The sequence below is a fragment of the Aquarana catesbeiana genome, linkage group LG09 (genome assembly GCF_042186555.1).
Source record: "Aquarana catesbeiana isolate 2022-GZ linkage group LG09, ASM4218655v1, whole genome shotgun sequence".
Lineage (NCBI taxonomy): Eukaryota > Metazoa > Chordata > Amphibia > Anura > Ranidae > Aquarana > Aquarana catesbeiana.
The window spans coordinates 187705721-187777809 of record NC_133332.1 but is presented as its reverse complement, the minus strand read 5'-3'; positions in this window follow the sequence as shown (position 1 = coordinate 187777809).

Here is a 72089-nt window from a genome sequence, read left to right as displayed (position 1 = left end):
CCTTGTCCACCTGTTGGAGCACACGCTGCGTGCAATAATGGACAGGGCACTTGAGGCAGAACAGAGGCAGGAAGAGGAGGACTTCCTCTCAAGGCCCCCTTTATCCAGACAGTCTTCCTGCGTGCCCACCGATCACACAGGAAGAGGAGGAGGATTGTGTCAGTATGGAGGTGGAGCCTGGCACTCAGCATCAGCAGCAGTCTTTAAGGGATCATTTACAGTCCCAAGAAACACATGGACTTGTACGTGGCTGGGAGGAGATGGCTGCGGATCATGTCTTCCTTAGTGATCCAGAGAACTCTGGACCGAATGCCTCAGCAAACCTACGCTGCATGGCCTCCCTGATCCTGCAAAGCCTGCGGAAGGATCCTCGTATTTGTGGTATCAAGGAGAAGTAACAATACTGACTAACAACTCTCCTTGATCCACGTTACAAGGGTAAGGTTGCGGACCTTATCTTGCCATCGCAGAGGGAGCAGAGGATGAAACATCTTCGGGAGGCCTTGCAGAAAGGTCTGTGCAACGCATTCCCAGAGACTGGGAGGTTACAAACTCCTGTTTCTGAACAACGTGTTGCTGAGGCTTCGGTCAGTCAAAGAAGGAGCGGTGGAGAAGGTGGCTGTATGACCGATGCGTTCAGACAATTTTTTAGTCCGCAGCCCCAAGGTATGATCGGTTCCAGCAACCATCGCCAGCGTCTGTTTTACATGAGGGAATACCTAGGGGGAAGATCTGACTTGGACACCTTTCCCACCGAAAATCCGCTGGGTTACTGGGTCTTGAGGATGGATCACTGGCCAGAGCTTGCACAGTATGCAATTGAGCTACTGGCCTGTCCTGCATCCAGCGTTCTTTCGGCACGCACATTCAGTGCTGCTGGAGGCTTTATATCTGATCACAGGGTGCGTCTGTCCACCGACTCAGTCGATCGACTGACCTTCATAAAAATGAATCAGTCTTGGATAACCACCAGCTACCAAGCACCTAAAGCTGATGTAACCGGATACATTTTTTTGAAATGTCAGATCCCTTCAAAGACTGCCTATGCTGATGCTGAGTGACCATCCTGTTATGCTGAGTAATTATCCTCTTCCTCCTCAATGATCATGCCGATAGCTTGTAAGAACATTTTTGGTTCTGAGTGCGGCCAGTCCCGCCACCAGTGCCTAAGGCCCAATTTTTCGGGCCCTGTTTAACAGGGGCGTGTAATTACAATTTTTGATGCAATTCTTTGCAGCAGGGCTAGTTCCTGCGCTCCAAGTAGAGTATCTGTGAGGGGTTGCAGTGTTGTGGCACCATCACCAGTGCCTAAGGCCCAATTTTTCAGCCCCTATTTAACAGGTGCATGTGATTACAATTTTTGATGCAATTCTTTGCAGCAGTTCTAGTTCCTGCGCTCCAACTAGAGTATCTGTGAGGGGTTCCAGTGTTGTGGCACCAGCACCAGTGTCTAAGGCCCAATTTTTCAGCCCCTGTTCAACAGGGACATGTAATTTGAATTCTTAATCTAATATTTCACAGCAGGGCCCATTTCTGCATCCACCAAAAGTATCTGTGAGGACTTAGTGTTGTGGCACCAGCACCACCACCACCAAAGGCCCAATTTTTCTGACCCTGTTCAACAGGGGCATGTAATTACAATTCTTGATCTAATATTTCACAGCAGAGCCCGTTCTTGCACCCACCAAGAGTAACTGTGAGGGCTTACAGTGTTGTGGCACCAGCACCACCACCACCACCACCACCAAAGGCCCAATTTTTCTGACCCTGTTCAACAGGTGCATGTAATTACAATTCTTGATCTAATATTTCACAGCAGAGCCCGTTCCTGCGCCCACCAAGAGTAACTGTGAGGGCTTACAGTGTTGTGGCCACAACAACACCTAAGGCCCAAATTTCTGCTGAGTATATAGGGCAGGCCCCTACTTTCAAACATCCAACGTACAAACGACTCCTACTTGCAAACGGAAGGAGACAACAGGAAGTGAGATGAAATCTACCCCTAGGAAGGGAAATTCTCTCCTGTAAGAGTTAATATGGGAAAAACTTTTCTCCTTTCCACTGATGCTTTATCATCAATCCTTGTTTCACTAAAAACCCCAAATTTTCAAAAAAACATTTGTCATTGGGACAAAAAGTGAGGCGAAATCTTCTGAAAAGGAGCACAGACAGCAAAACAAATGTCACAGGGGTGATAACCATTCCCTAGGTTTTCCAAAAAGCTTAAAATAGCTTTTTTGGCTGGAGCTAAACACGTTAAAAATGTACCAGTTCAAAATTACAAACAGATTCTACTTAACAACAAACCTACAGTCCCTGTCTTGTTTGCACTGCCTGTATACTGCTGTACAAAGTATATAGGGCCTGGGGGCCCCACACCTTTCCTTTTTTAATTTGGGTGCGGGGTTCCCCTTAATATCCATGCAAGACTCAAAGGGCCTGGTAATGGACTTGGGGGTACCCATGCCATTTGTCTCACTGATTATCATCCATATTGCCAGGACCCAACATTACATTAAAGCCACAAGCAGTTTTAAATGACTTTTTTTCCTTTAAAAATGTCATTTTGTGCAGGGTCTGTTCTAAACACGGAAAACATGCGCCACTTACAGGCATACTATAGACACCCCCAGGTACGATATTTAAAGGAATATTTCACTTTTTTTTTTTTACTTTAACCACTTCAGCCCCGGAAGAATTTACCCCCTTAATAACCAGAGCACTTTTTACAATTTGGCACTGCTTCACTTTAACTGCTAATTGCGCAGTTATGCAATGCTGTACCCAAACAAAATTTGCGTCCTTTTCTTCCCACAAATAGAGCTTTCTTTTGATGGTATTTGATCACCTCTGCCATTTTTATTTTTTGTGCTATAAACGGAAAAAGACCGAAAATTTTGAAAAAAAATGATATTTTCTACTTTTTGTTATAAAAAAAATCAAATAAACTCAATTTTAGTCATACATTTAGGCCAAAATGTATTCGGCCACATGTCTTTGGTAAAAAAATGTCAATAAGTGTATATTTATTGGTTTGGTTATAGCGCCTACAAACTAGGGTACATTTTCTGGAATTTACACAGCCTTTAATTTATGACTGCCTATGTCATTTCTTGAGGTGCTAAAATGGCAGAGCAGTACAAAACCCCCACAAATGACCCCATTTTGGAAAGTAGACACCCCAAGGAAATTGCTGAGAGGCAGGTTGAGCCCATTGAATATTATTTTTTTTTGTCCCAAGTGATTGAATAATGACAAACAAAAAAAAATACAAAAAGTTGTCACTAAATGATATATTGCTCACACAGGCCATGGGCATATGTGGAATTGCACCCCAAAATATATTCAGCTGCTTCTCCTGAGTACGGGGATACTCCTGATTTGATTTTACTCCTCACTACCTATCACAGTTTTGAAGGCCATAAAATGCCAAGATGGCATAACCCCCCCCCCCCATTGTGGAAAGTAGACACCCCAAGCTATTTGCTTTGAGGCATGTTGAGTCCATGGAATATTTTATATTTTGACACAAAATGCGGGAAAGTGACAATTTTTATTTTTTTGCACAAAGTTGTCACTAAATGATATATTGCTCACACAGGCCATGGGCATATGTGAAATTGCACCCCAAAATACATTTAGCTGCTTCTCCTGATTATGGGGATACCACATGTGTGGGAGTTTTTAGGAGCCTAGCCGCATACGGGGCCCCGAAAACCAATCACCGCCTTCAGGATTTCTAAGGGTGTAAATTTTTGATTTTTGATAGCTTGGGGTGTCTACTTTCCAAAATGGGGTCATTTGGGGGGGTTTTGAACTGTCTTGGCATTTTATGCACAACATTTAGAAGCGTATGTCACACATCACCCACTCTTCTAACCACTTGAAGACTAAGCCCTTTCTGACACTTTTTGTTTACATGAAAAAATATTTTTTTTGCAAGAAAATTACTTTGAACCCCCAAACATTATATATTTTTTTAAAGCAAATGCCCTACAGATTAAAATGGTGGGTGTTTCATTTTTTTTTTCACACAGTATTTGCGCAGTGATTTTTCAAACGCATTTTTTGGGGAAAAAACACACTTTTTTAAATTTTAATGCACTAAAACACACTATATTGCCCAAATGTTTGATGAAATAAAAAGATGATCTTAGGCCGAGTACATGGATACCAAACATGACATGCTTTAAAATTGCGCACAAACGTGCAGTGGCAATAAAATAAATACATTTTTAAAAGCCTTTACAGGTTAGCACTTTAGATTTACAGAGGAGGTCTACTGCTAAAATTACTGCCCTCGATCTGACCTTCATGGTGATACATCACATGCATGGTGCAATTGCTGTTTACATTTGACGCCAGACCGACGCTTCCGTTCGCCTTAGCGCACGAGCAGGAGGGGACAGGGGTGCTTTTTTTTTTTTTTCTTTCTTTTTTTTGCTTTTTTATCTTTTTTTTAAACTGTTCCTTTCATTTTTTTTTATCATTTTTATTGTTATCTCAGGGAATGTAAATATCCCCTATGATAGCAATAGGTAGTGACAGGTACTCTTTTTTGAAAAAATTGGGGTCTATTAGACCCTAGATTTCTCCTCTGCTCGCAAAGCATCTGACCACACCACCAAGATCGGTGTGATAAAATGCTTCCCCAATTTCCCAATGGCGCTGTTTACATCCGGCGAAATCTAAGTCATAAAATGCTCGTAGCTTCTGGTTTCTTAGGCCATAGAGATGTTTGGAGCCACTCTGGTCTCTGATCAGCTCTATGGTCAGCTGGCTGAATCACCGGCTGTATTCTCAGGTTCCCTGTTGAGACAGGAGAGCCAGAGAAAAACACAGAAGACGGTGGGGGAGGGGGGCATTCCCTCCCACTGCTTGTAAAAGCAGTCTAGAGGCTAATTAGCCACTAGGATTGCTTTTACATGAAAGCCGACCACTGGCTGAAAAGAATGATACCAAGATGATACCTAAACCTGCAGGCATCATTCTGGTATAACCACTCAAAGTCATGAATGGCGTACCTGAAGACAAAAAAATGGCTAACAATAAAGCACAGTAAACGGTAAAGTATAAAAAATTGCATACCTGAAAAGCAAACATGATAAAACATAATAACAATAAAACATTGCAGAATAGAATACAGTAAAAAAGAGCAGAACAATAGAGAGAGAATAGAGAGAGAGAGAACAATAAAACGACAACTATTTTTTTTTTATTTTATATTTTTGTTTGTGTGTTTTTTTTTTTTACACTTTTTTGTAACTGTAACTTTTATAACTGTAACCGGTTCCAGGTTCGGGTCTCTCAAAATGCGATGGGATCTTGGGAGACCCTGTGTAAGTGTGCCTACTCTGTGCAATGCTGTATCCTACGCTAATACTCAACTAGTGCATGATAGCATTCAAAACATTCACCAATGCAAAGACCAAGATTGTCAGGACAGGAGGGACAATAATAGCGGGTGTCACGCCTATATCCGCTCTTGCTGCAGACACGACATCTTTTTGGGGGGTTCGTTGGGTAGGGGTTCTCAGGAGTACATAAAAATGCCTCTCATGCAGCCGACTGCATTTGGTTGGGGATGTGAATGGGGGAAGTATGGGCGCTGCAGAAGTGGTGGGTTCCCAATTAGGATTGGCGAATGCAGCAGGAAGGGCATTATGGGCACGACGGGCCTGTGTTTGTCTTCTTCTTGGTGGCAGCGGGACACTACTTGTGTTTGCCACCTCACCAGCTTGAACTGCACTTATGGGACTCGCCACGTCACCAAGTGTTACTGCAGTGCTGGTTTGACTATGACCGGGGTGTACTAGGCCGCTGGTGCTTGCCAGTTCACCAAAACGCTACCAAAAAAACTGTTAGCGATCGCAGGGATCAGGCCTGACTCTGCAAACGCTGCAGTTATGTGTTTAATGTTTTGTAAGTGACAGTGATCGATCGATACTGCACTTGGGTGGGCTGGGCTGGGCCGGACGGAGGGGCAAAACGCAGGTGCTAGCAGGTATCTGGGCTGATCCCGCAAACACTGCGTTTTTGGGAACCCTAAACTGCTGGGGACGCTAGTATAAATCTGATCGGATCAGATATTGATCCGTTCAGATACTATACCACTAAGGGAGGTGTACGGTGCGTGCATGGGTGTTAGCGGTACTGGCGCTAACCTGACGCTGCTTGGGTCTAGTGTTTGCCAGTTCACCAAAATGCTACCAAAAAAACTGTTAGCGATCGCAGGGATCAGGTCTGACTCTGCGAATGCTGCAGTTATGCGTTTAGTGTTTTGTAAGTGACAGTGATCGATCGATACTGCACTTGGGTGGGCTGGGCCGGGCGGAGGGGTAAAACGCAGGTGCTAGCAGGTATCTGGGCTGATCCCACTAACACTGCTTTTTGGGAACCCTAAACTGCTGGGGACGCTAGTATAGATCTGATTGGATCAGATATCGATCCGTTCAGATACTATACCACTAAGGGAGGCGTATGCTGCGTGCGTGGGTGTTAGCGGTACTGGCGCTAATCTGACGCTGCCTGGGGCGACGCATATCACCGCCGGGCGATCGGGGGCTAAACCTTTATTAGGTAATAAACGGCGGGTGCCCTGACACTATAAAAAATAAACGAACTAACCAGCGTCACCCGTAACGGTTATACGGTGATCAGTGGTGAAAGGGTTAACTAGGGGGCAATCAAGGGGTTAAAACATTTATTAGATAGCATATGGGGGTCCCTGTCGCTATAAAACGCTGACGGCGAACCTAAATATTTACCTCCCTAACTAGCGTCACCAGCGACACTAATACAGCGATCAGAAAAATGATCGCTTAGTGACACTGGTGATAGGGGGTGATCAAGGGGTTAAAACGTTAATTGGGGGGTTTAGGGGGGTATCCCAGACCTAAAGGGGGCTAACCCTAACTGCCCTACCACACTAACTGTCACAAACTGACACCATGCAGTAATAAAAAAAAAAACTGCTTGGTGTCAGTGTGACGGGGGGAGGGGTGATTGGGGGGTGATCGGGGGGCGATCGAGGGGGGATCGGGGGTGTAATGTGTGCCTGGCATGTTCTACTGAGTGTGTGTGTGTTTGTTCACTCACATTGATGTCTTCTCTCCTCGGCGCCGGAACAGAAAATACAGAGGAGAGATGACATCATTTCCTTTGCTGCTGTTTAGCATACAGCAGCAAAGGAAGATTCTCATTGGCTGGGAGCGATCGCGAGGGGGGGCCACGAATGGATGGTCTCCCCCTCACCTCTCATCGCTCCCAGTCACAAGCCGACCACCTCGGGCACCGGGAGGCAGATCAAGTATATGTATGTGATTCTGCCTGCCCGTGCCATTCTGCCGACATATATCGTCGTTAGGCGGTCGGCAAGTGGTTAAGCATCATTAAAATCACTGCTCCCGAAAAAACTGCCATTTTTAAAAGTTTTTTTTTGCATTGATACATGTCCCCTGGGGCAGGACCTGGGTCCCCAAACCCTTTTAGGGCAATACCATGCAAATTAGCCTTTAAAATGAGCACTTGATTTTGAACGTTCAAGTCCCATAGACATCAATGGGGTTCTAACGTTCGCGCAAATTTTTGGTCCGTTTGCAGGTTCTAGTGAGAACCAAACCGGGGGGAGTTCGGCTCATCCCTAGTGGGGATAGAGAGTTCTCCACGAGTCGTGTAGAATAAGGGACGCTAGTAGCAGTTTGACTTGGCGTAAAGCAGAGAAGGGGAGAGAGGAAGTTCTTGTGGATGTGTCTAGGAGCGGGTCCAGAGGGAGGTTGAAGTCCCCTCCCAAAATTAAGTCCTGACTAGAACAGGTAAGTTTGGTTACCACCTCACGTATGAAGGGGACTTGTTCGGTATTGGGGCAATACACATTTGCTAGAGTGAACGGCTTATCATTCCACTTGCCCTTTAAGAACAAAAACCTCCCAGCTGGATCCAGCATCTATCTGATCAGTGATTTTGAGGCGGAAGGTTTTAGTGAGCAGGATTGAAACCCCTTTAGATTTGGAGTCGGGACATGTAGCGTGATATGCTACGGGGTAGCGGCCATTCTCGAAACGTGGAATTGACCCGGGTTTAAAATGCGTTTCTTAAAGAAAAGAACCTGCGCTTTTAGTCTATGAGCTTCTGCGAGGACGCTACTGCGCTTTTCTGGGACATTTAGTCCTCTTGCGTTTAGCGAGTATACTTTGAGAGATAAAGGAGCTGGGCGGGACGTAGTATATGCCATTATTGGGTCTTTGTATGCAAGAACCTAGGGCGTATTATACTTGCTGCCAACGTACTCTAAGCCAGGAGAGGGCAGTTGGGGAAGTATAGGTAAGGGGTAAGGAAAAAAAAAGGGGGAGGGGGGAAGGGGGGGTGGGAGGAAAGGGGCAGAGAGGGCCAGAACAGTAGAGGGAGAGAGGATCGCAGGCCCAAACCCAAGGGCTTAACAGGTGACCCTATCTCCACCACAGGGAGAGAGGAAAGATATTTATAAGGGATTTATCTGAGATAATTTCCAGTGGTGTGCACAGACCTGCTGGCCCACCTAATCTTAAGTCTAAGGAGAGGAGGGTTGGGAGAACCAGAACTGTTCAAAGGGGACCTGACACTCTGATGTGAGAGAGAGATCTAACAATTGGACTCCTACCAACATAGACCAACCAAGGCTGCAAGCAAAGAAGGTAAGCCTACGTTGGAAAGGCTTCCGCAGTTCTGAAGGAGGGAGGAACCGCAGGGAACCGCCCCTCGGAAGAGAGGGCTCCATCTCCGGCTCCCCCCTCACTATGATATCACAGAGGGGGGTTTAGTTGGAAACCATCCGAAGGGCACAGGTTGCTTAGAAACTAGTAATGCTTAGTATAACAAGATTCTAGGGACTTAAGGCCCCTGACCCCAGGTTATCATAAGGGTAAGTTCCCCCCATCCTACAGCGTTACCCTGAGATATGAAAACCAGCAGAGCAGGCTGCAGTTCAATGAGAGCAAAACTTATACATTAACCAAATTACAAACATAGTCCTATTACAAACAAGGAAAAGTGCATTACAAAGTTCGCCCCCGTGAGTCAGTGTCCAAGTCATACAACCGAGCCTCGCAGTAGCACTCCTTACTGTCCTGCCAGCATCGTAAGAGTCCGAGGTCAGGAAAGTTGAGACTTCAACCAGTCCAACGAATGTGATGAGTTGGCTTCCGGCCACAAGCATGGCTCAGGTGTCTGACTCAGGATACCATGCGCTTAACAGGACTAACCATCATATCTACAAGGATTCTAATAGACGTAGAAATGAATTAGCAAGTGTTCCAGCTAAGTGCCTGATACTAAACAATACCTTCCCTGTAAGAGCTTGACATAAAGACAATACTTATCAAGTTGACTTCCTGGTGGCAGCACATGAGAAAGGCAAGTATCTATCGTTGACCTCAAATGTTCACACTTCACTATAAGAAGATTCATCAGTAGTGTCGAAACCACCAGTAGGGTCCTGCTGAGCTAAAAGAGAGAACCAAGAGACACAAAGCACATAGCGAAAAAGAAAAGGATAAAATTAAACAAAGAAGGCACCCGGGATTGACATTCATAAATGGCCCCAGTAGCTTTAGGGAGCCTCCAGGAATCCACCGGAGACAGTGCGCTGTGGCATTCTGTTCATCTGTAGAAAAGTCCATATGAAGGCTTGTCTTGCACTGAAACCTGAGGGTGTGGAGCCCCTGTAGGAAGTCAGCGTCTATAGAGGGTGCACCGAACTTATGCACTAAATCGCAAGAGAAGCGGTTATGTCACTGGGTGTTTAGGGGGTAAATTTTCAAAGGCCACACACCCTCAGCCTCAAAAGACAACATCAAGGGGGATGTAAGGAGCCTCAGAGCTCAACAGAAACTACACCTCTAACTGAGGAACCATCCAGGGGCCAATGGAAGTGGAAAGATTATGATCCAGCGTGTAATAGACTACTCAAGCGGGAACTGAATTCTGGACTAGCCTTCGGTTTTTCGACGGGAAGCAGTTGGCGATGCTCTCGGGCCTCATTCAGTGATCATGGCATCAGGTCCTCTCTGGGACGAGTCCGAAGAAGACCTGTGGCGTCTCTGTCTGTTTCGCCTTGAACGTGGGCTCATTTCCTGATGGACAGGGATCCAGGGCTCTGGTTGCATGAAAGAGCTAAACCACTCTGGAACAGGTACCAAAGGGATGCCTAAAATATCAAAGAACTTTTGGAGCTCAGATGGTATGCGCAGGGAGGCTGTACGATTACCCACTGTGGCTGTCAGGCAAAAGGTGAAGTTCCAGCGGTATATGATGTGCCTGTCTCTTAGCGCATCAAGCAGAGGGTGCAATGCTCTCCTATGTTGCAGTGTGATGGCCAAAAGTTCTTGGAAATTCTGAATGGGGTGGCCATCATGTTGCAGCTGCCCATGATTGTGTGCCTGGCACAAAATTTCCTCCTTTTGGGCAAAACTGACAAGGCAGCATACAATATCCCTAGGTGGGTCAGTGTCCCGGCGTCTAGGTCTCAGAGCCCTATGGCAGCGCTCCATGTCTATGGGGGCATCTGGAGGCCTGCCCAGCAGAGTGTTGCAAAGTTCCCATATTACCTGCTGCAGCTGTGGTCCTTCTACCGACTCTGGAACTCCCCTGAACCGCAAATTTCACCTCCAACCCCTGTTATCTAAGTCCTCGATGTGGCGGTGCATATTGATCAGGTGTTGGGCATGGACGCTAGTGACCTGTTGTACTTGCTCTATAGCCGCGCCATGTCTCATGGCTGCTGCTTCCACGTGGTCCATATGAGAGGCCACAGCTCTGAGATCAGTTTTGAGATCAGCGATCGCCGCTGACAAAGTACTTTCAATGTCCATAGCTACTAGTTGTAGATCCGCTAGGTTGAGGAATGGAGGAGACTGAGATCCAAGTGTCGCTGCATTCGGCTGTCCCGCTCAGCCTGGCTCCCTGTAGCTCCGCCGGTAGACTGCCTGGAGGCCTGTGTGTCAACTTGCTTGGTCCTGAATAACCCCGGGATGGTGCGGCTGAGCTGCGTAGTCGGATCTGACTGTGATCGGGTGAGTGAGGAGCTTCTGCCCGCCATCTCACTTCTGTTAGGGAAGCCGAATGCTGATTATAGCTTAGTTTACAGTCTTAGTCGTCCGAGCGCTCTGATTAAGCTGCCATGACAGTCCACTGCTAGGCCACTCCCCCGTGTGAATTCTTTATGCATGTGGAAGAAAGGTGTTGCACTTTCTGAAGATTGTTGTCACATGAAGCCTGGATGGTGTATGGAACTGTTATTAAGTAAATTTTTTTAGTTTTTTTTTTAAATTGTTTATTTTTCAAAAGATTTAACAATTATGAAACATCGTATCATAAGGTACAGAGATCAAGCCAAGTTAGCATCAAAGAAGAAGTTATAAATATCAAAACAATAGACAAAATAAAATAATATAATACATCGTGGTGGGGATACCAGTATAGTCAAGTGTCAGCGGCTTCCATCAATGAATCATCTCAACAAAAAGTGTCCATACCGTATCTAGATTTAGGTCAAGAATAAAATAAAATAAAATGTGTCAACTGCACAATCGGGTGTAATGGATGGTCAAAGGGTACTTCTAGCAGACTTTAAAAAGGTGTGACAACTACAGGTTCAGAAGAGAATATTGAAATATCCCAAGTCTTCCATATTCTGTCGAATAGGAGGGAGTTACCTTCAATCTTAGCAGTCATTTGCTCCATCCTGCGTATATCTGCTACTATGGAGAGGGTATGATGCAAAGTGGGGGTGGAGGTAGAGAGCCAGAGCCTAGGAATGGCTCTTTTTGCTGCTAATAATATGAATGATGCAAGTTTCTGTGATGATTTGGGGATATCCGGGAAAGGAAGACCCAGAAGAAAGTGTATGGGATTTAATGGAATGGTTGCAGAAAGGAGCGTTTGTAATAATCTTTGGACCTCACTCCAATATGGGCCTAGGATGTGGCATTCCCAAAAGATGTGGAGGAGGGTTCCAACAGACTGACCGCATCTCCAGCACAGATTAGAAAGGGTAGAATTCTGGGCATGTAGCAAATCAGGAGTTCTGTACCAAAAGAATATTATCTTCATAGCGGTTTCCTTATTTGCTACACATCGTGAAACTTTTGAAGATGATTCCCAAATTTTCCCCCAGTCTAACAGTGAGATTGGATGATTTAACATCTTAGACCATTTTACCATGTAGTTATGTGAGGTGTCAGTTAGAGGAGGTACTGCGTGGAGCATTTTATATATAGCTGAAATTAGTTTAGTTTCATATGGGCCATTTGCACATAGTATTTCGAAGTCTGTAGGTTTTTCTAAGGACAATGAAGGTGAAATGGTATGGAAAAAATGTTTAATTTGTATATAAAAGTATTCCATAGAGGCGGGGAGATTGTTTTTTTTTTTTGGAGGTCTTGGAATGATAGTAGTATGCATGTAACCGGATGTACTAAATGTCGCAGCTGAAATATACCCGCTTGAGTCCATGGGGTTGTTCGTACAAAAGACAGTCCATCTGGGATGTCTGGATTAAAAAGTACGTTCTGGAGCGGGGAACACGGTGAGGAAAGAGAGAACTTATCTGCACATCTCTTCCAGATATATAAAGTAAAAAGCATCGGGGATAAACAAAGAGATCTCAATTGGGTCATAAATTTATTTTAGAAAGGCCATAACAGGTAACAGGAATGTACTGGAGCCGTGATCCCCATTTCAATTTCAGCCCACCTACTTGGAGCTTTCCTTGAGGTCCAGGCAGTCAATACCCTGAGGTGGGAAGCGTAGTAGTACTTGATGAGGTCAGGGGCGGCCAACCCCCCTTTAGTTTTGGGGGAAAAAACTACTGATTGGGCAATTCTGTGGGAGGCATTATTCCAAATAAAATTAAGGCACTTTCTCTGGAGATTTTTCAGCTGCGAGATTGGGACTGGGATTGGTAATGTTTCAAATAAGTACAGCAGTTTGGGCAGTATCCACATTTTGAGGATGTTGATTCTGCCCAGGAGAGAGAGTGGGATGGGGGTCCAGAGGTTTAGAAGTCTTGAGATTTCTGCAAACATAGGAGGGAAGTTGGCCTGATAGAGTGAATTGTATGAGGGGGTAAGGTGAATTCCTAAGTATTTCAATGAGGTCTGACACCACCTGTATTTAAATCTGTGTTGCAGAGAGCTAAGCATGTCTGGGGGTATATTGATGGGAAGGGCTTCTGTTTTAGTCTGGTTAATCTTAAAACCGGACAAGGCCCCAAAGGTGGATAATATATCATGTAAAAAGGGTAGGGAGGTGTCGGGACGGGTGATGGTCAGTAAGATGTCGTCTGCAAAAAGGGATAATTTGTAGTCTTGTTGGCGTAAAGAAACTCCCCGGACTTTAGGGTGGGATCTGATGGCTGCTGCTAATGGTTCGAGACTTAATATAAACAGCAAGGGTGATAAAGGGCACCCTTGTCTAGTGCCATTGCTAAGGGCAAATCTCTGTCATGTGTGGGAAGACAATTGAACTTGAGATGTGGGGTGAGAATAAAGGGTTCGTAAGGCTTGTATAAAGGGGCCTGAAACTCCAAATTTGGTCAGGACTGCAAACATAAATGCCCAACTCAAACGATCAAATGCCTTTTGTGCATCTAAGCTTAGTACTATAGTAGGACGTTTAGTTTTAGTTATTAAATCAATCAAATCTGTGGTTCTTCTCGTATTATCTCCAGCATGTCTTGTGGGTACGAATCCCACCTGGTCTCTATGAATCAGGGCTGGTAATAGAGGGGATAGTCTGTTAGCTAATATTTTAGTAAAAATTTTATAGTCCGAATTTAATAAAGCAATGGGGCGATAGTTATCTGGTAATGCGAGATCTTTACCCGGTTTAGGAATAACCGTTATGTTAGCATGTAGGAACTGTGAATGTGGGATGGTACCTTTAAGCAGGGAGGAGTATAGAGATTGGAGATAAGGTGTTAAGATCTGTGAGAATGTTTTAAAGGGGATTTGTGTGCTGGAAAATTTTTAATCACTTCTCCTATCTCTTCTACAGTGATCGGGGAGTTGAGAGAAGTGATATGTTCAGCGGAGAGTTTGGGTAATTTTAGAGAAGACATGAAATCGTCAAAATGAGATTGTGAGAATTGAGGATGTGAGTCAGGGCCTAAGCAGTTATACAATCTAGTATAAAAATTCCCAAAGACTTTTGACATAGTTTGGGGACAATATACGGGAGTACCATCAGTCTGCGTCAAATGATCGGGGATTGCTAGAAAGGGCTGTGGCTTCAATTTGTTAACTAGCATTTTATGTGGCTTGTTTGCAAAATCATAGAATTTCTGTTTGGCCCATAGCATAGATTTAGAGATTTTGTGCAAGTCAAACGACTTGATTCGGTCTCGGATAGCAGTAACAATCCTTAATTTTTCCACCGTGGGGGATGCCAACAGGCGCCTTTCCACATTCCGCAATTGAGTAAGTAAGTCGATTTTAAGTTTTGCAGAGTCTCTCGCAGATATACATTCACCTCTAAAGAAAGCCTTGTGAGCCTCCCACAAGGTGGAAATCTCCGAGACCGATCCATCGTTAATTGGAAAGAATTCAGTTAGTTTCTGTTGTTGGTTTTGGGATATTGGGTCTTTGAGCAGTAATTCATTAAGACGCCAGTGGCATGTTGCTTAGAAACTAGTAATGCTTAGTATAACAAGATTCTAGGGACTTAAGGCCCCTGACCCCAGGTTATCATAAGGGTAAGTTCCCCCCATCCTACAGCGTTACCCTGAGATATGAAAACCAGCAGAGCAGGCTGCAGTTCAATGAGAGCAAAACTTATACATTAACCAAATTACAAACATAGTCCTATTACAAACAAGGAAAAGTGCATTACAAAGTTCGCACCCGTGAGTCAGTGTCCAAGTCATACAACCGAGCCTCGCAGTAGCACTCCTTACTGTCCTGCCAGCATCGTAAGAGTCCGAGGTCAGGAAAGTTGAGACTTCAACCAGTCCAACGAATGTGATGAGTTGGCTTCCGGCCACAAGCATGGCTCAGGTGTCTGACTCAGGATACCATGCGCTTAACGGGACTAACCATCATATCTACAGGGATTCTAATAGACGTAGAAATGAATTAGCAAGTGTTCCAGCTAAGTGCCTGATACTAAACAATACCTTCCCTGTAAGAGCTTGACATAAAGACAATACTTATCAAGTTGACTTCCTGGTGGCAGCACATGAGAAAGGCAAGTATCTATCGTTGACCTCAAATGTTCACACTTCACTATAAGAAGATTCATCAGTAGTGTCGAAACCACCAGTAGGGTCCTGCTGAGCTAAAAGAGAGAACCAAGAGACACAAAGCACATAGCGAAAAAGAAAAGGATAAAATTAAACAAAGAAGGCACCCGGGATTGACATTCGTAAATGGCCCCAGTAGCTTTAGGGAGCCTCCAGGAATCCATCGGAGACAGTGCGCTGTGGCATTCTGTTCATCTGTAGAAAAGTCCGTATGAAGGCTTGTCTTGCACTGAAACCTGGGGGTGTGGAGCCCCTGTAGGAAGTCAGCGTCTATAGAGGGTGCACCGAATTTATGCACTAAATCGCAAGAGAAGCGGTTATGTCACTGGGTGTTTAGGGGGTAAATTTTCAAAGGCCACACACCCTCAGCCTCAAAAGACAACATCAAGGGGGATGTAAGGAGCCTCAGAGCTCAACAGAAACTACACCTCTAACTGAGGAACCATCCAGGGGCCAATGGAAGTGGAAAGATTATGATCCAGCGTGTAATAGACTACTCAAGCGGGAACTGAATTCTGGACTAGCCTTCGGTTTTTCGATGGGAAGCAGTTGGCAATGCTCTCGGGCCTCATTCAGTGATCATGGCATCAGGTCCTCTCTGGGACGAGTCCGAAGAAGACCTGTGGCGTCTCTGTCTGTGTCGCCTTCAACGTGGGCTCATTTCCTGATGGACAGGGATCCAGGGCTCTGGTTGCATGAAAGAGCTAAACCACTCTGGAACAGGTACCAAAGGGATGCCTAAAATATCAAAGAACTTTTGGAGCTCAGATGGTATGCGCAGGGAGGCTGTACGATTACTCACTGTGGCTGTCAGGCAAAAGGTGAAGTTCCAGCGGTATATGATGTGCCTGTCTCTTAGCGCATCAAGCAGAGGGTGCAATGCTCTCCTATGTTGCAGTGTGATGGCCAAAAGTTCTTGGAAATTCTGAATGGGGTGGCCATCATGTTGCAGCTGCCCATGATTGTGTGCCTGGCACAAAATTTCCTCCTTTTGGGCAAAACTGACAAGGCAGCATACAATATCCCTAGGTGGGTCAGTGTCCCGGCGTCTAGGTCTCAGAGCCCTATGGCAGCGCTCCATGTCTATGGGGGCATCTGGAGGCCTGCCCAGCAGAGTGTTGCAAAGTTCCCATATTACCTGCTGCAGCTGTGGTCCTTCTACCGACTCTGGAACTCCCCTGAACCGCAAATTTCACCTCCGACCCCTGTTATCTAAGTCCTCGATGTGGCGGTGCATATTGATCAGGTGTTGGGCATGGACGCTAGTGACCTGTTGTACTTGCTCTATAGCCGCGCCATGTCTCATGGCTGCTGCTTCCACGTGGTCCATATGAGAGGCCACAGCTCTGAGATCAGTTTTGAGATCAGCGATCGCCGCTGACAAAGTACTTTCAATGTCCATAGCTACTAGTTGTAGATCCGCTAGGTTGAGGAATGGAGGAGACTGAGATCCAAGTGTCGCTGCATTCGGCTGTCCCGCTCAGCCTGGCTCCCTGTAGCTCCGCCGGTAGACTGCCTGGAGGCCTGTGTGTCAGCTTGCTTGGTCCTGAATAACCCCGGGATGGTGCGGCTGAGCTGCGTAGTCGGATCTGACTGTGATCGGGTGAGTGAGGAGCTTCTGCCCGCCATCTCACTTCTGTTAGGGAAGCCGAACGCTGATTATAGCTTAGTTTACAGTCTTAGTCGTCCGAGCGCTCTGATTAAGATGCCATTACAGTCCACTGCTAGGCCACTCCCCCGTGTGAATTCTTTATGCATGTGGAAGAAAGGTGTTGCACTTTCTGAAGACTGTTGTCACATGAAGCCTGGATGGTGTATGGAACTGTTATTAAGTAAATTTTTTTATTTTTTTTTTAAATTGTTTATTTTTCAAAAGATTTAACAATTATGAAACATCGTATCATAAGGTACAGAGATCAAGCCAAGTTAGCATCAAAGAAGAAGTTATAAATATCAAAACAATAGACAAAATAAAATAATATAATACATCGTGGTGGGGATACCAGTATAGTCAAGTGTCAGCGGCTTCCATCAATGGATCATCTCAACAAAAAGTGTCCATACCGTATCTAGATTTAGGTCAAGAATAAAATAAAATAAAATGTGTCAACTGCACAATCGGGTGTAATGGATGGTCAAAGGGTACTTCTAGCAGACTTTAAAAAGGTGTGACAACTACAGGTTCAGAAGAGAATATTGAAATATCCCAAGTCTTCCATATTCTGTCGAATAGGAGGGAGTTACCTTCAATCTTAGCAGTCATTTGCTCCATCCTGCGTATATCTGCTACTATGGAGAGGGTATGATGCAAAGTGGGGGTGGAGGTAGAGAGCCAGAGCCTAGGAATGGCTCTTTTTGCTGCTAATAATATGAATGATGCAAGTTTCTGTGATGATTTGGGGATATCCGGGAAAGGAAGACCCAGAAGAAAGTGTATGGGATTTAATGGAATGGTTGCAGAAAGGAGCGTTTGTAATAATCTTTGGACCTCGCTCCAATATGGGCCTAGGATGTGGCATTCCCAAAAGATGTGGAGGAGGGTTCCAACAGACTGACCGCATCTCCAGCACAGATTAGAAAGGGTAGAATTCTGGGCATGTAGCAAATCAGGAGTTCTGTACCAAAAGAATATTATCTTGATAGCGGTTTCCTTATTTGCTACACATCGTGAAACTTTTGAAGATGATTCCCAAATTTTCCCCCAGTCTAACAGTGAGATTGGATGATTTAACATCATAGAATTTCTGTTTGGCCCATAGCATAGATTTAGAGATTTTGTGCAAGTCAAACGACTTGATTCGGTCTTGGATAGCAGTAACAATCCTTAATTTTTCCACCGTGGGGGATGCCAACAGGCGCCTATCCACATTCCGCAATTGAGTAAGTAAGTCGCTTTTAAGTTTTGCAGAGTCTCTCGCAGATATACATTCACCTCTAAAGAAAGCCTTGTGGGCCTCCCACAAGGTGGAAATCTCCGAGACCGATCCATCGTTAATTGGAAAGAATTCAGTTAGTTTCTGTTGTTGGTTTTGGGATATTGGGTCTTTGAGCAGTAATTCACGACAGTGGCATGTTTTAGTATATGTTGACGTCAGCAGGATATCGAGTTCAATGGGTGCATGATCCGACCAGGTAATAGGATTGATCTCAGAAGAGACTACATAGGGAAGTAGAGGGCCTGTAACCAGAAAATGATCTGGAGTACGACTTGTGAGAGTGGGAATAGAATGTGTAACTCTTTTGGGTAGGATGTTTTACTCTCCAAGTATCGAATAGATTGTGAGATCTGGTCAGTTTACGAAAAGAGGCAGATAATTTCTTGGAAGCTGGTTGTGGGGCAGTTTGGAATAGGGATCTCCTATCCCTGGTCGGGTACATGCACACATTGAAGTCGCCTCCTAGTATCATAAAAGGCTGAGAGAAAGATTGTAACTTTTCAAAAATGGTTGTGAGAAAACCTATTTGTCCCACATTTGGTGCATAGATGTTAGCTAAAGAAAATTGAGTGTTGAGGTGACTACAATTCAGGAGTATAAACCTGCCATGAGGGTCTAGGTAGGAGGAGAGTATCCGAACCGGGCAAGATCGTCCAATAAGAATAGCTACCCCTGCTTTTCCGGAAGGATCGGATGCCATATAGGCTCTAGGGAAGTATCTGGAGGTGAATTTAAAGGAGCCTCCAGCTTTAAAATGAGCCTCCTGAATCATAATCACCTCCGCTCCAGAGGACCTAAATTCCTTTAATGCTTGCCATCGTTTCCCGATGGAGTTTAGACGTTTAACATTGCATGAGTAGATCTTAAGAGCCATGCCTAATCAGAAGACGTAGTGCCAACGTTATATAAAATGCAGACAGGTAAATGAACATCTTTAGGTTATAACATACAAAGTTGTACATAAATCGGGGTTGACACATAATTGTGAATATATCATTGAGTACCATAAAAAGGTCATACTACAGGAAAAGCAGCCTAGGTTAACAAAGGTTATTTCAAAGGGTATAGGTACCATCATCCCAAAATGTCAAGATCAAGAAGAGGAGGGGGAAGGGTGACGGCCGCAGTTGCTGCTCCTGTCAGCCAATGTCTCCACCCCCCAACAGGGAAAAGAGGGGGACTATTACGGTACTCAGTGTAGGTATACAGTGGAGGTAAGGAGTAAAAAGGGAAATGGCAGGTTTTTAAAAAAGTTCACTTTTAATAGAAACAGTATTTATAAAATTACAGTACCGCATACAATTGCGATTGAAAACAACAACAACATTACATATAACCATACAAAGGGGGGGAGGGGGAATACCACAAAGTTGGGGCCAGTGGATTCCACACAATTTTGATGGCAGATATGTATACAGGTTAATTTCTCGACCTGTTTCACGGTTATCACCGCTTCTTCAGGAGAGCTATATCTACAATATGACATAAAGTAGTTGTAACATATACAGACATATCAGCAAGTACACATAAAAGATTATTATTGCAGCAGAGTTATTGGTGATACATCAAACCATTCCATACAAAACATAGACATTAAGGACAAGCTCACCCATTCAGGGATTCTCTGTGGGTATGCAAGAACCCATGTGATTCCCCCTGCGGTGGACACAGGGGATGACAAACAGCCTTTGATGAATAAATATTGAATTAATAGATTGTACAAGTCGCCATACTATGATATCCAGAAGAAAGGGGGGTGTAGGTGCCAGTAACATGTCTTTCAGAAAATCCGAAAATAGTAGTGCAGTGGAGGGAATTTGTGTGGTGTTACGTATAGACGTAAAGTACTGGGGAGACAGGAGGCAAGAAAGGGAAGAGGAAGGAAAAGAGGAAGGGGGGGAAGGGAAAGAGAGGGGAAGGGGGGGGGGAGGTGACCAGGAGTAGGGAAAGAAGGATAAGGGAAGAGAGGGAGCAAAGGAGGGGGGGAAGAGAGGGGGAGGGGGAAGGGGGGAAAGAAGGGGGGGGAAGAAGGGGGAGGGAGGGGGAAGAAGGGTGGGAAGGAAGAGGGGAAGGGGAGGAAGGAGGGGGGGGAGGGGGGGGAAGGGGAGGGAAGGGCAAGGGGGAGACGAAGGGGGGGAAAGGGGGGGAAGAGGGAGGGAGAAGGGGGAGACAGGGAGAAAAGGGGGGGAAGGGGGGGGAAGAATGGAAAGGGGGAGGGGGGGAAGGGGAAGAGGGACAGGGAGGGGGGAGGAGGGGGGGGAAGGGGGAAAGGGGGAAAGGAAGAGGGGAGGGGGAGAGGGGGAGAGGGGAGAGGGAGGAAAGAAAAAGGACCCAGTAGTCCCATCCATGCAAGAGAAAAATAAAAATAAAAAGGATGAAAAAGCTGCACACTGACAGTAATAAGACTGGCACTCACCACCTACAGATTAAAAGACTATATGACGCATGAGCTGGGATGGATGAAGGCTTCCCATTAGAATGACCGTAGGTCAGAAAGGTCAAAAAGGGCCATGAAAAACGTTAACGTTACGAGCCCCTAGGGCTGAGGCTGTCAGTGCGTAGCAAGAGAGCACAACAGCTGAAAACAAAATTGATGTGTAAAGGTTACCATACACATTGATATAAGAGGGGTTATTCCACAGATGACATGAATAATACAGGTACAGACTATGAAGATCAGTTACATATAAAGAAAAGGTACTTGATTGCATGGTGTAGAAGAAATAGTAAAAACCATAGCAATTAGTATAAGGCAGCCCTCTCAAGGCTGAAAGGCGCTTGTATCAGAGGTAAGGATACACAATAGGGATATGGCAGTGGATAGAGTGTCTAACAACTCTGCATACAGGGCTGTGCAGAGGGTGCCGAGCAAGGTTACGATCATGCAGGACCTAGGGTAAAGAGTGAAAGGGAACAAGCTGACAGACAGCGGGGGAGAGAGGAAACTCACCTGTGAGGGGCGATCTTCGGCCAGCGCAGTGTCAGGAGGCTATGAGGCTCACATAGCAGCCATTGCTGGCCGCTATAAGAGCTCCCCAACCCAGAAGTCAGGGACGGCAAGAAAGGCGGTCCCTGACGTGACCGGGTCTGTTCGCCCGCACTGCGCTGGTGCACAGCCATGTGCTACTGCGCAAGCGCGCGCTCCTGTCAAAGGGAAACAAGTTCCCAGACACGGAGACACAAGCAGCCGAGAGGCTGCCAGGGCAAACATGCGTCCGCCACACAGGAGAAGTGGGCCCAACAGTAACCAACAGAACCTGATGATCAAGGGAGAGGTTGTCCTTTTACAGCAAGATACGTAAATGTCTTGATAACATCTGATAGTACATGAAGGAAAAACAATATGTTATTAAAGTGCATAAACATTGCAAGTGTCATTCAGTAACAGCATCAGGGGTGGGCATTAGCAGAAAAGGCATCATACATGTTGATATACCCTAACAGCAAAAGGAACGGGGGGGCAGTAGCAACCTATAGGGGAGGGGGGGGAAACGGACAAGAGGGGGGGAAAGCAAAGAAGCATGGGGGGGAAACAGGAATAGAAAGGGGGGAAGTAAAGGGGAGGGAGGAGAAAGGGGAAAGGAAGGGAAGGTGATGGGGGAAGGGGGGGAAGAAAAAAGAAAGGGGGGGAGGGGAGGGGGAAAAAGGGAGGGGAAGGGGACAGGGGAGAAAGAAAGCACAGAGCCTCACAGAAAAGCCTTGTACGACACTGACTCATTGAGGCCTTTCTCCCTGTCTCCCCCTTCTCCCTCCCTCTCCCCCCCTTCCCCCCCCCTTCGTCTCCCCCTTGCCCTTCCCTCCCCTTTCCCCCCCTCCTTCCTCCCCTTCCCTCTTCCTTCCCACCCTTCTTCCCCCTCCCTCCCCCTCCCCCCCCTTCCCCCCTCCCCCTCTCTTCCCCCCTCCTTTGCTCCCTCTCTTCCCTTATCCTTCTTTCCCTACTCCTGGTCACCTCCCCCCCCTTCCCCTCTCTTTCCCTTCCCCTCCCCCCCCTTCCTCTTTTCCTTCCTCTTCCCTTTCTTGCCTCCTGTCTCCCCAGTACTTTACGTCTATACGTAACACCACACAAATTCCCTCCACTGCACTACTATTTTCGGATTTTCTGAAAGACATGTTACTGGCACCTACACCCCCCCTTTCTTCTGGATATCATAGTATGGCGACTTGTACAATCTATTAATTCAATATTTATTAATCAAAGGCTGTTTGTCATCCCCTGTGTCCGCCGCAGGGGGAATCACATGGGTTCTTGCATACCCACAGAGAATCCCTGAATGGGTGAGCTTGTCCTTAATGTCTATGTTTTGTATGGAATGGTTTGATGTATCACCAATAACTCTGCTGCAATAATAATCTTTTATGTGTACTTGCTGATATGTCTGTATATGTTACAACTACTTTATGTCATATTGTAGATATGGCTCTCCTGAAGAAGCGGTGATAACCACGAAACCGGTCGAGAAATTAAGCTGTATACATATCTGCCATCAAAATTGTGTGGAATCCACTGGCCCCAACTGTGTGGTATTCCCCCTCCCCCCCTTTGTATGGTTATATGTAATGTTGTTTCTCAATCGCAATTGTATGCGGTACTGTAATTTTATGAATACTGTTTCTATTAAAAGTAAACTTTTTTAAAAACCTGCCATTTCCCTTTTTACTCCTTACCTCCACTGTATACCTACACTGAGTACCGTAATAGTCCCCCTCTTTTCCCTGTTGGGGGGTGGAGACATTGGCTGACAGGAGCAGCAACTGCAGCCGTCACCCTTCCCCCTCCTCTTCTTGATCTTGACATTTTGGGATGATGGTACCTATACCCTTTGAAATAACCTTGTTAACCTAGGCTGCTTTTCCTGTAGTATACACAGGGTGGATAATACACCCATTTTTTGTTGTGTATCCCTAGGTGAACAGCAACACCTATCGATACGCCCCCTTTGTCAGCGCCTTTATACGTTTTTTGATTTCTCTTTATGGTGTTTACTTGTCTTTGTTATCTCCTTATCATTTATCATCGCAACATAATCTAGGGGTTGCCGGTTGCAGTTAGTCATAACATGGATGTTTTAGGCACGGATTGGATGGGCTTTATGTCCAATCTTAAAACCGCATGCTTGAATGAACATAAAACTGAAGATGACATTCAAACGTTTTTTACCCGAATGTCGAAACTTCTTAAACGTAAGTCACATTTGCATTGGCATATCGAATACTTCAAACTATATGTCAGTGAGAAAATCTGCCCACTTGGTTTAAGGGGCCAGATATTTCCCACTTTAAAAGACCCTTCAGTGGACTTCAAGAAAGCATGGGAAGACATATTGAGTAAAAACAGCCTTGAATTAATTGGACTTCTTATTACTCAATATACTCACGATATGACACTCCTTGACAGCGACATTGAGCGACTCAATATCGAATACTCTCACTTGACGGACAATACGTCCTTTAAAAATAAGTGGAAAGAGCTCAGAGAACGCTTGGAAAGTATGAATAAGGACATTATTGTTAAGAAACAAATTAAATTGGGGAAGGACAAATCAGCCTTCACTGAGGGCCTGGCCTACCACTGGCCCGGAAGGAGCCGGGTTAGACGAGGCCCCCCTCGTACCAATAATAATAGAAATTTCACTACGGACATTGAATCAGATTCCTCGATCTCTTCTACTATATCTTCTCTAAGTACCACTTAACCCAACACCTCATCTGCACTTAATTCTTCATGCAAGAGACTTCGTTTTGGAGGTAATACTCCACCAACAAACTCTAAAAAAGATAAGAAAGGCCCGAAAGGCCCTAGATCCACTCAGGCACCCCAACACAAACCTCACATGATACCAATGCCGCTCTAGATGGGGCAACCGGTCACTCCACGTTGCATGGCACGATTCCCAAAATCTTAAACTCGGCTTTAATGACAAATAAATATACTAAAATTAATGAGGATGCCATTTTTTTAGACCTGAAAAAACAACAGAGCAACCTAGACGCTTACGTCCTGAAACCCTCACTACCCCAACAGAACCCTCCTCCTCACGCCACACCAACCTCAATGTCATAAACCTCACCCCTTATACACTCAACAGCGAGGAAACATCGTTACTGCAGCTAGGATTGGGCTTCTGTCCTCTTGATGCACTAAGGGTCACTGAGACAATGAAGGATTTGTACCTATTTGCACGTAACCTAACTTTCAGATATATCTACGATAAGGATCGTGTTAACCTCGGACTGGAGCGTGAGCTCGCGGAGCGTACCAAGGGCTTCTCTATGAAGGAGTTCAAGGCGCTCCGCGACCTGATGCTCTTGTTCGATGAGGGTGATACCGGGGACTCCACATCTTCACAAGATCATGGAGTCTCTGATGACATCTCTTCATTTGAGCCCGCAACAGGGATGCTCCCGACTGCTTCTCCTTTACCCAATACGTCTGGCCCTGTGGCTGTTCTCAAACAAACACCTTTGCCCAAGTCATTTCGCCTACGTTCACTTAGGTTTCCCGACCTTAATACTTGCTCGGAGATCTGGGCCTTTCTCCGAGCAACAATCAGTGACCTTAAGAAACAGAAATGGCCTGATTTCCCTTCGAACCTTGATCCTAGTCAAACCCGAGCCCTTCAATCCTTGCAGCAACGCTCAGATGTCGTTATAAAACAATCGGACAAGGGCGGGAACATTGTCCTTATGACCAACCACCAATACCAACTAATGTGCCTTGCCATCCTTAACAACAAAAATTGGTATAGACCCATTACTTCTACCCATGTCTCCTCCTTTGCACAGGAACTCCGGGCTCTTTGCACTGAGGCCTATTTCACAGGCCTCATTGACAAAGACACCTTGGAGTTCCTGGTTCCCAAATTTCCCCACATCCCCACCTTCTATTCCTTACCCAAGACCCGCAAGAATGTGCAGACCCCTCAGGGATAGGCTCATTAACAGACAACGCAAGTAAATTTGTTGATGCATTTTTAATGCCTCATGTCCGTAGCCTCCCGTCCTACATTAGAGACACTACGGACCTATTGCAACGCCTTGAGGGAATCCAGATCACTCAGGACGCCCTGCTCGTGGCTGTCGATATTGAGGCCCTGTACTCTAGTATCCCCCACGAGCAGGGCATACGGACGGCTGGTTCCTTTTTATTTGAACAAGACACAACTACATGGCCCCTAAATCAGTTTGTACTTGCACTACTGTATTTCATATTAACGAAAAATTATTTTACCTTTAATAACCAGTTGTTTTTGCAAATACGGGGAGTTGCAATGGGGACGTCGTGTGCCCCAGCCTACGCAAACTTATATTTAGGCAGCTGGGAGAGGCACATCCATGCTCATGACCAATATGTGGAATTCCCAAACGATATCCTTTTATGGTATTGTTATATTGACGACCTATTCCTGTATGGACGGGTCCCAGAGACAAATTATTACAATTCCTACGTGAACTAGATACCAACGATCTAAATCTCAAATTTACTTTTAAGATCGAGACAGAGCAGATTCCTTTTCTAGACCTGATGATTATTAAGCAACCGGATGGAACACTGGGTACTGACCTTTATAGAAAACCAACTGCTGGCAATACTCTTTTGTTTGCCACTAGCGCACACCCGAGCCCCCTGGTGCGGAGCATACCGTATGCTCAGAACCTACGTTTACGCAGAAACTGTACACGCGACAGTGACTTTAAACTCCAGGCCAGGGCATTACATGAATGTCTATTACTATGTGGTTACTCCTCTACAAATTTACGCAAAGCATACAACAAGGCCATGTAATGCTCCCGGACCTCCCTACTTTTTAAAGGTAGGGAACCCTCTCCCCCAACAGAAACCGTAAGATTCATCACGACCTACTCCGCACACCACAACTTACTCCGTAATATTCTAACCAAAAATTGGCACCTCCTGGCTGAGCACCACACATTGACCAAATACATCCGACCCACTCCGGAAGTTGTCTTCCGTAGAGCTCGGTCGCTACGTGATCAACTGACCGCTAGTCATTATACTCCTACTAGACCCTTGAGGAGTGGACCCAACAGCACATTTAAATGCGGGGACTGTCCCCGGTGCCCTTGGGTCCACAAAGGTAGACACGTTGTTTTACCCAATGGGGAGACCTTGGCCCCATGAACCTTCACCAATTGCGGCACAAAAGGGGTGATCTATCTTATGAATTGTGTGTGTAAAGCCTTTTATGTGGGTAAAACGATCCGGGAATTCAGACAGAGAATCAGCGACCATTTGTACGATTCGGAAAATGGAAGATTGACCACCATTGGCCGACATATTGGCCTGCACCACAGATTTGACAACTCTGTCGTCAAGTTTCTGGTGCTGGAGGTAGTCAAACCCAATCCCAGGGGTGGAGATTGGGATCGCTCGATACTCCAAAGGGAATCCCTTTGGATCGAGCGACTCAACGCTACTATCCCCCCTGGCCTCAACGAGTCAGTGTCGTACAAGGCTTTTCTGTGAGGCTCTGTGCTTTCTTTCTCCCCTGTCCCCTTCCCCTCCCTTTTTCCCCCCTCCCCTTCCTCCCCCCTTCTTCCCCCCTTCTTCCCCCCCTCCCCATCTCCTTCCCTTCCTTTCCCCTTTTTCCTCCCTCCCCTTTCCTTCCCCCCTTTCTATTCCTGTTTCCCCCCCATCCTTCTTTGCTTTTCCCCCCCTCTTGTCTGTTTCCCCCCCCTCCCCTATAGGTTGCTACTGCCCCCCCTTTCCTTTGGCTGTTAGGGTATATCAACATGTATGATGCCTTTTCTGCTAACGCCCACCCCTGATGCTGTTACTGAATGACACTTGCAATGTTTATGCACTTTAATAACATATTGTTTTTCCTTCATGTACTATCAGATGTTATCATGACGTTTACATATCTTGCTGTAAAAGGACAACCTCTCCCTTGATCATCAGGTTCTGTTGGTTACTGTTGGGCCCCGGCACTTCTCCTGTGCGGCGGACGCATGTTTGCCCTGGCAGCCTCTCGGCTGCTTGTGTCTCCGTGTCTGGGAACTTGTTTCCCTTTGACAGGAGCGCGCGCTTGCGCAGCAGCACATGGCTGTGCACCTGCGTAGTGCGGGCGAACAGACCCGGTCACGTCAGGGACCGCCCTTCTTGCCCTGTCTTCCGGGTTGGGGAGCTCTTATAGCGGCCAGCAATGGCTGCTATGTGAGCCTCATAGCCTCCTGACACTGCGCTGGCCGAGGATCGCCCCTCACAGGTGAGTTTCCTCTCTCCCCCGCTGTCTGTCAGCTTGTTCCCTTTCACTCTTTACCCTAGGTCCTGCATGATCGTAACCTTGCTCGGCGCCCTCTGCACAGCCCTGTATGCAGTGTTGTTAGACACTCTATCCACTGCCATATCCCTATTGTGTATGCTTACCTCTGATACAAGCGCTTTTCAGCCTTGAGAGGGCTGCCTTATACTAATTACTATGGTTTTCACTACTCCTTCCTCCATGCAATCAAGTACCTTTTCTTTATATGTAACTGATCTTCATAGTCTGTACCTGTATTATTCATGTTATCTGTGGAATAACCCCTCTTATATCAATGTGTATGGTAACCTTTACACATCAATTTTGTTTTCAGCTGTTGTGACTCTCTTGTTATGCACTGACGGCCCCAGCCCTAGGGGGCTCGTAACGTTAACGTTTTTCATGGCCCTTTTTGACCTTTCTGACCTACAGTCCTTCTAATGGGAAGCCTTCATCCATCCCAGCTCATGCGTCATATAGTCTTTTAATCTGTAGGTGGTGAGTGCCAGTCTTATTACTGTCAGTGTGCAGCTTTTTCATCCTTTTTATTTTTATTTTTCTCTTGCATGGATGGGACTACTGGGTCCTTTTTCTTTCCTGCCCCTCCCCCTCTCCCCCTCCCCCTTCCTTTCCCCCTTTCCCCCCCTCCTTTTTCCCCCCTCCCTGTCCCTCTTCCCCTTCCCCCTCCACCTTTCCATTCTTCCCCCCCTTCCCCCCCTTTCTCCTTGTCTCCCCCTTCTCCCTCCCTCTCCCCCCCCTTTCCCCCCCTTCGTCTCCCCCTTGCCCTTCCCTCCCCTTTCCCCCCCTTCCTCCCCTTCCCTCTTCCTTCCCACCCTTCTTCCCCCTCCCTCCCCCTTCTTTTGCCATCAAAATTGTGTGAAATCCACTGGCCCCAACTTTGTGGTATTCCCCCTCCCCCCCTTTGTATGGTTATATGTAATGTTGTTGTTGTTTTCAATCGCAATTGTATGCGGTACTGTAATTTTATGAATACTGTTTCTATTAAAAGTGAGTTTTTTTAAAAACCTGCCATTTCCCTTTTTACTCCTTACCTCCACTGTATACCTACACTGAGTACCGTAATAGTCCCCCTTTTCCCTGTTGGGGGGTGGAGACATTGGCTGACAGGAGCAGCAACTGCGTCCGTCACCCTTCCCCCTCCTCTTCTTGATCATAAAAAGGTCATACACGGAAAGAAAAGAAGACCTGTAAATTGAAAAGTCAAGAAAAAACATAAAAAAAGAAAAAGAAAAAAAATGAATAGAAAAAAAATATAACAGATCAAAAAAAGAAATTTTTTTTTTTGAAAAGCCTGAAAATAAAAAACATTCAGGCTACCTAGGCAGAAGCCATGGGTTATGGTTGGGGGCATGATAGCCTACAGGTGTTTACAAGGGGGGGGTTCCCCGTCTCTGCTCAAAAAACAAAACAGAAATTGGCTCACGAAAAGCTGAAGATAAAATATAGGAACGTAGGAACGTAATAAAAACAAGGGGGGAAGAAATGTCTTCCAAGAGGTTAACCAGAAAAAACCTGCAATGAGGGGCAAATCTCTCTAAATCCTGAGAGTAAGTGACCTATCTTCAGGGAGATCACCGGAGTGGCCATGACACAAGTCATCTAGTCATGGAGTAACAACCAAGAAGAATAGTGATGAGAAGGGACCTTCAGGTCGGAACTCTGTTGGAGTTGGATCTTTGCGGTGTGGAAAAGGCCTTCTGGGATTTTCATCGGACTGGGGTCCAGATCTGGGCTGGGGCGGTGAGTGGCTTGGGATTCGGAGCTTGAGGTGGAAGATCTTCTTCAGGTAATGGTGGAAGGCCCAGGTTGCGGATGAAAGCTTCACTTTCAAAAAGATCTCTCAATGAATATTGGACGCCATCTTTAGAGGCGGATAAGCGAAAGGGGAACCCCCAGTGGTAAGGGACCTGATAATTCTGTAGGTGTGTAGTGACAGGTCGAAAGCTGCGCCTTTTGGCCAGAGTTATCAGGGATAGGTCGTTGAATATCTGGATCTTATTTTGCTTAAAGTCAATACGTGACTTGTTGCGTGTTGCAGCTGTGAGAGCTTCTTTACTTTCGTAATAGTGGAAACGAACGATAATGTCTCTGGGGTTAGCGTTAGGAGGAGGTTTTGGGGCAAGGGATCTATGTGCCCTGTCCAGGCGCCAATCTATGTCCGGTATATGGGGCGCTAGAGTAAAAAACAGGCCCAAAAGATAGGGACGTAGCTCCTTGTCATTTACCGCCTCAGGGATTCCTCTAATTCTCAGATTCTGGCGTCTTTCATGATTCTCCAAATCTTCCTGTTGTAACTGGAGTTGGGAGACTGTATGTTTCATGGAGGCATTATCCTCCTCGAGAACATGTACATATTGGGTCAGTTCATCAAACTTATTCTCCAAAGTATTGGTACGTTCTCCTAACTGGTCAATTTCCCCTCGTAACTCATGTGCTATTTTACCAACCTCTTTGGCAATGCTGTGAGTCAGGTCATGTAGTAAAGAATTCAGTTTCACATCGAGGACGGCCACCGTCACAACATCTGTGGGGTATTCGGGTGGATGGAGGTGCTGGGTTTGCTGGGATCTGTTGTCCTCCATGGATGTGTTTCCCAATGTGGTGCGGGGGACAGCTGTATCCAGCTGGCCGGGCTGTTCACTCGAGGCCGGGGATTGCGGCTTGTATAGGAAACAATCCATACTGTGAGAGGGCCGCGACGGTGGCGGTGGGATAAAGCCACTATAGATCGTATTCTGGAAGCCAATCTTACCCATGCAATGCCATTGAGTATCTGGTAGGTTATCGTGTCGTTCCTGGAGTTAAACAAGGTCTATTAGCTTTTGTAGGAGCTGCTAATAAAGAGTCGGGGACCGGAGCTATCCTTTTATGCGTTCACCATCTTGCTCACTGCGCCCCCTCGAGATTTTGGGTTTATTTAGACAGTATTCATCTTATAGGCAAGGTTGTGTCTTATTTGAATTGACAGAAAAAACAGTTTGCAGCTCAACCTTCCCTCACCATCAGCAGGGCAGGAGGGAGACAGTCTCTGCAAGTCCAGATGCCTTATGGGGGATCGTGTAGCTGAAGGAGAAGAGGGGATAACTGTAGGGTGTATTATGGAGTGCCAAGATGGCCGCCGGCTTCCAGGAGTAGGCCGAAGCCGCGGTGTATCCTAGTGGAAGGCCGCCGGGCAAAGGGATTCAGCCGCCTTTGATCCCTAGAATTTCTCTAGGACAAGCTGTGGTGGGGAACCGGGTAGTCTAATGTCCTCCAGGGACTTGACTATAGGCGGATGGGTAATATAGACTACTCACTGTGTCCCCGGGGATCGTCCGTAATCAAGCCCGCAGGCTGCGACTGTATGGAAGGCCGCAGGATGCCGGGGGCGGCTATTGGAAGAGCTCCTACGCCTTCTCCATGCTGTTGGGCTATCCCGGGTGTTCCTCAGAGGTGGATCGGCCATCCGGTATGGACAGATTGGCCGTCTACCTTCCGGATCGTGGGTCCAGGCCGCGGGGATCACCCATCCGTCCGTAGGCCCCAAGATGGCGGAGGGCCTCGACGTTCTGGAGGGAGTCTCAGCCTAGAAGGGAATCCGGCCGTGAAAGACCCAAATAAGCTCCGGGATGAAAGCAGCAGGGGTCTGGGGTCAAAAAAATGTTTTTTTACGGCTGCGATAGTTCAGTCTAATGCCCCGTACACACGGTCGGATTTTCCGATGGAAAATGTCCGATCGGAGCATGTTGTCGGAAATTCCGACCGTGTGTGGGCTCCATCGGACATTTTCCATCGGATTTTCCGACACACACAGTTTGAGAGCAGGCTATAAAATTTTCCGACAACAAAATCCGATCGCGTCAATTCCGACCGCGTGTGGCCTTTTCCGACGCACAAAGTGCCACGCATGCTCAGAAGAAATTCCGACACAGAACAGCTCGGTCTGGTAAAATTAGCGTTCGCAATGGATACAGCACTTTCGTCATGCTGCAATGTTAAAAATGGTTTAATACAGCGCACTCTCTTCTTCTTTATAATGTGAGAAGAATAAAGTAGTTTTGCTGCTCATATTCACACACTTCTCACAAACTTATTTCTTTTTTATTGGGATTACCTGAATATATTGTTATTTGTCACATCTGACATAACTAATTTTTTTTTTTATTTGAAGCCATTTTTTTTTTTCGATTTTATGTTTGTCTTTTTTCAAAGGCTGATCTTTGTTTAATGTTATTTTTAGTTTTACTCCAGAATATTTTTGTGTGTGTTTTGTGTGTCAAGTTACCATAACACCATTATTATCTTGTATTATTTAATCTCAAGGAGATTGTTTGGTGTTGGTGTCCCTTGTTAATTTCACATTGTATTTTTGAAATGTACCTGAATCCTCACAAACAAACTGTCCTTTTTGAAGTAAAACACACATAGGCAAGTATAATTCAAACCAAAATTCCTTTTTTAAGGGCTCAGAACCAAACAAAGAGGGAGGCAATGCTGGATAAACAGCAGAAATTAGCGAAGCCTTTGACCCCACAGGGCAGACATCAATTCTTGAACATCAAAATTGGTGGCCTGAGGAGTCCATATGTAAGGGAGTGCAGTCTGGTCCAGAAGTCCCAGAAATCTGGAAAGCAGCAGATGACATCTGTGTCCCCAGGCTGTGGTACCACAAGAGGCTGCATCTTTTGCCAGACCAGACTGGATCCAGGGTCCTCACTTTCTGGTCTTCCTTCCATGCTTCCTTCCACGCTGTGGCTCTGCTGTTGGAGATGTGGCAGGAGGAGGAGTAGGACCTGGAGGAGGAGGAGGACTAGGAGGACCTGGAGGTGAAGGAGGAGGAGGAGGAGGAGGACCTGCAGGAGGAGGAGGAGGACCATGTGTGAGTTCACAAAGGTGTGTATCAGATGTTATTTGGGCCCTCAACCCCTTATTAAGAGCCTCCAACATTAAGGACTCACACATGAGTTGTTGTCCCTCCTCCATCCTCTGCATTTTACAGGCAATGATGGCAGCAAAGTCATTCTCCATGGTGTGTGGTGCTCCCAGGGCCTCTGTGGCCTTCCAAAAGAGGCCTATGGCAGCCTCCTCTAGGGCACTCCTCCTCCTGCCACTTTCTCTTTTCAGGTGTAGGGGAGGGACCTGCAGATCAGGCAGCCTGCTTGGCCCAGCCACCTCCTGGCTGAGACTTTCCTGTGTATGAAAAAGGGACATGGTTTTAGTTTTTACATCATCAATCACAATCCTAAATTAGTACTCCAAACTAACATCTAGTTAACATCATTGATTGGACAAGCAGAAATATTTAGAAGAATGTACACCTGGCTCAAGCTGGGCTCCTCCACATGTTGCTGTCTGGAAGGCCCAGGTTGGGCGTCAGAAGCCTCAGCTGGAGGGGAAGGAAGCGTGGAAGGAAGACTGGAGAGTGATGACCTGGGTTCAGTCTGGCCTGCCAGAAAATGCAGCCCGTCATAGTACCACATCCTGGGGACATAGATGTCATCTGCTGCTCCGGATCTCTGCGAATCCTGGGCTTTCTGGCGCTCTCTTACATATGTGCTCCTCAGGCCACCAATTAGGATCTTCAAATATGTTATGTCTGCCGTGGGGATCACCTGTTTCACAATTTCCAACAATTGATCCAGCGCTGCCTTCCTCTTTGGTTCCTATAATGTGGGTGGTTGATCTCCCACAGACAAGGCAGCTCCCTGAACATGTCAATGAATATTGCCATGAAGTCACTATCTTGAAAGATATCCATTTTAACTGCAAGACACAACACAAGACAAACCCTAATGTCAGGCCAAACTCTCCTAATCTTGTTACAATATAGACCTCAATGTAGAAGCAGTATAGGCACAAGTATGTCTCTTACCTTCGTTCTTACGATCGGCGCCTCCAATGCTCCTTCCTCCGCTCACAGATCGTACGTAATACGCACGTGTGGTACGCTTTATACACACTGCGCATGCGTGTAACTCCGCCCGCCCCTGGCGTTCTTTCTAGACTATTCCCCGCCCCTTTTCGTTCTGCACAGTGGGGAAAGAGCACATGGCGGATACACAGCAGGTGCGTGCTAATTACAGGAACGAGGAGGAGGAAAGCCCAGATCCGGACATGTCCCGATTCAGAAGGAGATTTAGGGCCACAAATATGTCCTTTGGGGAGATGTTGGAGATGGTCGAAATCCTGAAGAAGGCCGACTATGATGGGAAGTATGGACCTTACCCCAACCCCAATATCAGAAAGGCCAAGATCATTGCTAAAGTGGTCAAAAGTCTGCACCGGAATTTCGGGGTACGATGATCGAAAGATCAGCTCAGGAAGCGGTGGTCGGACCTGAAATTAAGAGAGCCCGAGCAGTACCGAAAGATCTGGAGAGTGCTGCAAAAAAGTAACTAGTTGTGCTGTGTTCCTATTCTTTTGTCTTTATTACGTTCGTGCTGCTCCATATGCTTTTCTGAATTGTTGTACAGTTTAAAATGGCAAATTTAATGTTCATGGGCCCATTATTCGTTCGTATCAAACATTTTTCTTTTGGCCTCTAAAACACCATTGTTTAGGCCATATGCATTTTCCTGCTTTTTTTAGGGCCTACTTGTATGAAAAATATTTGGTTGTGTAGATGGGTTTGTTACTAGAATGAAATGCAAAATAAATTCTGTGTAAGGAGAGGACACTCAGCAGCTGTTTACACATCTGGACGCTGGAGCACTAGTGTGGGACACCCTTTTTATTAGGGGGCCCACACAGGTGCTCCAGTGTATACTATAAGGGTGTCTCCATCTGTGAAGCTTGTACAAGACAGGTAAAGTATTGAAGCTTGACAAAGGACAATAAAAATGCTACATCTTGGAACTCTGCCCAAATAGACAATTGTACCCCACTTCCAAGCAATGTTTCATCTTTATATTTCGGCCATCAAATATCTGTGTGCTAATTATACCATTTTTGTTTTACATAGGGGAGAAAAGACTCAGAGGACACCCCTCATCCGAGGAGACCAGAGACCCCCCACCTCTGGAAGAAGGGGAAATACCCCCAACACAAGCTGAGCAGGAGGAGGAAGAAGATGTGGTGGAAATTGGCACCACAACAGGTGAGTGTCTGCGACCACAGGCTCAGGTAAGAGATGAATGGCGGCAGATTTCTGATACCTGTTTTTGTTTGGTTTCTCTCTTTTTAGGTGATCGTGATGTTGTGGATTGAGATCCTTTCACATCAGAAAGTGCCCAGATCCTGATCGGGGAGATCATGGGGTGTAATTTAGAATTGGAAAACCACAAGAAAAAAATCAATGATGTTATTCTAAAAAATAATAACATCATTGATGTTTTGGGGTGAATTTAAAACCCCACAAAATCACTTTCTTTTTTTGTGTGCTAGAATCTTAAAAATTTTTTAGTGATGTTTTGAAAAGCCAAATTTGGAGCATGCACACAGTGTGCCAACATGTGCTATCTGCCATCACGGGAGATCAATGGACGCGTTTTGGGGGTGCAACCCCTTCCTCAATAATAAAGTAGCGGTGAGGAAGGGGTTGCTCCCCCAAAACACGTCCCTTGATCCCCCGTGATGGCAGCTAGCACATGTTGACATTCGTAAATTGGTGTGCATCTTCCAAATTTGGCTTTTCAAGGGGTGACTTCACCCCATCTGAACGCAATATCAAACACAGTTCCTAAATACTCATGTCTGATATTGCCTTCAAGTTTTACCATATGTGAACTTTGTAAGTTAAATTTTTTTGTCTTTCTTGTTGGTTTTACACATGCCTGTTTTATTGTAAATGGACATTTCTATTTTTGATAATGCCACCCCAAAAACTGTTATACAACAAACATGTTGGTTTGTTTTAAAAACCTTTTCTAAATGCATATGTGATTGTGCAGGTATTAAAAAGTTTGTTAATCAAGAATGTGTGGATTATTGTCTCAACGCTACAACACTTTTGTGGTCATGTAATTGCTGTTTTCTGTGAAAATGGGGGTTATTTCCTAAGGGCAAATCCTCTTTGCACTACAAGTGCAGTTTCAGTGCAGTTTCAAGTGCACTGGTAGTGCAAAGTGTCTACGCCTTTAGTAAATAACACCCAACAGTGCTTTGTATAAAAGGTTACACAATCACGCCATTTTCAGGACTCCCCACATTGCTTTCAGGGTCAGCTAAAACAAACACAAGCAGTAAATGTCACCAAAGATTAGCTTTTTTTTAATTTGAAAAATGCTTCACAAATTGTCTGGCATATTGATGGCCCCCCTGCCCGCAAAGAACTCAAGGTATCTTAACCGGACATCACGGGCACTCAGGGAGAGCAAGCCAGGACGGCCACTTTCAAGCGCCGTCAGGGTTGTATCATGTAGAATTCCAGCCTCAGGCCCAACTGAGCCAGCATAGTTGGCAGAATGTTGGCGTAAAAAGTTATGTAGAACACAGCACGCCAGGATTATATGATTAAGTTTATACTCCGCCATATGGATGGGTGTCAGAAATAGGCGGAACTGGCTGGCCATGATTCCAAATGTGTTCTCCACCACTCTTCTGGCTCTGGCCAGCCGGTAATTAAAAACCCTCTGTTCCGGGGTGAGGGTCCTCATCGGGAATGGCCGCATAAGATGGTCCCCCAGCGCAAATGCTTCATCCGCAATGAAGACGAATGGGAGTCCTTCCACATTGTCCTCTGGAGGTGGTAAGTCCAAGCTGCCATTCTGGAGACACCTGTAGAACTCCGTCTGAGCGATGACTCCACCATCGGACATCCGGCCATTCTTCCTCACGTCCACATACAAGAAGTCGTAATTAGCCGACACCACCGCCAACATCACAATACTATTTAACCCCTTATAGTTAAAATAGTACGACCCCGAGTTGGGTGGTGGGACGATGTGGACGTGTTTCCCATCAATTGCCCCTCCACAGTTAGGAAAGTCCCACCGCTGGGCAAAGTGGGAGGCCACAGTCTGCCATTCCTGTGGCGTGGAAGGAAACTGTTGAGGAAAAAAAAATATATTATTTTTGCACATAACCATGGAAAGCAGATTATAGACACAAAACATTCTTGCCCAACATCCAGATCACATTTATTAAGGGGAATTTTACAACACCAAAGTATAAGGTCCACCTATCAGATTCCCCCTCCCACCCCCTCTTATGGGCCATTTCTAACATTATAGGGGCGGGGAATCTTGGAAAGGTAACCCTCTTCACTTCATTGAGAGATGAATGCCTAAATACAGGGTATTACTTGGAACAGCCCCTCCTTAGTTACACTATTGGCAGCCCACTGGACAGGTAAAAGAAGTGTCATAATACAAAGATATAAATACACATTGTACACATTAGAGCACATTTTGACATTCTGCTATTACCTATCAAGATAATAATAGGATAGAAAAACTTCAAACAGTACCATTTGAAAGTATTCAGGCAGGCCCTTGCACTACATGCTTTGGGGAATTCATCCATAAATATGACCACAAAAGAGGTGGGTATAGTGTGTATGGGTTTGGCAAAGTCAGCAGATAGATGATTGAGGATAGATAGAGAATTGGGATCAGCTGACTTAGCAGTTGGGGGAGGGAGGGTTAATAAAAATGATTTGGGGACACTAAAAAACAAAGCCTCTGCCACTCTGCCTGAATTTAAAGCCAAAATCACATTTGGAAAAATTTTAGGGGGTGTTTGGGGTAAAGCACTACTATGGAGCTGATAAAATGCATAAAGTCCCCACTCCGTTCATGGACTGGACTTGTGTCAAGGTCTGGACCCCAACACCAAGCCCCCGCACAGCACGAACTCTACAAGGAGTACATATACGCAACATGGCTAGAAAACGGTCAGCTGCTCAGAACGAAGTAACAGAATGCACTGAAGAACAGCAAGGCCTGTGAAGAGCGACCTGAAAAACAGTAACGAACGAACAAGAACACAATGACTATAAGCCACGCGGAACTTGCTTGCACGCACTGAAGAGCAGATACAAACCCACAAGCACAAACTGAACCGCAGAAAACGATCTGAAAGCCACGAGTCTGAAAAAGTGCGAATTGTCTCTCACCAAACTTTTACTAACACGAGATTAGCAAAAGGAGCCCAAAGGGTGCCGCGCTTGGTTCTGAACTGGCCTTTTCTAGTCTCGTCGTACGTGGTTGACGTCACCGCGTTGTTGGCGATCGGAAATTCCGACAACTTTGTGCGACCGTGTGTATGCAAATCAAGTTTGAGTCAACATCCGTCGGAAAAAATCCTAGGATTTTGTTGTCGGAATGTCCGAACAAAGTCCGACCATGTGTACGGGGCATAAGGCAACGGATGGCACTGGATTAGAACGGTGTATGAGGAGCTGAGCTCTTGCACGTCTCTTCAGCTGAACGTCCGGACACGCCCCCCGAACTGTTATTATAGTTTTGGACTATGTGCACATTTTTTCTTTGGGATAAATATTTAAAGAACTACCATTTAGCTGCTATAATATACTGATTGACATTGTTTATTTGTTTTCTGATGTTTTTGTTATATTGCATATTTTTTGCACAGATTACATTTTTTATATATATTTTTTTATTGTATGATTTAGGGAGAAGATTTAATTACACAGTGCTTCACTTATTATTCTAGATACCTGTATATGCATTTTATTAGTGTGATGATTGCACTGTGTGTGGCAGCTGCTCCGAAAAATTGTTGCAAATAAAACTAGTTTATCATGATTTACAATAATGTAAGACCATAGATGATACAGTTTTTTTTCCATTCATCCAGTAGGTTGAGAGAAAAAAAAGATGCTCAATTTCCTCATCCATACATCTGATGTGAATAGGGGAATCCTCCCCACTCAGCTATTGTATTCTGATAGTGGGGAGACCTCCCCTCCATCAGAATACATTGATCAGCATTCAGGCTAAAGCTTGAATAATTAATTGAGCTAGGAAAAATCCAACAGGGTGGCTATGCATACATCAATAGGTAGATCAACTTCTATACAACTTCCCTGCCCATACATTGATCAAAATTCAGGTGGTCACTACTGAACTGGACGAGAATTTTGATCCATGTATGGCAAAATTTAGGTTTAACGTGAATCAGTGAATAAAGAAACACTGGTGCTGCCTTTTAATGACATGGTATGGTATTTAAAAGTTGACTTGGAATGTTATAGATAGGCAACTCCTATCCTCATATTGATTAGTGGTTTCAAATTAATAATAACTACTGCAGTAGGGAACAGACACAAAAGATACACTCCACATCTTTCCAAATAACTGTTCTGCTTTATTATGATGCAATTGAAGGTTTTTATACACATGATTACGTAGGTATCACATTAATATTACAATTGTATGTTAACAAGGAGCATAACATAGGCAGAGTAATTCTAATCAGGACTCGAAAGAATGCAAACGTGTACTGAAAACATTATTAGTGCTGTGTGCACAGTTAGGGCAGTGTGCAATACATACAAAATAGAATACAATTATATACAGAACTTACAAATTTCCTTTACAATCTCCTCTCTTTTGATCAATATTATGATCACTAACCTTACCTGCTATCACCTTTAAATTGGAACCCCAACATGCTTAGGTGGAGGTAGTCCTGGCCAAAGAGGCAAAACTCCATTGTGGAGAATTTAAAAGCTGAGCAGCTTTTTCATTACAAAATGACTTTTCATTGTAAAAAACAAATGATTGATAAGACATATTTACAGAGTACTGGCTGTACGCTCCTGTGGCCAGAATGGCCTTCTAGCTTAATTGTTGGCATGCTGACTTATCAGCATATGTAAACACAGACAATTCTACATAAAAAGGAAGATGTGCAAAAAACAAATAGGACTTATGAATTCAACATGGCTAAACTACATTTCAAATCACTATATATATATATATATATATATTGTCATGGAACGTCCCACACTCCGCTTGAGTGTTTCTGTCATTATACCACTTCCTTCCAGTCTGGACTCAGATATCAGATATTCCAACCGCTCCCAAGCATAAAACAAGGCAACACTTGTTTCACTGCTAACATGGACTATATTTTTATTAGAACCAGAATACAGTCTTATATACAGTAGAAGAGGAGGTTCCCCCCTCCTGCTCATATTACTCTAACAACACACCTGTAACCTAATTAACCTAATTAACATGAGCTAGTTTACTAAATCATTTACCCAGACCAGATGACTCAGAGACATGACCTGTAGGACACAGACTTGTGGGCACCGAGCTTCACACAGTAGTATAAACACAATAGCAGGAGCTAATTACAATTAACAATACAAACAACAATCTCCCCCCTCCTCAGCCTAGTCATCAACAACTATAATTGGAGTAGACTGTTTGTCTCCAGCCAGTCCTGGAGGTTAATGTGATCAGCTCACTAAATTAACAGGTTGAGTTCAGAATCAAATAAACCAATAATAGTCTCTACATACATCCTGGGAGATATTGTGGACAAATATTAATGTCCCATTTTAAGTAGTCCAAGATATATTTTCTCACTCACCCTGTGCCAAGATAGCACAGGGTGACTTAGACATTAGAGGTGTATGGGGAGCTGAAACAAGGGCATCCCCTACTTTCCAAGGGTTTCTGAGTTCCACGAGCCCTCCCGTCACACATATATATATATATATATATATATATATATATATATATATATATACATACATATATATGATTTGGACCGAACCAGAACCGTCCGGTATTTTTGTTTCTGTCCCCCTGACCAAATTAACCTTCAATGTAAAATGTGCACACTTGAAGTAATTTACTGAGACAGACACAGTTCAGTAGATTGATACTACTTCTGTTTATTCCTTCCTGTTCTCCGTGAGCCGGATATTTCATTATCAGATAAGACAAGCGTATGCAGACTAGACATGTGCATTTGTTTTCGTCCGAATGCATTTTTGTCCGAATTTCAGGTATTTTCATTATTGTTTTAACAAACGATAACGAAAGTGCAGAATACGAAAACCGAAAGATCCGACATAAACAAATGCTTTATTTTTGTTTTCGTTGCTACAACAGTTCCATATAGATAGGCGATTCGATATGATGCTGACAATAACAATCTGTGTCTATCGAACCTGTGGTTGAATGTGCCTAACCTTAACTCTATTAGTCCAAGATTATTCTACATAGAGAGAAAACATTTGACATAGAGAGAAAAGATTCGACATAGAGAGAAAAGATCGCTGCTGGAATTGGGTGGGGGAAGTAAAATAAAAATAATGATGATGATGAATGTTATTGGCCGATTGTAACCAAAGAGGAGGGGCAGTAAAATAGCTAGAACTAAGTACACATGTACAGCCAACTTAATTTCACTTATGATTTGCTAGCAGAGAGAGACACACACACTGAATCATTTCAGAAGACAGTCAATCATAGCTGGTCTGTTTGTCAGAGAACCTGAATTATTTAGCAATTAAACATTATCACAGCAGCAGAACAATAGTGAAGCAAGCTACAGTTCAACTTAACTTTTTCATAATAATCTGCTGCTACTGTGTTAGTGTTGTGAACTTGATAGTGATACTAGTGTTGCTAGTGTTGTGATAGCCTCAGAGGCTGCCCGTGTTGTGGGGGGGGGATTTATTATTATAGATTCTATATTATAATGCCATATCAATATCTGACACAACATCGGATGCTGTGCCCGCCATTGCACTTGGAGATTGAGAAACGAATGTGAAAGTTGGCTGACTGTTGGGGTAGAGTAGACCATTCAACATGAACGACGAAGATTCGACAAAGCAACGAAAAACATACAAACGTCGAATCTTTGGCTTATGGTGTCTGTTGAAAGTTCTAAGAAGATTCGACAGAGCAGCTAAACTGTACAACGCTGCAATTGTACATTTCTGGTAAAATGCATCCGCATATGCATCCACATAGGCTATAGAAAAATTCTAATGTTGGTTGACTAGTAAAATAATTAATAAATATAATTATTACTAGTCATACAACATTAGAATTCTACTACAGCTAGCTTGTAGGCGGAAAATTCGACCGGAAATGTACACGTACAGTTTAGCTGCTCCATCGAATCTTCTTTGAACATTCAACAGACACCATAAGCCTTCAATGACAGATTCGACCTTAATTAATTTGGATTTTCAGACGAATGCAATTTTTAACGAAAAACGAAATCAACAAAAACGAATTTCGGGAGGAACTAAATAAATTTATTTTTCGGACGAAAACGAAATTCCGAAACGAAATATTACAGTGTGCACATGTCTAATACAGACCACAAAATATACATATTCATTACTGTGACAGAGTATAAGCTTTCAGCTGGGTCATATTTATATAAGGGAATAGCAATCTATCATAGCCAAATAGGGCATCTTGCGCTCAGATCTTGTTGTTATCTTGGGTGTAGACTTGAAGTCTTGAAAGCAGGTGCAATCTTCTTTAACTTGATTTTAACTTTTGCAGTTCAGTTCCACAGTAAGGGAGGGAGTAAGCTGGCAGACATCTAATTGAATATGGTTAAGGCTAATAAGCTGAGGCTGAAGTAAGCACTTATATATATAGTAATATTTGGAATATATTATATATATATATATATTATATATATTTCATCATATCACTCCTAATCATATCCATTACAAATATATATCCCTTACAATTAAATTATTTGAATAAATAGTACCCTAGACTGTGATTGCAAGAGGGAAACAGAGCAAACACAGAGTTTTCCTTAATTTAGTAATTTTTGCAGTGTCCGGTGTGGATCCAAGGGACTTTTTCTTCAAGTTTTGCACTGTACATGAAATAGATGCTGTATTGTCTCCAAACATTTCCATATATATAAATGTCTCTTAACAATCCACAAGTCACCTGGCTTTAGTTTTAGATCCTTCCAAACTGCTAGGATATGGAATTGGGGTGAAAACACATAAATGAGTTTGTCAAAAACCTTAAAAGATCAGCAACATTCTTTGTGAGATCCGAAAGGAGGACTTCAGCTGCTGGGACAAAATATAAGCACTCCCAAACAAAATCTCATAGGGAGAGAGTCCAACATGCCCTTAGGGGCTTGATAAAATATAAGAAAACATTCAGGCAAAAGTTTTCTAGTTTCTTACTCTACTTTTTCTGATACATTGTAGACAGTAGGGGTGTAAAAATAAAACCTCAAAACTTCTAGTAAGGACTCTCCTATAAAAATGATTTCCTCTGTTACTCTCTGTAAATTCTGGCACTCTGTACTGACAAACTACTTCTGATAACACTTTTTACTGTGGCACTTGCAGTAACATTTGCCATTAGATATCCAGAAAACATGTCCATACAGACAAAATGCATACTCGTAAGATCCTGTTTTGGGCATCTGGCTATATCTTTTTGTAATCTCTGGAAGGGATGTTCAGCTTTTGGTAACATCTTTGGTAACAGGTAACACAAGAAGTGGTATGTTATAAAAACAACTGTGGTGAAACTTGGCTCCATCCAATGCTCATTTACTAAGGCAGCCATAACTGCTTGTGACTGATGACACGGTCCATTTGTCAAGCTTTGTCAGGGCTGGGCTCAGCCCTTCCTTCTCTGAGCTGGCCGCTCAGCTGTTGGCTAATTGCCAGCCCCTATCTCTCCACAGTTACTCAGCTGTTGATGATATCCTGCTCTTCAGTCCTGCCTTCTTAAACCATCCAGTCCAGAGGAACTCTGCCTTCGCCTTGGTCAACATCACAGAAACCATCTCCTGCGATCCTGGTCAAGACTTGCTTTGTTGACATCCCTTCTGGCTCCAGATCCTGCTTGCTGTTCCACTACATTGATCCCTGACTTCTGGCTTGGCTGACTATTTGTTCCAGTTACTGAACTTTGACTACGTTTGTTCTTTTTACTTTTATTATTAAACAAGTGTGATTTAACTGTACTTCTGTCTCGGCCTGATTTCATGGTTTCTGACAGTAAGCGAAGGCCATGAATTCAGAAAATGCAGTCAATCCACTTGGTAATATTTTTTCCAGATTGGATGAACTAGATCACTGCATGGATCAGTTTGCCATGGCGTCACACGACTCACCTGGAATCTTCCACTGTGGCTGCCCCGGTACAGGCTATGTTGCAGGCCGACCCTGATGCTGCTCCAGTCTCTGGAAAGGTATGTCTGGTTCCGCTTCCACAGCAGTTTGGGGGCGATCCAGTCCAATGCAGAGGGTTTCTCAACCAGATTGAGATATAATTTGAGATGCTGCCCCAGACGTTTCCCACGGACAGAAGTGAAGTAGGCACGTTGGATACATGATTTGGCCGCCCTCAAATACCTGGGCTTAAATGATGCCTTAAGTTTCAAACATTTTTTATAATTTTTTTTGTGCTACTGGAAGATGGAAGACGTACAAATGGAAGATGTACAAAAGACAAATGTGACTTCAACATGGCTAAACTACATTTCAAATCACATTATGTATAGTATATATAGAAGAGGCGGACCCCCATTCCTCGTATCTTCCTCCATGCTGGCCCACGACCCCCTGTAGGCCACCCACATACGGGTTTTGATCCCATTTGGGATGACAGGTCCTGACCAAGAGGGCCCCCTGTTTCAGGGAAGCCCCCCAGGCCCAGCCTGCAGTTATTTTGAGCCATTGTTTGTTTTTTTTATGATAGTTTACTTTGAAAATGTTCTTATAGATGTTAACATTTGTCTCTTTCCTTCCCATCCTTCCCCCCTTTCTCTGTCTCTTCTTCTCCCCACCTTTTTCTCTGACAGGATCTACTCAGACCACCACAGCCCGCACAGGACCACACCACTATAATTAACATCAGCACGTCACACAGTGTTCCCATGGCAGATGTCTAGGTCATTTCGTATAATGTTCGTGGTCTGTGCTCCCCCTGTAAATGTAGCAAACTATGGTGGGAACTGAAAAAACTGAAGGCATGGGTCGTCTTCCTACAGGAGACACATTTTACTCACCAATCAATACCTAAATTGCCCACCCACCTGTATATTCAGTGGTATATCAGCACCTCCCTGATTAGCAAATCCAGAGGTATGGCAGTAGATGTTCACAAAAACTGCCCTTTCCAGCATGCGAGTGATTTAATTGATCCTCAGGGACAATACGTTTTTTTAAAAGGGACCATTGTGGGTATAAAATACACTTTTGCCAATATCTATGCCCCTAATTCAAACCAACTGACCTTTATTGACGCTGTCCTGGAATGACTGGCGGAGTTCAAGGAGGGCTCCCTGATTTTAGGGGGTGACTTTAATGTAAACCCAGACCCTGCACTGGATACATCGCACAGACGACCTACGCATTCACATGCCTTCCTAAAACACTTCAGTAAATCCCTCCTGACCACAGGTTTAGTGGATAGCTGGAGGGTTCTCCACCCCACAGATAGGGACTACAGCTACTATTCAAAGGTGCACAATGTGTACACCAGAATAGACCTACTCTACGTAGACTGACCCACTTTGGAACTGCTACAGTTTCGTCCATCAAAAATATAACTATATCGGACCATGCTCAGATTACTGTCATCCTTGTCCTGCCCTGAGGTACTAATAGGGCCTGGACTTGGCGGCTTAGTGAAAATCTGTTAGACGACCCGGTAGTAGGGTCAAAGATCTCAAAAGCACTGCAACAATATTTTTGAGAAAACACCACTAAAGACCTCAAGGATGGGACGATCTGGGAATGCCACAAAGCAGTAATAAGAGGTGAGCTTATTGCCCTGGGCACAAAACTAAAAAGGGAGTGACAGGCAGACTTTCATAGAGTACTTTCCACACTCCAGCAGGCAGAACTCAAACATAAAACAGGAGAGGACCCCAAGGCTCTGAAGGAACTGATCAAGCTTAGAGAACTGTTCTCACGCTTACTGGAACGACAAGCGCGACGGAAATTGAGATACTTATCAAATAGGTATTATGAACACGGCAACAATTGTGCCCGTATGCTGGCGAGTGCCTTGCGTACTAAATGAGCCCAGACGCAAGTACACAAACTCCATTCCTCCTCAGGGAAACTGATGTATAAATCCTCCCCTCGGGATTCTGCGAATATTATGCTGCCCTCTACAACTTTGATGCTACTATGACCCCAGAGACAGGACAGACAGATTGCTTAAAATCTGCATATACCTGACCATAAACGGGTTATCACCCCTGACTGAAGACCAACAAACTGAATTAGAATACCCCAATTACTAAAGAAGAGATCGAATCCACCATTAAATCACTACCTAACGGGAAAAGTCCAGGCCCAGACGGGTTCACTAAAGCATACTATATACTAAATTCTCCCCGACACTTGCAAGTTCTATGTGCAACTATTTTAACTCCCTGACAAAAGGTAAAAACATACCCCCAGAGGCTTTACTAGCACACATTTCGGTTATACCGAAGGAAGGCAAAGACCCAACTGCCCCACAAAGCTACCGCAACAAATCCCTACTGAATACTGACGTGAAGATATTGGCGAAAATTTCAGCAAACTGAAAGCATTTTATCACAGGGCGAGAAGCTAGGGGCAACTCCATCCATGCGATCAAGCTTATCCACTGGGCTAAAAAACAGGAAGAACCCCTTTCCTACTTGATACTTTCTACAGATGCCAAGAAGGCATTAGATCGTATTGACTGGTCCTACCTACGTGCAGTCCTAGACACATTGGGATTAGGCTCCAATATGCTAGCCTGAATACAGGCCCTCTATACAGAACCTAGTGCACAGGTCAAAGTCAATGACATTCTTTCATCCAAGTTCCCAATCGGAAATGGCAGTAGACAGGGGTGTCCTCTTTCGCCCCTCCTCTTCGCATTGGCTCTTGAGCCTCTATTGCGCAAGGTAAGGGTGAACACAGACATCAGAGGCCTAACTGTAGGTAACGTAGAGCACAAACTTTCATCCTAAGCAGACGATGTACTGTTCCCCCTCATCTCACTTTCTTTTAACTCTTTAATATTTCCCTGCTTAAATTCTGCTTTCCTTATTTTGTTCTGATATCCTTTGCATCCCATGTATTGTAATCCCATACTTCACATAGTCTAGCTTCTATGATTCTGTGATCAGACGGGCAGCCATAGTGCTCATCTCATCTTCCCTCTCTGACAACATAAAGTATTCTGTTTTAACTCTCATTTGTCTGTTTTGACTTTACTAGTTGTAGTGCCTGACCCCAAATTCATCCCACAACTTAACATCAAAATGTCCCTTTCTGTCTAGTGATAATTGTCACGCTTAATCCATCCTACTCACATAGATAGCTGATTCTCTAGCTGTTTACTGTGCATGATTCTAATGCCCCATACACACAGTCGGACTTTCCGACGGAAAATGTGCAATCGGAGCTTGTTGTCGGAAATTCCAACCGTGTGTGGGCTCCATCGAACACTTTCCATTGGATTTTCCGACACACAAAGTTTGAGAGCAGGCTATAAAATTTTCTGACAACAAAATCCGATCGTGTCAATTCCGACCGTGTGTGGCCAATTCCGACGCACAAAGTGCCATGCATGCTCAGAAGAAATTTTGAGACCGAACAGCTCGGTCTGGTAAAATTAGCGTTCAGAATGGATAGAGCACTTTCGTCAGGCTGCAATGTTTAAAATTGTTTAATACAGCGCACTCTCTTCTTCTTTATAATGCTAGAAGAATTAAGTATTTTTGCTGCTCATATTCACACAGAGTTCTCACAAACTTCTTTCTTTATTATTTGTCGTGATTTCATCAATATATTTAGATTTGTAACATCGGAAAAAAAAATATATATTTTTTTTTGGTTTGTATTTTTTTCCTTGTCAAAAGAAGTTTATTGAGTATACAATGTTATAAAGATACATAAAGTAAGTTTACAAGGATCTATAAAGTAAGCTCATTGTTTTACAGTAGGGTTTATATAGGTAAATATCATGAAATTTCAAATATTAAACATTGGGTTCATGTAAACCTAAATTAAAGATATATGACATTTCCTTAGTTACTTTTGTAGGTATTTAAATGATTTATACCTACTATACATATTGTTTACAGGTAGAGTGTATATAGGTCAAATAAATTCTGATAATGAGCTTTAATCGTAAGGTGGAGAAAAGGAAAGAGAAAGAAGAAAAAGGGTAGAAAGGTAGAGGTATGGTCCACAAGGTTGTCCCGCTCGTCAGTTTATTATTCTTTTTAGTTCTCTTTGAAGCCTTAGAATGGGTGTCTCTGTAAGTCATTTAATCTGTTACCATGGCAACAGGACAGAGTCATTGAAGTTTGACAGGAACTGTTGTTTTATCCAAGGATGCCAAAGTTTTTCAAATTTTGGAATTTGATTTTGATCGATGGCTACCATCTTAGCATGGGACATTGTATTATTCATTCTGTGAATTGTTTCTGCTAGTACCAATGTAGGAGATTTCCATGCCTTGGCCACTGTTTGTTTTGCAGCCGTTATTAGTTGGATCATAAGTTTGAATTGAGAGAGTGTTAACCATTCCGGTTTTAGATTAAGTAAAGTTATATATGGATCTGGTTGTATTATTTTTTTAAATATTTTAGATGCAATCACGAAGACTTCCTTCCAGAAGGTTTGGATTACTGGGCACGTCCACCATATGTGTAAATGTGTGCCTATTTCTGGGCATCCTCGAAAACAAAGAGCTGAGGTATTAGGTGAATATTTTGCCACTCTAGCGGGTACAAGGTACCAGCGAGTTAGAACTTTATAATTTGTCTCCAGTGCTAAGATGTTGCATGAAGATGAGTTAGATGTGAGCCATATGTTAGACCAGTCCGTGTCTTCTAAAGTTCGTCCCAGGTCCTCCTCCCACCTCTGAACGTAAGAGGGTCTATTAAGATTTGGTACTCCATATAGTTGATTATAAAGTGATGAAATTGTACCTTTAGCAAATGGATCTTTTGTACAGATTGATTCAAAAATGGATAATTGGGATAATGGTGTATCCCCCTTTAGGAATGGTGTATAGAAGTTTTTGATTTGGAGATATCTAAATATCTCAGAGTTTTGTAGATCATATTTTTCTCTAAGCGATGGGAATGAAAGGAATGATTTAGATGCTATGAAGTCATTTAGTGTCTGAATGCCTGATGTTGTCCAAGCTTTAAAAGAATTTGGGTAGATCCATGCCGGATAAAAGGCCGGATTTCTGATAAAAGAAAGGAGAGGATTGTGTGGAGATTGTAACTGATATTTGGTTTTTAGTTTATCCCAGAGAGATAAGAAGTGTTTAGTTATGGGATTATGAATTTTAAAGCGGTCTTTAGGATCAAGCCATAATAAGTTTGATATTAATAGAGGGTCATTTTCTGAAGCCTCTATAAATACCCATAATGGGATTTCCTGTTTTGCATGGTATTTGGACAGACTGGCCAAATGTGCTGCTCTGTAGTAGTTAGTAAAATTAGGGTATCCCAGGCCTCCTTTATTTTTGGGAAGATGTAGTGTGTGTATAGGTATACGTGGTTTAGAAGAGCCCCATATAAACAAAGTTGCTCTTTTTTGTACTATTCTCAAAAAATAGGAAGGAATTGGAATAGGGAGGACTCTGAATAGATAAAGCAATTTGGGTAGAATAGTCATTTTGATTGCATTAATCTTCCCTATCCAGGATAAAGGAAGTTGCGACCATTGTTTTATTAGGTTTGTGATCTGTCTTAATACAGGAGGATAATTGGTTGAGAATAAGTCAGAATGAGATGCTGTTAAATGAATTCCAAGATATGGGATTGATTTTTCTGCCCATGTGAATGGGAGTGCAGCCCTAGCCGGGATCAATTCCATGTTTGTGAGTGAAATATTAAGCACTAGGCATTTCTTAGTATTAATCATAAGGCCAGATAGGGCTGCAAATCCATCAAGAGCTGGTATTAAGTTAGGACCAGAGACCTGTGGTGATGATAGAAAAAGTAATATATCGTCTGCAAATATACATAATTTGTGTGTAATACCTCCTACTTCAGTGCCAGTTATAGTTTGGTTTGTTCTGATGTATTGGGCCATGGGTTCGAGTATAAGGGCAAATAATAAGGGAGATAATGGGCAACCCTGTCGGGTACCTCTTTCGATATTAAAGGCATCAGATTTGTATCCAGCATATTTTATATAGGCTTTGGGTTTATTATATAATGCTTTGATCCATGTTAAAAAGTGGGGTCCAAAGCCCCATTTTTGTAATGAATATTGCATATATTGCCAGGATACTGTGTCAAATGCCCTCTTAATATCGAGAGATAGAAAACATAAAGGGATTTTCCGTTTTTTAGCAATATGTGCCAATAACACTGCCCTGCGTATATTATCGCCTGCCTGTCTATTTGGCATGAAGCCTACTTGATCTCTATGTATTAATTTTCCTATAATGCTATTGAGGCGTTTTGCTATTATTTTTGCTAATAATTTAATATCAAGGTTTAACAGAGAGATAGGCCGATAATTCACACAGGAAGTATCATCAGAAAGGGGTTTTGGGATCATATAAACAATTGCCATTAGTGTTTCTTGCCGAAAAGAATGTCCATCTAGAAGTTTGTTAAAAGTTTCAGTGAGAATGGGAGAGAGTATTTCTGAGAATGTTTTATAGTATAAAGCCGAGTAGCCGTCTGGGCCTGGTCTTTTGTTAAGTTTTAGGTCTTTTATGGCGTTAGCAACTTCATCTATAGTTATAGGCTCATCCAAACTGCTTTTTTGATTCTGAGATAACTCAGGTAAGGTTATTTTTGAGAAGAATGATTCAGCCTCTGTAGGATTAAATTCATTGTTTGTCTTGCATAAAGTTGCGAGATGTGAGTGAAATTTATGGACTATTTTAACTGGATTACAAGTGTAAACATTTTTTGATAATTTCAAACGTATTGGTTTGAAAGATTTGTTAGTTGAATTTAATGCCCAAGCCAAATATGTACCTGGTTTGTTTGTATTCATGTAGAAATTGTGTTTGGAGCGTTTGAGGGATTTATCAACTGACTCAGTGAGAAATAGATCGTATTCCAATCTAGATTTTTCCAGATGAGATTTTGTACTCTGAGATGGATTATCTTGAAATGATATGTAGGCTGCATTAAAATTGAGTTCTAGTTTTTTTGCTAGATTTTTGCGTTCCCGTTTAAATAGTGCCATTTGTCTTTGTATTTTACCACGCAAGACAGGCTTATGAGCTTCCCACAGTGTTATTGGGGAGATGTCTGTTGTATTATTAATTGATATGTATTCCTTTAAAGCTTGTTCAATGGCCATCTGATGTAGTGGGTGTTTGAGCATTATGTCCGGTAAATACCACGTTGGGTCATGCGCTTTTGGTATGGCTGAGGCTATAGTAGTGTATACTGCATTATGGTCAGACCACGGAATCGGAATTATATCTGATGCAATAATTTCTGGTAGCATTCCTATTGTTAGAAAAATATGATCTATTCTGGTGAAGGTTTGATGAGGGTGCGAGAAATAAGTGAATTTCTTTTTCATTGGGTTACTTTCTCTCCACGAATCTACCAGATTGTATTTGGAAGGAAGTTGAGAAAAAGGTAATCTAGAGGTTATTTTGGATGGTGTAAAAGGTGATTTATCTAGAAATGGGAGGAGGACCTGGTTCGAATCCCCACACATTATCACTGTTCCTATTTTGTGTGTATTAATCACTTGTAATATATGTGAGAGGAATGGTGTAGGTTGTTTGTTAGGAGCGTAGTAGGAAATCACTGTGATTGCTGTATCCATTATATAACCCATGAGTATCAGGTATCTACCTTCTGGGTCTTTAATTTCTGATGATAAGGTGAATGGTGTGGATCAGTGAAATGCAATTAGAGTAAATTTGGTACAGGCAGAAGCCGTGTAAATTTGTTGATAAAAAGGAGAAATATATTTTGGAGTAGAATCTTTGGTGAAGTGTGTTTCTTGGAGGCATACTATGTGAGCCTTCTTGTTATGGAAAGTACGGAAGGCTTTGGTCCTTTTTTGAGGGACATTTATTCCCTGAACATTCAGGGAAATTATATTCAGTGGTGCCATGGCAACAGATCAAATAGTTTTGACTTACTTTTTGTTATGCAGAGCTGACTGCGCAGATCAACCTGTGTGGACTGAAGAGATGAAAAGATAGAAAAGAAACCAGTGAATTCTGGAGTAAAGAGTAAACAAAAAACATAAGAGATTAGATGATACATTGTATAAATTATTTTTTGCAAGTAATCACAATTTACCCGTGAAAGAGAATAAATATCTCTCTCAGGGGAATAAGTGCCTTCGTCACACTCCCACATAATATGGTTGGGAGAATGAGGAGGGCTAATGGGGGTACACGGATCTTCCGCTTACAGGAGAGAAGTGCTATGTCAAAAGACATCAAAATGATGTTTCATTAATTGGAGTGCAAAATATAGTTTTTGTTGAAATTATTTATTCCAGGGTGGTTGTATATGGTTAGTCTTGCCCTAGGCTAAATAATTCAGTTAGAAAGGTACTGTTAATAACTTTGGTATTGATGAAGATAGTTTGAATTATTTTGGGATTTTAACCCTTTTAGAGTAAACAATTACATATTTTATTCATATGTAACTGTTTAGGTATGTTAACTCATAAAATTGAGGTTGTATTGCTTCAGATTAGAATAAACAAAAACATAATTCTAGGAACTAGTTAGGTAATTATATATTTGTTTTAAGAAAAAAAAGAAAAAGCTTCCATTACTTCTGGATTATTGAACATATTTGTCCTAAAAAGTAATAAATCTATTGTTATTACCTGATAATATATAACTGAACAAGAATTTCCTTATTTCACTTATATATATTCTAAGGCTATATGAATCAGAAGCAATAAGAAATATAACTGGAATGTAACATGATCCCACACAGTGTGTGACTATCAGAATGCAGTTACATTCAGTTATAAATATAGGTTTTTTATAGAGAACCATCTCTTAGTATAATAAATGAAGCGATATCAGGAATTAGGATGTCAGTCCATTGAATCTTCTTGGTCCATGGATGATGTGGCATAACGGCCTCTTTTGTGAGAATGATGATTCCCATTTTGTTCTGGAATTTTCTGGGTGCTGCCTGAAGGTGAAGATGATGCCATTCTTCTGCATGTGGGAGTGTTGCTGCTTGTGGGTTCTGTCAGATTTAATTTTAAAAGGGTTTGTTGTAGTTCATCTGCTGATCTGCTTCTGTAAATTGTACCTTGGTGGGTTAAATCTGACTGAAAAGGGGAAGCCCCATTGATACATAATGTTGTGGCGTTGCAGTTCCATTAGTTGGGGTTTCATGGATCGTCTTTTAGTAATAGTAAGTTGGGATAGGTCAGCAAAAATTTGATAATTGTGTCCTTGAAAATTAAGTTCCTTTTTTTCTCTTGCAGCAATTAGTATTTGTTCTTTCGTTCTGTAATAATGAAATTTTGTGATTATATCACGTGGGGGTCCATCTTTCTTTTTGGCTGTGAGGGCTCTGTGTACTCTGTCCAGTTCTAAACGTTCAATAGGGATATCTGGCTTTAGTTCTTGTAATAGAGCAGTAATAGTAGATTGCAGGTCTGTCACAGTTTCAGGTATTCCCCTTATGCGCAAGTTTGAACGTCTGGCTCTATTTTCGTAATCTTCGAGCTTAGTTTGAAGTATTAAATTCTCTTCTTTTAATTGTTCCAATTCTGTTATATTTTCTTGGGTTGTAATTTCAATTTCATCCATTTTTATTTCTAAGGCTGCGGTGCGGTTTCCCAGCTCTCTTATTTCTTTGGTTAGGCTTTTTGTTATTTGGGCTGAGGTTTGTTTTAAAGCCTTATGAAGTATCTTTTCAAATTGTAATAATATTTCTGGGGATGCTGAGGAGGCTTGTGGAGAAGTTTGTGAGAGGATTTGTTCTGTATCTGACTCAAATGGAGAGTCTTGCTGTGACATTTTCTGTCTGTGAGAGCGCCCTGATGCTGTATCTTGTGAGGTGACTGGAGCTGCTTCAGCTGCAGTGAGTGCCTGTGAGCTCTTTGTGAGGTGATTTTTATTTCTGCCACGGTTTCCTCCCAGTACCATATTTCCTGCCCAAACTTTCACAGTTTGTTCCCAGGGGCAAAAAGGTTCAAATGGATACCTTTTGAGTCTGCAGGCTCCGCTTTGTCCTTCTCTTCTCTCCTCAGCGGTGTGGAGCTCTAACAATGCATGTCTGCTCCGCTAGGCTCCGCCCATCTCCCCCCCGGTTTGTATTGTTTTCAAGCCTGATCTTGTTGTTCATTTTTTTTTTTTATTTTAGATCCTGAATATTTTTGTGTGTGTTTTGTGTGTCAAGTTACCACAACACCATTATTATCTGGTATTATTTAATCTTTAATCTCAAGGAGATTGGTTGTTGTTGGTGTCTCTTGTTAATTTCACATTGTATTTTTGAAATGTACCTGCCTACAAACAAACAAACTGTCCTTTTTGAAGGAAAACACACATAGGCAAGTATAATTCAAACAAAAATTCCTTTATTAAGGGCCCATAACCAAATAAAGGGGGAGGCAACGCTGGAGAAACAGCAGAAGTTGGTGAAGCCTTTGGCCCCCAGGGCACACATTAATTATTTCATGGCAAAATTGGTGGCCTGAGGAGTCCATATCTAAGGGAGTGCAGTCTGGTCCAGAAGTCCCAGAGATCATGAAAGCAGCAGATGACATCTGTGTCCCCAGGCTGTGGTCATACAAGAGCCTACATCTTTTGTCAGGTCATCACTCTCTGGTCTTCCTTCCATGCTTCCTTCCACGCTGTGGCTGTGGTGGTAGAGTTGTGGCAGGAGGAGGAGGAGGAGGAGGAGAATGGTCCAACTCACTCAGGTGGGTATTGGGTGTGATTTCAACCCCTCACCCCCTTAGTTAAGACTTTATAAAAAAGGTCCTCACACAGGAGGCATTGGCCCTCCTGCATGCCCTGCAGTTTTGTGGCAGCCATGCAGGCAAAGGCCTCTTCAGGAGTGGGGGTGGCTCTGAGGGACGCAGAAGCCTCCTGAGTCAGCCTGAGTGCTGAATCCTCCATGTGACTCCCCTTCCTGGGTCTTTTGTTTGGAAGGCGGAGGGGAGGAACCTGCGATTCTGTCAGCCTCCTACTGGGCCCAGGCTTCTCCTGGCTGCCACTTAGCCCCGCCTCCTCTTGGCTACCACTAACCCCCACCTCCTCCTGGCTGCCACATTCCACAGCCTCCTCCTGTGTGGCACATTCCACAGCCTCGTCCTGGCTGAGGTCTTCCTGTGTATGAAAAAGGGACATCGTTTTAGTTTTTTATTCATCAATCACACACAATTTTCACCTCATGATTGTTGCAAATTAAATGTTAACAAATATAACAGATGATCATTCTGAGCCCAGCATTTTTCATTCTTGTCCCAATTATTTTTGCCCACTACTGTCTATTGATATGTAAAACACTTTTTTTAAATCAGCAATTAGTGATCAATAATAACATCTAGTAAGCATCATTTATTTATTGACCAGAAATCTGTAGAAGAATACTATACCTGGCTCCAGTTGGGCTCCTCCACTTTTTCCTGGCTGGAAGTCCCAGGTTGGACATCGGAAGCCTCAACTGGGGTGGAAGGAAGAGTGGAAGGAAGAGTGGAAGGTAGGGTTGAGAGGGATTCCCTGACTCCAGTCTGGTCTGACAGAAATCGCAGTCTCTCATAGTACCACAGCTTGAGGACATAAACGTCATCTGCTGCAGCTCTGGATTTCTGGGAATCCGTGACCTTCTTGCGCTCCCTAAGATAAGTGCTCCTCAGGCCACCAATTTTGGCTTTTAAATAGGGGATGGTTGCCGTGGGGACCACCGGCTTCACCAACTCCAGCAGTTTCTGCAGTGCTGTCTGCCTCTTTTGTTTATGATTATAATGTGGATGTTTCACCTGCCACAGACAGGACAGCTCCCTGTACTTGTCTATGAACAGGGGGAGGAAGTTTTGGTCATTGAAGCCATCCATTTTATCTGCAAGACACAAGACAAGACAAACCCTAATGTCAGGCAAAACTCTCCTAATCTTGTTACAATATAGGCCTCAATCTAGAAGCAGTATAGGCCCAAGTTTAGATCTTACCTTCGTTATCACGATCGGCGCCTCCGATGCTCCTTTCTCTGCTCACAGATCATACGTACTACGCGCGCGTGTTACGCTTTATATACACTGTGCATGCATGAAACTCCGCCCGCCCCTGACGTTCTTTCTAGTCTATTCCCCGTCCCTTCTCGTTCAGCGCAGTGGGGGAAGAGCACAAGGCGGAGACACAGCAGGTGCGTGCTAATTACAACAACGAGGAGGAGGAGGAAAGCCCGGAGCCTGAAAAGTCCCGATCCCAGAGGAGAAGATTTAAGGCATCAAATATGACCTTTGGGGAGATGTTGGAGATGGTCAACATCCTGAAAAGTTTGGACCTTACCCCAATCCCAATTTCAGAAAAGCCAAGATCATGGCAAAAGTAGTCAAGAGTCTGCACCAAAATTTTGCAGTGCGACGATCCAAGGATCAGCTCAGGAAGCGGTGGTCGGACCTGAAATTAAGGGAGCACGAGCAGTACAGAAGGATCAGGAGAGTGCTGCAAAAAAGTAAGTAGTTGTGCTGTGTTCCTATTCTTTATGTTTATTACGTTCGTGCTGCTCCATGTGCTTTTCTTAACTGTTGTACAGTTTAAAATGGCAACTTTCATGTTCATAGGCACATTATTTGTTCGTATGAAACATTGTAGAAAACACAATTTTTTTGGCCATATGCATTTGAATAGATTTTTTATGGCCTACTTCTCTTAAAATAATTTGGTTGTGTAGATGGGTTTGTAACTAGAATGAAATGCAAACTAGATTCTGAGTAAGGAGAGGACACTCAGCAGCAGTTTTCACATCTGGACGCTGGAGCACTAGTGTGGGACACAAGAACACCCTTTTTATTAGGGGGTCCCACACAGGTGCTCCAGTGTATAATATAGGGGTGACTCCATCTGTGAAGCTTGTAAAAAAGAGGTAAGTATTCAAGCTTGACAAAGGACAAAAAAATTTCTTAATCTTGGAACTCTGCCAAAATAGACAATTGTACTTCCAAGCAATGTTTCATATTCCTATTTCTGCCATCAAATATCTGTGTGCTAAGTATACTTATTTTTATTTACATAGGGGATAAAAGACTCGGAGGACACCCCTCATCCGAGGAGACAACAGACCCCCCACCTCAGGAAGCAGTGGAGACCCACCAAACACAACAGGAAGAGGAGGAGGAGGAAGGAGATGTGGTGGAAATTGTCACCACAACAGGTGAGTGTCTGCGACCACAGGCTCAGAGATGGATGTCGGCATATTTATAATACATGGTGTGTTTTGTTTCTATCTTTTTAAGTGATCGTGATGTTGTGGATCCAGATCATTTCACCTCTGAAAGTTCACAGATCCTGATTGGGGAGATCATGGGGTGTAATAGGGACTTGGAAAACATCCAGAAAAACATCAATGATGTTCAAAAAAAAATGAAGAACATCATTGATGTTTTAGGGAGAGTTTAAAACCCCTCCAAATCCCTTCCTTTTTTGTGCTTTTTGGGCTCTAAAAATTTCAAAAAATTTTTGACATATTCTCGAAAAGCAAAATTTTGAAGATGCACACAGTGTGTCAACATGTGCTATCTGCCATCACGAGAGATCAATGGACGCGTTTTGGGGGTGCAACCCCTTCCTCAATAACAAAGTAGATGGGAGGAAGGGGTTGCACCCCCAAAACACGTCCCTTGATCCCCTGTGATGGCAGATAGCACATGTTGAAATTCACCAATTTGTGTGCATCTTCAAAATTTGGCTTTTCCAGGGGTGACTTCACCCCATCTGAACGCAATATCAAACACAGTTTATAAATACTCATGTCTGATATTGCCTTCAATTTCTTGAAAAGTTGAACTTTGTAAGTTCAAGATTTGTGTCTTTCTTGTTGGTTTAAACATGCCTGTTTTATCTTAAATGGACATTTCTACTTTTAGTAATGTTACCACAAAAATTGTTATACAACAAACATGTTGGTTTGTTTTAAAAACCCTTTATAAATGCACATGTGATTGTGCTGGTATTAAAAAGATTGATACTCAAGAATGTGTGGATTATTGTTTGAACGCTCCAAAAATTTTATTGTGCTCAAATTGGTGTTTTCTGTGACAATGGGGGTTATTTCCTAAGGGAAAATCCACTTTGTACTACAAGTGAAGTTTCAAGTGCACTTGTAGTGCAAAGTGTCTTTGCCTTTAGTAAATAACACCCAACAGTACTTTGTAATGTTACACGCCATTTTCAGGACTCACCACATTTCTGTCAGGGTCAGTTAAAAGAAACACAAGCAGTAAATGTCACCAAAGATTTTAGTAGTTCAAATGATTTTTTTATTTTAAAAATGTTTCAGACATTGTCTGGCATATTGATGGCCCCCCTACCCGCAAAGTAATCAAGGTATCTTAGACGGACCTCACGGGCACTCAGGGGGGGCAAGCCAGGATGGCACTTTCAAGCGCCGTCAGAGTTGGTTCATTATGAATTCCAGCCTCAGGCCCAACTGAGCCAGCATAGTTGGCAGAATTTTGCTGTAAATAGTTGTGTAGAACACAGCACGCCAGGATAATATGATTCAGTTTGTACTCCACCATGTGTATGGGTGTAAGAAATAGGCGGAACCAGCTGGCCATGATTCCAAACATGTTCTCCACCACTCTTCTGGCTCTGGCCAGCCGGTAATTAAAAACCCTCTAGTCCGGGGTGAGGGTCCTCATCGGGAATGGCCACATAAGATGGTCCCCCAGCGAAAACGCTTCATCAGCAACAAAGACGAATGGGAGTCCTTCCACATTGTCTTCTGGAGGTGGCAAGTCCAAGCTGCCATTCTGGAGACGCCTGTAGAACTCCATCTGGGCGATGACTCCACCATCGGACATCCAGCCATTCTTCCCCACGTCAACATACAGGAACTTGTAAGTAGCCGACACCACCACCAACATCACAATACTATTGAACCCCTTATAATTATAATAGTATGACCCAGAGTTGGGTGGTGGGACGATGTGGACGTGTTTCCCATCAATTGCCCCTCTGCTGGGCAAAGTGGGAGGCCACAGTCTGCCATTCCTGTGGGTTGGAAGGAAACTGTGGATTCAAACAAGAAAAAAAAATAATCATTTTGCATCTGAACAGGGAAAGCAGATTAGACACAAACATTCTTGGCCAACATCAGTATAACATTTATTTTAGGGAGTTTGGAAAGACCAAGGTATAAGGTCCACCTATCAGATTTCCCCTTCCCCCCTCATGGGCCATTTCTAACATTTTAGGGGGGGGAGCTCTTGGACAGGTAACCCTCTCCACTTCATTGAGAGATGAATGCCTAAATAATGTGTATTACTTTGGCCAGCCCCTCCTTACTTACACTATTGACAGCCCACTGGACAGGTAAGAAGTGTCATAATACAAAGATATAAATACACACCATACGCATTTTAGCACATTTGGACATTCTGCTATTACCTATCAAGAAAATAGTATACAAAAACTTGAAACAGTACCATTTGAAAGTATACAGGCAGGCCCTTGCACTACATGCTTTGGGGAATTCATCCATACATCTGACCACAAAAGAGATGGGTATAGTGTGTATGGGTTTGGCAAAGTCATCAGATAGATGATTGAGGATAGATAGAGAATTGGTATCAGCTGACTTAGCAGTTGGGGGGAGGGAGGGTTCCAAATGATTTGGGGACCCAAAAAATAAAGCCTCTGACACTCTGCCTGAATTTAAAGCACAAATCCAATTTTTACACATTTTAGGGGGTATTTAGGGTAAAGCACTACTATGGAGCTGACAAAATACATTGTTAAGTGACTACATGAGGTGAACATAGGGCCAGGAGACCATGCTGGGGAGGTAAGTGAAGGCAAATATGTATGAAGGACAAAAAAAAAAATAATTACATAAAATTCCAGCATGCATGAGGACAAAGGGGACATTCACAGCATATTACAATCATGGTAATTAGGGAATGAGGAAATAAATACAATACATTATCAAACATTCAATACAATAAAATGTGATGTTAAAGGATAAATCTTACCTTAATATAGTCCTTCTGCAGGACCTGGATGATGGCAGAACAGGTCTCTGGGATAATGATCCCCAGAGCCTGGGGGGAGATGCCTGTTGAGAACTTGAGGGCCTGCAGGCTTCTCCCCATCGCCAAGTACCGCAGGGTGGTGACTAGCCTCTGCTCCGGAGTGATGGCTTGCCTCATGCAGGTATCCTGCCTGCTAATATAGGGGGTCAGCAAAGCCAACAAATGGTGAAATACGGGGTCCGTCTTCCGGAGAAAGTTCCTGAAATCATCAGGATTATTCTCACGTATCTCACGGAGCAAAGGCATGTGACAGAAGTGGTCACGCTGAAGCAACCAATTCTTGGTCCATGAACTCCTCCCCACCCTGTTCATGGACTGGACTTGTGTCAAGGTAAGGACCCCAACACCAAGCCCCCACACAGCACGAACTCTACGAGGAGTACGTATACGCAACATGGCTAGAAAATGGTCGACTGCTCAGAACAAAGTAACAGAACGCACTGAAGAACAGCAAGGCTTGTGAAGAGCGACCTGAAAAACAGCAACGAGCGGACAAGATCGCACAGAAAATTCCAATACGAACTGACTGCATGCACTGAAGAGCAGATACAATCCCACAAGCACAAACTGAACAGCAGAAAATGATCTGAAAACCATGAGTCTGAAAAAGTGCGAATCGTCTCTCACCAAACTTTTACTAACACAAGATTAGCAAAAGGAGCCCAAAGGGTGCCGCGCTTGGTTCTGAACTGGCCTTTTCTAGTCTCGTCGTACGTGGTGTACGTCACCGCGTTCTTGGCGATCAGAAATGCCGACAACTTTGTGCGACCGTGTGTATGCAAAACAAGTTTGAGCCAACATCCATCGAAAAAAATCCATGGATTTTGTTGTCGGAATGTCCGATCAATGTCCGACCGTGTGTATGGGGCATTAGTCCCTGTGGACTTTGGTAGCCCAGTTACCAATGTGGATCCCTGTCCACTCTAACCATTTATCTAGGGGCTCAGTATAGGCGGAACCACACTTTCGGCTTATATAATTTATAGCGCTCCTCTAGCGCTAGGTATTATTTGAGGATCTCTTACCCTTCATTCCCTTACTTAATTTAATACCCATAATGACTGGCCAGTCTTGTGCCTATACCCTCTTGCCTCTAAACTAGTTTATCTACCAGATGTACTACCTATATACCAGATGTTCTACTTTTGTACCTGTGAACAGCACTATTCTTCCCTTTCTTAGCTATAACACTCCGATGGACAGTAGACAGTAACAACATAACATATAACCATCAATCAATACAGTTTGATTAAGAGGATTAAAATAGGTACCCTTTGTCCTGAAAATGCCTTACCGATCAAGGAAGTCTGATAACTCAAATGTAAGCAAAATGCTTACCTCAGCCAGGTGATTATCAGAAATTCCTGTATCATCTGAAGCTCCTCATTTCGGATTTTCAGGGTCACCTGTAAATCCCCTCCTAGGCAAAGCTTGCCATCTGACCTGGAATTATATTGATAGGCAGCTCCTTTCCTCATATTGATTAGTGGTTCCAAATTAATAATAACTACTGCAGTAGGGAACAGACACAAAAGATACACTCCGCATCTTTCCAAATAACTGTTCTGCTTTATTATGATGCAATTGAAGGTTTTTATACACAAGTTTATGTAGGTATCACATTAATATTACTAATGAAAAACAAAGTGAATCAGCAGCTGCATACGTTGTGACAAAAACAGTGAACTGAGAAGTGAAAAATGCAGCGCTATAAAAGTATTACAAAAAATAAATAAACAATGAATCAAGTCCGTAAATGTTAACCTTAGTGGTGAATAATTTGATAAATAAATCATAAAGTCTTAATCAAAGAAGTAAAATAATGATTGTCCACTTGTGTCACCACACTACCAAGAGCAAAAGTGGATAGTGGAGGTCCAAAAAGGACTGGCAGGGATGGTGTAAATCTGTAGATGAGACACAACATCAATGATGTTCAACTTCAATAAATGGGAAGAGATAGGTACTCTTACCGGATAAGGTGGACTCCCATGTCAGCGACATGGAGTCAGTAAGGCAGTAAGCCCCACCGGGCTAGTAGAAGGATATCCGGAATGCTGGAGCTGGCAGGCTGGGCTTCAACCGACAAACCTCCAAAGATCATCAGGATGGGTCATCTAGGTAGGAATTCCAAACCCGGAACCTTGAAAGCACGGTGTGTCACAAATGGCCCAGAATGGGCAATCACTCTCATCGAGGTAATATGTAAAAGAAAATTAAAACTTCCACATAGTGCAGGTAAAAAAGGGGATTTTTATTGCTAAAAAACCATACAAATAAAATGGTGATCACTGAAAAAAACAACAAAGGCAGCATGGAGAGGGGGTAACCGCCCGACGTGTTTCGACCCAATGGTCTTCAACTGGGGCATGGACTACCCACTCCACGCTGCCAATATTTATAAATAATCATAAAATACATGGCCAATGGGAAAAGGAGATTCAGATCGCATCCCATTGGATAAATAGGCATCAATCAAATCCGGAAGTGTGTCACTTGCTCTAGGGAACCAATAGAAGAACATAAAAGAGTGACAAGCGGGTGTGTCCTCCAATGAATCTACAGGCCAGAACTAACCGCGCCATGGAGTCCTCCACCCATGTGTCAAACAAAAGGAAATGACGTGGCAATATGAAGCCCGCCAAACGTCATTTTCTAGTCACACGGTCGAGAAGTAGGCAGTATCACATGACCACATGACAGAGCCGTAGAATCACCCGGTCACGTGTAAAACAAAAGGAAGTGACGTGGCGCTATCAAGCCCGCCGCACATCACTTCCTAGTCATGTGATCGGGGAGGGGGCAGTGTCACATGACCGCAGGGAAAGGAAACTACGTAATCTCTGCGGGAGTCATCACCACGGTCACGTGAATGGATCTCAACCAATCAAGGCCAATGAATACAATGTCATGACAGATTCTGGTAAAAACATATGTATAAAAACAAAGAACGACACTAGTCCACCGGCGGACAGAATTATATAATAACACATGCAAAATATAAAACATAAAGGTTATTACAGAATATGGGACATTAAATGGATGATGAAAATCAATTATTCCGCGCTTAGGACAGAAAAAAGGAACTGCAGCCCCCCCAAACACAGAAAATCACCTAGGTGAAATTCAAAATAACCGAGATACTCTAATAGGGGAATTGGTGCTGTTCAAAAATGTACAAATGTATATTAAATAAGTATTAAATAAAGAAAAATTATATATACGTGAAAATACACCAAAATGTAATGCTATACCATAAAGTGCTAAATGCTAAAAATGTGTATATCAATGAAATGTAAAGTACGAAAAAACATACTAATGCCCCGTACACACGGTCGGATTTTCCGATGGAAAATGTCCGATCAGAGCGTGTTGTCGGAAATTCTGACTGTGTGTGGGCTCCATCGGACATTTTCCATCGGATTTTCCGACACACAAAGTTGGAGAGCAGGAGATAAAATTTTCCGACAACAAAATCCGATCGCGTCAATTCCGACCGTGTGTGGCCTGTTCCGACGCACAAAGTGCTGCGCATGCTCAGAAGAAATTTCGACACGGAACAGCTCGGTCAGGTAAAAGCGTTCGCAATGGATACAGCACTTTCGTCACGCTGCAATGTTAAAAATGGTTTAATACAGCGCACTCTCTTCTTCTTTATAATGTGACAAGAAATAAGTAGTTTTGCTGCTCATATTCACACACACTTCTCACAAACTTATTTCTTTACTATTTATCGGGATTCCCTCAATATATTTTGATTTGTCACATCTGACAACATTATTTTGTTTTTTTTTGTTTTTTTGGTTTTTAAGGCCGATTATTTTTTTTTTTGGTTTGTATTTTTTTCAAGGCTTATTTTTTGTTTTTGGGATTTTTATTTGTACTCCTGAAAATTTTTGTGTGTGTTTTTTGTGTCAAGTTACCACAACACCATTGATATGTTGTTCTATTTAATCTGTAGGAGATTGTTTGGTGTTGGTGTCCCTTGTTAATTTCACATTTTATGTTAGAAATTTACCTGAATCGTCACCAACAAACTGTCCTTTTTGGATGAAAACACACATAGGAGAGTATAATTTTCCAAAAAATAACTTTTATTAAGGGCTCACAACTAAACAAAGAGGGAGGCAATGCTGGAGAAACTGCAGAAATGGGTGAAGCCTTGGACCCCCAGGGCAGACATCAACTATTTTTAAGCAAAATTGGTGGCCTGAGGAGTCCTTATCTAAGGGAGTGCAGTCTGGTCCAGAAGTCCCAGAGATCCGGAAAGCAGCAGATGACATCTGTGTCCCCAGGCTGTGGTCATACGAGAGACTGGAGCTTTTGTCAGACCAGACTGAACCCAGGGCCATCACTCTCTTGTCTTCCTTCCACGCTTCCTTCCACGCAGTGGCTCTGGTGGTGGAGTTGTGGCAGCAGGAGGAGGAGGAGGATGGTCCAACTCAATCACATCAGTCTTGGGTGTTAGTTCCCCACTCACCCCCTTAGTTAGGACTTTATAAATAGGTTGCTCACACAGGAGGCGTTGACCCTCCTGCATGCCCTGCAGTTTGGTGGCAGCCATGCAGGCAAAGGCCTCTTCAGGAGTGGGTAAGACTCGGAGGGACGCAGAAGCCTCCTGAATGAGCCTGATCACTGAATCCTGCATGGGAGTCATCTTCCTTGCTCTTTTATATGGAAGGCGGAGGGGAGGAACCTGCGATTCAGTCAGGCTGCGACTGGTCCCAGGCTTCTCTTGGCTGACACTTAGCCCCGCCTCCTCCTGGCTGCCACTAATCCCCGCCTCCTCCTGGCTGCCACATTCCACAACCTCCTCCTGGCTGAGGTCTTCCTGTGTATGAAAAAGGGACATCATTTTAGTTTTTTATTCATCAATCACACACAATTTTCACCTCCTGACTGTTGCAAATTGACTGTTACCAAATATAACAGACTATCCTTCTGAGCCCAGCATTTTTCATTCTTGTCCCAATTATTTTTGCCCACTACTGTCTATTGATATGTAAAACACTTTTTTCAATCAGCAATTAGTGATCAATAATAACATCTAGTAAACATAATTTATTTATTGACCAGAAATCTGTAGAAGAATGCTATACCTGACTCCAGCTGGGCTCCTCCACTTCTTCCTGCCTGGAAGGCCCAGGTTGGACATCGAAAGCCTCAGCTGGAGTGGAAGGAAGAGTGGAAGGAAGAGTGGAGAGGGATTCCCAGACTTCAGTCTGGTCTGACAGAAATCGCAGTCTCTCATAGTACCACAGCCTGGGGACATAAACGTCATCTGCTGCAGCTCCAGACCTCTGGGAATCTGTGACCTTCTTGCGCTCCCTAAGATAAGTGCTACTCAGGCCACCAATTTTGTTTTTTAAATAGGGGATGGTTGCTGTGGGGACCACCGGCTTCACCAACTCCAGCAGTTTCTCCAGCGCTGCCTGCCTCTTTTGTTTATTGTTATAATGGGGGTGTCTCACCTGCCACAGACAGGGCAGCTCCCTGTATTTGTCTATGAACAGGGGGAGGAAGTTGTGGTCATTGAAGCCATCAATTTTCTCTGCAAGACACAACACAAGACAAACCCTAAGGTCAGGCCAAACTCTCCTAATCTTGTTACAATATAGGCTTCAATTTTCGAAGCAGTATAGGCCCAAGTTTAGATCTTACCTTCGTTATCATGATCGGTGCTTTCGATGCTCCTTCCTCTGCTCACAGATCGTACGTAATACGCACGCGTGTTACGCTTTATACACACTGCACATGCGTGTAACTCCACCCGCCCCTGACGTTCTTTCTAGTCTATTCCCCGTCCCTTTTCATTCGGCGCAGTGGGGGAAGAGCACATGGCGGAGACACAGCAGGTGCGTGCTAATTATAGCTATGAGGAGGAGGAGGAGGAGGAGGAAAGCCCGGATTCGGACACGTCCCGATCCAGAAGGAGAAGATTTAAGGCCTCAAATATGTCCTTTGGGGAGATGTTGGAGATGGTGGACATCCTGAAGAGGGCCGACTATGAGGGGAAGTATGGGCCTTACCCCAACCCCAATGTCAGAAAGGCTAAGATCATGGCGAAAGTGGTCAAGAGTCTACACCAGCATTTCGGGGTACGATGATCGAAAGATCAGCTCAGGAAGCGGTGGTTGGACCTGAAATTAAGAGAACACGAGCAGTACAGAAAGATCCGGAGAGTGCTGCAAAAAAGTAAGTAGTTGTCCTGTGTTCCTATTCTTTATGTTTATTACGTTTGTGCTGCTCCATATGCTTTTCTTACAAGTCTACATTTTTACATGGCAAATTTCATGTTCATGGGTACATTATTCGTTCGTATTAAACATTTTTCTTTCGGCCTATAAAACACCATTGTTTAGGCCATATGCATTTGGCCACAATTTTTACGCCCTACTATTTTGGTTGTGTAGATGGCTTTGTTACTAGAATGAAATGCAAACTAGATTCTGTGTAAGGAGAGGACACTCAGCAGCTGTTTTCACATCTGGACACTGGAACACTAGTGTGGGACACAAGAACACCATTTTTATTAGGGGGCCCACAAAGGTGCTCCAGTGTATACTATATGGGGGGGCTTCATCTGTGAAGCTTGTACCAAACAGGTAAAATATTGAAGCTTGACAAAGGACACTGAAAATGCCACATTTTGAAACTCTGCCAAAATAGACAATTGTACCCCACTTCCAAGCAATGTTTTATAATTATAGTTCTGCCATCAAATCACTGTGTGCTAAGTATAGCATTTTTGTTTGACATAGGGGAGAAAAGACTCGGAGGACACCCCTCATCCGAGGAGACCACAGACCCCCCACCTCTGGAAGAAGGGGAAATCCACCCAACACAAGAAGAGCAGGAGGGGGAAGAAGATGTGGTGGAAATTGTCACCACAACAGGTGAGTGTCTGCGACCACAGGCTCAGGTAAGAGATGGATGACGACATATTTTTGATACCTTTTTTTGGGTTTCTCTCTTTTTAGGTGATCGTGATGTTGTGGATCCAGATCCTTTCACATCAGAAAGTGCCCAGATCCTGTTCGGGGAGATCATGGGGTGTAATTTAGAATTGGAAAACCTCAATAAAAACATCAATGATGTTATTCAAAAAAATAAAAACATCATTGATGTTTTGGGGCGAGTTTAAAACCCCTCCCAATCCCTTTGTTTTTTGTGTGCTCCAATATTCAAAATGTTTGAAAGATTTGTCGAAAAGCCTAATTTGGAGGATGCACACAGTGTTCCAACATGTGCTATCTGCCATCACAGGAGATCAATGGACGTGTTTTGGGGGTGCAACCCCTTCCTCAATAATAAAGTAGCTGAGAGGAAGGCGTTGCTCTCCCAAAACACGTCCCTTGATCCCCCGTGATGGCAGCTAGCACATGTTGACATTGGGAAATTTGTGTGCATCTTCCAAATTTGGCTTTTCCTGGGGTGACTTCACCCCATCTGAACGCAATATCAAACACAGTTCCTAAATACTAATGTCTGATATTGCCTTCAAGTTCTACCAAATGTGAACTTTGTAAGTTCAAGATTTGTGGCTTTCTTGTTGGTTTTACACATGCCTGTTTTAGCTTAAATGGACATGTATCTGTTTGATAATGCTACCCCAAACATTGTTATACCACAAACATGTTGTTTTGTTAGAAAAAACTTTTCTAAATGCACATGTGATTGTGCAGGTATTAAAGAGATTGTTAAGCAAGAATGTGTGGATTATTGTGTCAACGCTTAAACACTTTGTTGGTGATGTCATTGCTGTTTTCTGTGAAAATGGGGGTTATTTCCTAAGGGCAAATCCTCTTTGCACTACCAGTGCAGTTTCAGTGCACTTGTAGTGCAAAGTGTCTTTGCCTTTAGTAAATAACACCCAACAGTGCTTTGTATAAGGTTACACAATCACGCCATTTTCTGGACTCAACACATTTCTGTCACGGTCAGCTAAAACAAACACAAGCAGTAAATGTCCACAAAGATTTTCTTTTTTTTGCTTTTTTATTTGATAAAGGCTTCACAAATTTGCTGGCACATTGATGGCCCCCCTACCCACAAAGAACTCCAGGTATCGTAACCGGACATCACGGGCACTCAGGGAGGGCAAGCCAGGACGGCCACTTTCAAGCGCCGTCAGTGTTGTTTCATGGATCATTCCGGCCTCAGGCTCAACTGAGCCAGCATAGTTGGCGGAATGTTTGCGTAAAAAGTTATGGAGAATACAGCACACCAGGATTATATGATTAAGTTTATACTATTAAGTTTATACTCCGCCATATGGATGGGTGTCAGAAATAGGCGGAACCAGCTGGCCAGGATTCCAAATGTGTTCTCCACCACTCTTCTGGCTCTGGCCAGCCGGTAATTAAAAACCCTCTGTTCCGGGGTGAGGGTCCTCATAGGGAATGGCCGCATAAGATGGTCCCCCAGTGCAAACGCTTCATCAGCAACGAATGGGAGTCCTTCCACATTGTCCTCTGGAGGTGGCAAGTCCAAGCTGCCATTCTGGAGACGCCTGTAGAAATCCGTCTGGGCGATGACTCCACCATCGAACATCCGGCCATTCTTCCCCTCGTCCACATACAAGAAGTCATAATTAGCCGACACCACCGCCAACATCACAATAATATTGAACCCCTTATAGCTGAAATAGTACGACCCCGAGTTGGGTGGTGGGACGATGTGGACGTGTTTCCCATCAATTACCCCTCCGCAGTTAGGAAAGTCCCACCGCTGGGCAAAGTAGGAGGCCACAGTCTGCCATTCCTGTGGCGTGGAAGGAAACTGTTGAGGAAAACAAAAATAAATTAATATTTTTGCACATAACATGGCAAGCAGATTAGACACAAACATTCTTGGCCAACCTCCAGATAGCATTTATTAAGGGGAATTTAACAACACCAAAGTATAAGGTACACCTATCACATTCCCCCTCCCCCCTCTCATGGGCCATTTCTAGCAATATGGGGGTGGGGAAATCTTGGACAGGTAACCCTCTCCACTTCATTGGGAGATGAATGCCTAAATATAGGGTATTACTTGGAACAGCCCCTCCTTAGTTACACTATTGGCAGCCCACTGGACAGGTAAGAAGTGTCATAATACAAAGATATAAATACACACTGTACACATTTGAGCACATTTGGACATTCTGCTATTACCTGTCAAGATAATAATAGGATAAAAAAGTTTAAACAGTACCATTTGAAAGTATACAGGCAGGACCTTACACTACATGCTTTGGAGAATTTATCCATACATCTGACCACAAAAGAGGTGGGTATAGTGTGTATGGGTTTGGCAAAGTCAGCAGATAGATGATTGAGGATAGATAGAGAATTGGGATCAGCTAACTTAGCAGTTGGGGGAGGGAGGGTTACTAAAAAAGATTTGGGGACATCACAAAAAAAAAGCCTCTGGCACTCTGCCTGAATTTAAAGCAAAAATCACATTTCTAAACATTTTAGGGGGTGTTTGGGGTAAAGCACTACTATGGAGCTGATAAAATACATTGTTAAGTGACTACATGAGGTGAATATAGGGCAGGAGAGCATGATGGGGAGGTTATTGAAGGCCAATCTGTATGAAGGACTAAAAAATTAATTACATAAAAATCCAGGTTGCATGAGGACAAAGGGGACATTCACAGCATATTACAATCATGGTAATTAGGGAATGAGGAAAGAAATACAATATATTATCAATCATTCAATACAATAAAATGTGATATTAAAGGATAAAAATCTTACCTTCATATACTCCTTCTGTAGGACCTGGATGATGGCAGAACAGGTCTCTGGGATAATGATACCCAGAGCCTGGGGGGAGATGCCTGTTGAGAACTTGAGGTCCTGCAGGCTTCTCCCTGTCGCCAAGTACCGCAGGGTAGCGACGAGCCTCTGCTCCGGAGTGGTGGCTTGCCTCATGCAGGTATCCTGCCTGCTGATATAGGGGGTCAGCGAAGCCAGCAGACGGTGAAACACGAGGTCAGTCATCCTGAGAAAGTTCCTGAAATCATCAGGATTATTCTCACGGATCTCACGGAGCAAAGGCATATGAGAGAACTGGTCACGCTGAAGCAACCAATTCTTGGTCCATGAACTCCTCCCCACCCTGTTCATGGACTGGACTTGTGTCAAGGTCAGGACCCCAACACCAAGCACAGCACGAACTCTACGAGGAGTACGTATACGAAACATGGCTAGAAAACGGTCGGCTGCTCAGAACAGAGTAACAGAATGCACTGAAGAACAGCAAGGCCTGTGAAGAGCGACCTGAAAAACAGTAATGAACGAACAAGAACACAATGACTACTTAAAGTCACGCGGAACTTGCTTGCACGCACTGAAGAGCAGATACAAACCCACAAGCACAAACTGAACAGCAGAAAATGATCTGAAAGCCACGAGTCTGAAAAAGCGCGAATCGTCTCTCACCAAACTTTTACTAACACGAGATTAGCAAAAGGAGCCCAAAGAGTGCCGCGCTTGGTTCTGAACTGGCCTTTTCTAGTCTCGTCGTACGTGCTTGACGTCACCACCTTCTTGGCGATCGGAAATTGCGAAAACTTTGTGCGACCGTGTGTACGCAAAACAAGTTTGAGCCAACATCCTAGGATTTTGTTGTCGGAATGTCCGAACAAATCCGACCGTGTGTACGGGGCATAACAGTGAAATACAACATCAGATATAATCTCAACCTCTGTGAAAAGTAATAAAAACACCAAAATGGTGGTACTAAGTGAAAAAAATGTTAAAAAATATATATTAATAAAAAGTAAAAAATAAAAAGTAAAAAAGAAAAAATAATTTTACAGTGTCCTAGAAAATATATATAAAGTCTGAAAAAAGGCTGTGATATATCAATCCAAAAAAACTTGATGTAATGCTGTGACAAGTGCTCCCTGTCTTCTGTTGCACCCCCAATCGTGCCCTCACTCACCAGAGTGCCTAACCCCTGCAGGGGTAATAGGCATGTAGGTTGGGATCCAGCAATGATGTTCCTTAGCGATCGGTGTTCCTCACCACGGTGTCATTTTCTCCTTTTCCAATCTGCCACCGATGTCCTCTTAATAATCCCCACCGAAATGTATCCATATATTATGAAAAAAGAGGAGCCTCATAGCGTAAATCCAAAAAGGCAGTGTTTATTATAAAAAACAGTTATTAAAAATGAAGCTGATAGTGCTCCACCGGCTGGCTCCAAGCCAATCGCCGCAGCAACAGCGTGGTAGCGGCGTGCGTTCCACAGCCTGTCTACCAGAAACCGGAAGTCTCAAGTAAAAGCCACACAGAAGAGACGTATGCATACCACGTGACCACATCGTATGTGTTTCGTCATCAAGACGTCATCTGAGGCGATAAATATGGATGATAAATAATGCCCAACAAATAAATAGACTGGAAAATAAATGTGATAAAAAAAATATTCTCTAAATAAAAATAGAATCAAATAAAGTATATTAGAGGAAACTTTGTATGCCCTGCAAGTTTCCACCCCGAGGAACCCCCGAAACAAAAGGAAGGGAAAAGAAGAAACCCCAGAGGGCATGTATCAGGTGGGGAACCAGAATTCCAGCCAGTTGAAATGGAATGTGCAAGGACAACCACTAAGATTGATTGATGAAAGAGTTGAGGTCCCACTCCACGTTCAAGTCAAATGGAGAGTAGGACCTCAACTTATAGATCCAATACGTTTTGAGGCGTTAAACGCCCCGAAGTCGCGACTCACCCCTCCAATGGGGGATGAATCTATCAATCACCTGAAAAAGTGTGCCAGAAGGATCTTTGTTATGATTGATGTTGTAAATAATGCCGTGGTACTGTATGTTTGCTTTTCCCACCTTTGATTCTGGCCACATGTTCATTAACATGGATAGAAAAGGTCCTGATAGTGCGGCCAACATACTGTTTATGACAAGGACAAGTCAATAAATAAACAAAATATTGGGAGGAGCATGTGTTTCATCTGTTTCAAGTGATATACAGGGGGTCCCCGGGTTACAAACAAGATAGGGACTGTAGGTTTGTTCTTAAGTTGAATCTGTTTGTAAGTCGGAACAGGTACATTTTTTAAGTGTAGCTCCAGCCAAAAAAACTATTTTAAAGCTTTTTGGATAGCATAAGGAAGGTTTAACACCCCTGTAACATTTGTTTTTCTGTGTGTGCCCCTGTTCAGAAGATTTCACCTCGCTTTCTGTCCCAATAACAATTGGATTTTGAAAATTTTGGGTTGTTGTGGAAACAAGCCTTGGTGATAAAGCATCAGTGGAGGTACCTTTTCCCCATAATAGCTCTTACAGGAGTGAATTTCCCTTCCTAGGGGTAGATTTTCTCTCTCTTCCTGTTGTCTCCCTCCGTTTGTAAGTAGGAGTCGTTTGTAAGTCATATGTTTGTAACTAGGGGACCCCCTGTATATGGGACGTTACAGTAGATGTAAATGTTAACATTTTTTGCCACCCCCCAATGTTATGATGACACACATTGCACCTGCGACATGGG